Here is a 72,089-nt window from a genome sequence, read left to right as displayed (position 1 = left end):
GTTCTGGATTCAAATCCAGTGTTGTGTTGCATTTCAATTACATTATTGTGAAGACAGAAATTAATGAATGACTCATGCACTCTTTATCCACATAAAGCATTGCAAATTAAATAACTGCTTTTCAGTGCTGGAAGTCACATGCCTGAAGGTAGGGACACACTTCACATATCCGCATAGCAAAACTATATGTCACCTAGTACTCTGTTATTGACACATTTCCCTAACATACTTCCCTTGAACACATGCCTTAATTAGAGTGTAAAGGCTACCCTCAACCTGGCTCTGCGTCAACAACATAGCTGACACAGATGACACAAATACACCTACAGCTTGTTGTCCTCCAAAGTGTTCACACTCTCTGCCTACATGTCTAACCTGCAGCAGCTGCAGTCTGTGGTCCACACAGTTCTATGTAAAGATGTCTGCTACAGACCTACCCTCTGTGACAGTGTAGTCTCCTCACCCCAGTAATGTCCATCTCAATATCTAAGAAAGGGGTCCTGATCTACACGAAGGCCTTATATATTGCACAGTAGTTGCATGTCACTGGCTAATGATAGTGGAATTCAGCTGTTTTGCCTGCAATTAACATTTCAGACCCACAGACTGGTTTTGATGCAATCACCGCTGATGACAAGCATGTGATAAATGCAAGCAGCTCTCTATAGGGAACCATTCTGTATGAGACTTTCCTCACACAGAGCACGTCTTTGAGAAACATTACTAGAAGCACATTTCAACAGAGGAGAATTGCACTCCACCAGGTATGTTAACTGTGTTTTGTGTATAACAGGATGCAGATGGGAGGATGGAAATATGGGGAATAGGGATTACAGCATTAATCCTGTCTTAGACCTGTGGTAATGACATGTCATTGATATTGGCTTTCTTATACCTACAAGGGAAGTGCAATACATCAAGGGTGCATTCTCTTTTGTCATTGTGGCTCACTGGTTTTGTTGGAATGTCCTTTTAGAGGGGCTGTAATAGCACACTGCTATTTGTCTGGCACTAGTCTTATGACATATTATTGGGTGGTTGGCCTAAGGGGATACACTGCAGTAGACTGGAGTGTTGGGTGTATGATCATACAGCAGTATGTCTCATAGTACAGAGGGAAATACCTCAGTATTGCTACTATCTCAGTTGTATCCATCAGTAGTATATTTTCACACTGTGGGGTATGACATGTGTGAGCAAGCAGTGGATAGTGCCTGGCTTTTTATCTTTGCTGTATCTCTACATAGTGGAAGTCCATGTATCTGATCCTCTAATGTGTTCCCCTTTTGTTATCTTTCAGAAATAATTTACCATAGACACCATGCACCCTTTTCTGATGTGGAGAATGAAATAATACTGATAGGATTAAGGCAGCATCATCACATCCTACTATCCAGGGGGAGGCATATTAGAGAACAGCGGGCTGCATTGTGGGCAGACCTTGTCCGGGATGTGAATGCCACTGGCCACCAGAGCAGGACATACGAGCAGGTTCAGTACTGCACATCTGACATGGTGAATGCTGCACGACGAAGGGCAACAAATGTAGCCAGGGATAGTGCCATCACCCATGGAGGGCCAGCAGTGGAACAACCACTCTCGGCCACTGAGGAATTCCTGGCAAACTTAGGCAAACACGACAGCTCCAATGCATCCATCACACCATACATTGCGCGTGTGGGTGCCACAGTGCCCACAGCAGAGGAGCTTGCAGGTGAGCTAACTGTGATCACCACTGTAATACTGTAGCATTCATTGTGTCAGGCTGTACATATTTTTACATGGGTGCCAGGTCTATGTGCTTTGTGGGGGTGGGGTGGGATTTTACCTCAGTTGTACTCATAGTCATACTCAGAATGTGACCAATACATCAACTAACACAGTAGCTACTGTACATGTGAGATATATGCACATATTACATTGTTATGCTGCAACATGTAGTGGTACTGACATTACTTCACCCTCAATTTTTTACAGGTACATCAGGTAGAATCCAGGGCCATGGTCCTACTCCTTGTAAGCTTGACACTGTTTTGTTACAGAACAATTTATATTCTGTTAAAGTTAAGGGCCAGAATAATGCCCTATTTTAACTTAATTTTGTGTGTAACCAGAGTAGAATGTTTGCATGTTCCAGTCCGGAACATTTACCTAAGGTTCTTAGAGTGGGTAATCACAGGAATGTAGTTGAATGAAAAGAAACACTTTTGCAGTTATCGTTAAGAGTGAGTAAGCTTCATATGCATCATGAGGCAATTATTCCAACATGCCTTTTAAAAACTGAAAGGTTGATAGTAAATAAAGTAGATATTGAACTTGTATTTGTATATATTTGTTAATATAGGTGTGGGTTTTATGTGTTGTTTTATCAAGTATAGTTTCATATTGCATAAGTAAAAGGTAAATTGTACTGGCCAGATTTCAATTGATTTACCTGACGTGATTGTTATAAATGCCTTCAGTTGAATATGTATTTCGTTCTGAGGACATCTATTGTGGACAAAAGTGGAGATGAACAATTTGAGACTGGTAATCCAGTTGTGGGTCTTCAATACTATGAGTCTTGGTTGGTTTTACATACATAATAGTGAAAGTATTAATGTACTGCTTTTGTCTTGGTTTTCACAGGTGACCAGGGGGTTGGTGTCTCTCTTTCCCACACAACCTGATGTCAGTGTCTCTTCAGACTCTGATGATGATAGTGGCCACAGTGAGGCACAGGTGGAGTTGTTGAGGCCTGACTCTGTCCTACAGGTTGACATTCCTCTTCTGCCCCCATTGTCACCACACATAGTCAGTATGTCCACACATACCCAGTCCCCAGAGGCCACATATACTGGGCAGTCAAAAGGGGGAGACATTGAACAGGAAAGTGTGGAAACTATGGCTCCAGTGAGTGTAGACATTGGCCATAGTCAGAGAGCTGGTGAGGTCCCATACAGGCGGATTGACAGGTGTGCTCATAGGTGGCCTGCTGTCCATCCACCACCTGTTGCAGGTGTCACATCACGGGTCACTTGGCATATGTTTCGGGCTATCGTGGAGGCACAGGCATGTTCTGAATGGAACACCAGATGAATGCTTTGGGTTATGGATGTAGCACAGTACGACATCTGTGACTGCCTCCACCACATTGGGAACTCCTGGATTGGTTCACTGATGCAATGGGTAGATGGTGGACTGAGACAGTGTCTGTTTTGGACTGCACATTGTCTGTGCTGGAATGTCTGGTTGGAGTTGGGCATCGGACCCATGGACGTAGGCCAGCAACCCCATCTGCTAAGAGTCCACATGGCCATGAACACTCATGCTCCCATAGTGGCAGTACATCCAGCTCTACTGAGGAGAGTATGCTGTCCACACCTTGACATGGCAGGCCATGGGCTCATGGTCCTGGGTGGTCCCGTGGGGGACACAGTCCCAACAGACAGCAGTTACTGTCAGGTACTAGAACCACTTCTAAACTTGGGCATGGAGGTGCCAGTGCAACTCCTGGCAGAGCCAATTCCTGTGTTTGGAGCTGGAGATGGTGAACTGTCATTTTTATGGTCCAAAGCTGTCCAACATACACAGGTGTATGGCTAGCACTGAAATTGTCTGTATGCACGCACACAGTCACCCACCACTGTCAAATGCAGGTCACCTACAGACATACATGGCACCTCTCCATGGTCCATCTTACATGCCCCCCTTCCTGATTCAAAAACATGCTGTCAACCATTTGAGCCAGTCTATGCCTCCTGTACCCCCATGCAGCACTCTGTGCAAGTGATGATACCGGTGCCACATCCCTGTCATCCTCACCATCGATGCAGGGAAATGAAGCTATGTGTCTAATGCACTGGGTGACTGTATTAGTTAACATGTACTTTTGTAATGCAATGTTGCTTTGCCATGTCACTTGTAGTGGTTACTGACAGATAATGTATGCTGGCATTTGTCATGAGTACACCACATACATTTGTGTACCTTATGTTGTATGATCTTGTATTAGCTATATAGTTACACAATGGCAGGTGTGTCATGGGCCCCTTTATGTTTCTGTTAGAAGAGTCTGTTGGGATAACCTATGGATACACAGCAGAAGTAGTGCAGCACAGGATGGCATGTCAGCATAGCAAGAATATGTCTTCAGCAAGGTACAACACTATAGGTGCATGGCTCCATAGGTTCATATGTGTATAAGAGGTTAACAGGGACAATGGCAGCATTCAGCATACTCATGCATCCCTAATCTGTGAGAAGGTCTGCTGCTCTTGATAAGTCCCACCAAGGTTTTTGGAAACTAACACATCTACAATCTGTGTTGATGGAGATAACCCAGCTACATTTATCCTGTGTCCAGTACCAACAGTTGCCCATCACCGGGTATGATTGTTATGTTTTGCATCCCAGTGTGTAACCTACACATGATGTGCGTCACAGCAGATGTGTGCTTTACAGGCATTGGGGGGCCTGTTTCACGTAGGGTGTACTGCCTGTGTTGTGGTCAGTCCTTTGGGAGGCCACATCACCTGCTACAAACAAAACTCTGCAAAACCCTACCTATGTCTAAGTTACCAAGTTTATGCCATTTGATATATACACATCCACAAATTCAGCTGCAGTGAGATTAGAACCCCTAACTATCTACTCTTATAAACTATAGTTCACAGTACTTAGCACAAGAGCCACAGTTTAAGTCTGACATGAAACTGTGAGCTGGTAGTCTTAAGGTGTCTGACATCATCAGGCCTTGTAGTAGAGGGCAGTTTGGAAGCCAGCAGTAAGTGACAGACCCACAAAGTGCATAATCATTGCAGGTGGATAGCCCCTGAGGGCATGTCTGCTGTTTTGCAGGGGGGTACACACACACAGAGATACAGACATGCACCAAGTGGGCAGGAGTGAGAGGAGAACCCCTGCCTACCTAGTCTTATACACTACAGATCACAGTACTTATCACATGTGCCACAGGTTAAGTCTGTTGTATATGAGATTGCAGGCACAGTACTTGTGCTTTACACAAACTAGGCTTATGTTGAACAGAATCTGTGGCCTGCAGAGTGATATTGCTTCATACTGTTATCTACATCTAATATACTAACAGTGAGGTAACTGTTTTTATCCTAGCTATGTGTGTAAAGTTACCAGTATGGCCATATGTGGCGGCTTGAAGTTAGATAGGCAAACCTATGGGCAGGAACAATGTGCCCTGTCTGTACATGCATTGACAACGTTATACATTACACCACCTGCTCATCTGTGTCTGCCTATGTGGTGACCTCCAGCAGGAACATGGGACTGTAGGTCAGTGGATTATGTACTGTTGCGCCCTTAGTTTGGATCCTTTGGGAACAGTATGGATGTGTGATAGTGCAGATTTACTCACCATTATTGGGGTATGTAGCACAATACAGACATCCACACACATATTTCTGTATATAACAGGGATGTGTATATAAATGTAGCTGTTTGTGTATGATATGTATATGTGTTATGTAGATATAAGGGGAGAGGCTATGCATCATTTTAATATATATAGCTATATATATCGGTATATATCAATTTGACACTCTGTAGAGATAGATATACTATGCATCTCAGAGAGAGATACTGGAAGACGGATATGTATATGTATATGTCTGTATGTATAGACATTTTATACATAACATGTAATTTTGCTGAAGGTGCGACAGAATTGCCCTAATTTTAACTAAGTGTCTGTGCTTGCCCAGGGAACTGTCAGTACTTATAAAGTGACTTCAGGTCACACCAACCTGCCAGTCCGGGATTTTGTATGTTGCAGTCATTAACATCTGCCCCTGTTTATGCAGTATTGCACTTCACTCAAAATGTCCACAGCATTCCTCAGCTGTCTGCTGTACTTAATATGTGACTGAGGTTGATAATGTTACACCACATATAGACTGACAGTCTGCATACCTCTCAACTGTCCTGATTTCCACAGAATGTCTAGAGTTTTGCCTCACATATGTTTGGTCTGTTCCTCATACATTTCTGGTTTTCTGGTGTATTATTGTATATTAACATCACTAAATTATACTAAATAAGACAAACATTTGTGTTTCAGACTTTATATCCTTCAGAACATATGTAATAATGCAACACCTTTATTCCAGAAACTTTCTAGGTTTATAGGGGCAATATTTAAATCTGTCCCTATGTTTGGGGCTTTGTCCCCCCAAGTCTTTCTGGCTTTGTCCAGATGTCTTGCACTAAGAGGTTGAGAGATATGACAGTCTGTGAAAACACCAACATGCAAAAGATGTGAGTCATTCCTGATTAGAACCATCAACACCATCACGCATGCTAGCTTCCTTAGTTCAATGAATCACAGATGTAGACAGACAGAGAGGAGTCATTTATCACACAGTCAACTGCATAAATATGTATGTTGTTATCCTGCGTGTAGAGGGACATACAATGTGTGAGTGATATCCATGTTACAGCCCTGGAATTGCCTGGTCCACTGATATACCATAGGTGATTTTCTGTTAAAGCAGTAATATGGATACACTGCTGTGTTGGGGGTGGGGGAAAACAGCACATGATGAGTTTGGGTAGACAGTAGTCCAAATATCATTTGAGCCCACTGTTTAACATCTCCCTTGCCTGCTGTTATGAATAGTCCAACTATGAGGTCTAGTGAATATTAAGGAACACATACTATTGGACTGGGTATCTGACATCCCATGTGGATGTTGAATCTGTCCAAATAGGCCACTATATTTCCTTGCATAACAGCAGCAGATTCATACATACGATACCATATTATAGTAATCCTTACAATTAATGTGTAGGTTAGAGACTTACGTTATGAATGCAGCAGTTGACAGAACTGTAGTTCAGGGCTTAATCTGTGTGATGCAAGCAGTACACAGCCAATACATGGATAGGCACAGGCTGTGTGTGTTGCCTGGCATCAACAATTTTAATATATATATGCAAGCAAGAGTAAGATGTCAGTCCCTAGGGCCCTAGGTTATCAGTGAATGTGCTATGTATTATCTCTTAGCCAATGCTAGGGCATACTGGGCATGCCTACATCTACCTACAGGGACATCATCAGGGGGCTCCTCCTCCAGAGTCCTCCTGTGAATGTGGATGTGATGACCTAGGCAGTGGTGGGGGGCTGTGTATCCCTTCACTTTGCTGATCCTGCTGCAGCCGCTTCCACAGGATCATATTGTGTAGCATGGCACATACTGAGAACATATGTGCACATGAGGCTGGAGAGTACTGCAGGGCACAAACATATATATCGAGGCACTGGAAGCATGACTTCAGTATCCCAAACACATGCTCTATGATGTTCCTAGTTTGTGCGTGTGCCTCATTATGGCATTCCTCCGTGGGTGTGTGCACATTTCTGATGGATGCCATCATCCATGGTTCCAGTGAGTAGCCAGCATCCACCAGTAAATGGCCAGGTGGGATATCCCCCCTAGCAAACATCTGGTACAGCTGTGATGCATGCCAGATATGGGAGTCATGATACCTTCCAGGGCTGCTAGCACTCACATTCATGATAATGCCCTGGGCATCGCACACAGCCTGGCAGTTGATGGAGTGGTACCCCCCTACAGTTGATATAGATTCTACCCTCCTCACCAGGTGGTGTCTTGATGTGTACATGAGTGCAATCTATAGCACTCAGTAACTCAGGATAGTGTGCTACACAATAGAAGTGTTGCATATTGCTTGCCCTTGCCTCAGGAGTGAGGGGGAAATAAATGTGCTCACTGGCATGTGGTAGCTTCACATCCAGGAAATGGTGGAGTACTGTTGATGCTGAAGCCTGTGAGACCACCCTTCATGTCTCCAGTTAGTCTTTGGAAAGTACCTGTGGCTATGATCCTAAAAGCTCTGAGTTGAGGGTGGCAGAGCTCAGTGTGTTCTTGTAGTATATCACTGTCTACCCTGTAGTGCTCTAAAATCTCCAGCTCATGTAGCTCCTGGAAGGTTACCCTGGGCATCAACACTCTTCTCCTTCCCTGCCTAGGCCTATTGTCAGCAACACCATCAGCATTGACTTCAGCATCTAGCACATACAGATGTAGCAGACCTGCAGCCACCCCTAGCATTCTTTCAGTTAAAATTCCTAAGTCTGTACTCCAATGGTGCAGAATATGGATGAAAAATCAGATTGTAGGGTGTATGAATACTTTATACTGCTCTGCTGTAGGTGCTGACTGTGTGAATGGCTGCCTATAATGCATTCTACCTGCTTAGTATGTCATTAACATCATTTAATGATCCTAGTTTAAGTTAAACAGGGGTCAAAAGTAATTACTATATCATTGGCTTTTAGATGCTCTCAGGACTGTGGCACGCAGCCCAAACGCACACCTCATAGGTATACAAAGCATAGCACTTAGTGATACCCTCCCATACTTCTACACTCAGCTTGGCGGCGCACAGAGCAAACACATGGAAACACATGCCCCATAGGTAAACAAAGCTTAGCACTTAGTGCAAACAGCCCCCAGACTTCCATGCTCAGCATGGTGGTGTGCCATGCAAACAGGAGCAGTTAAGCAAAAATCAGCTTTGACATAATTGGACACCCACTCCCTTGATGTCAGCACAGTTCTGTGCCTACACAGGGGAGATATGTGGACACAGATACCCATTTGTGCTATTCAGTAACTCCACCTCATTTGCATAGGGATCCATGCTCAGACACTGTAACACAGTTTATAAAAAAAAATATTTTAACTTATTTCTCTTATTTTTTTTTCAGACACACTGTGGATAGTTCTGCTCATATCTGTATGTGCTGTGCAATTTCTGTCCATCTACCTACATTTTTACAGCCCCTTTTGTCTGTCTACATTCCAGTACACTGAATTTTTCCATGTACACTACAGACACTGACATGAGATCTGCAGAGCTGCCTATCTGCTTACTGGATCACTCTACCTGACTCATTTGCATGGAATTCACCTGCTTATGAGGTGATTTGCATGCCGTGGATATGTCCATGTTGGTGCATTGGCAAGTGCGCCGCTCAGCTGTGTTTACTGAACCTAAACCCTGCTTACTTTCGTGTAAGCAGCATGGCATGATGTCTGCATGGGAAACAAGACCATGTAGGCTTTATTAAATTACCCCCATGATTTATAGGTTAGTGACCTTAGGAGGAGATGATAAAGCTTGCACTTTATCAAAGCCTTGCCAAAGATCAGGGCATGCTTCTGGCAACCTACTGATTTTATTTTACCTTAGAAATAGTTTATTATTAACAGTTTCCATTGCTGAAGTATTGTTAATGATTTAAAGCAAATAAGTGATGCATAGCTTTTACTTTGCCACATTTAGTCCATTGTGTGAACTTGCAGTTTATCAACTCTGAATGCTATTACTTCAAAAAGTTAAAGGAATATCACTGCAGCATCAAGCAGATGTGTCTCCCTTAATAATGATTATTCTGTTTCCTACTGTCAGCAGCTAATGTGAGGTAATCTGCCTACAGTTTTCCTGTGGTGCTTGCACCTATTAGTGTGCTCTGTAGATTGTGTATCCAAATAGGTAGGAGGTTTGATGCTCAACATGGGAAACTTGTGTGTGTGTGTGTGTGTGTGTGTGTGTGTGTGTGTGTGTGTGTGTGTGTGTGTGTGTATGTGTGTGTGTGTATGTGTGTGTATGTGTGTAACACTTCATGTTGTATCCACTTCCCCTGAGGGGAATACATTTAAACCAGGGTGTGGGTTTGGCAACGGAGGGGGGGGGGTAGTACAAAGGGGGTGGGTTTGGCATAATGGTTAAGGTATTCACCTCACAGTCACAATGTACAGGGTTTGATTCTAAGTGTGGGTTATCGTCTGAGCTTAAAATGGCCCTTCAGGGCAGTTAGCCTAGTATTCACCTATGAGTCTATGAACTAAATTACATAGCTGTGAATTTTGACTCATATAAGTTAAAGCAGAGGTCTGGTTTGTTGTCATCAGCATATAGAGATGAGCTTGTTGTGAAATCCTGTATTTCACTTGAAAGTGACATTACTGGCTTTTATATTATGCAGGTGTATCATTGCTGAATAATTATTATCCTGTTAATAACACACGTGCAGAACTGAGCTGTAAACAACTAACATTGCCAAGGTGAACATTCTGATGGTACCATTACTTCTGCAAGAGGTTCTGACTACTGTGCAAATAATTTTATATGTGGTAACAAGCCAGCAAAATTAGTTTGTAGTAAAGGTGACATGGAAAAGAGGTTAGAACTAACTGAAGACAATCTGAAATGTGATCCACCAAAATCCTTTAGTAAATGTTGCAATCACTAAAAGTGGAGAGAGGTGAGAGGCTAACCGCTTTGAAAACCAATTCCATATATCCTTTTTGTGGAATCCTTCAGTTACTAAAAATGGATTGAGTGTGGTGGTGTGGTTTCTGTTGCCGTGGGTCATATATTCCAACTAAGTATACTCCAGCTTGAGGTTACAGTACTTGGAATAAGTTATATTTCCTTGTGATGAATGAATTTCAGTGGTAAAAGTCTTTGGAATTCCATTAGTCACTGCCTGGTTAATTTCCCTTCTATCATTCATTATGCTTATGGTGGACAAATGATGTACTAAGCTGGGGTATGAATAAAGAAAGTAACTCTAGCAAATGAAGAATGTGGAAGGCTAGAAGAACTGCTAGATGATCATGCAGGTGATCTGACAGTGTCTACAACTTTTCTTACTTTAGGGTATGGTGTATCCATTAAGGATATACTCAGATGTGGTTGCAGTTTTACTTGGAAGTCTACCAGTCAGGCACTCAAATGTGATTAGTTGAAGGCAACCATCTAACTTATATAGCTATTGCCAATAAAGCTAGATATAACAGCAATCTAGTCTCCTCTTTATTTCTAGACTTGTCTTAAGTCTTTGACACAGTTTGTCACAGCAAACATCTGCTTATCCAATAAGTGTCAGTCAGTAAAATGGCTTTCTGCCATCTCTCCATACCTCCCCAGTCACAGCCGGTGTACCACAAGGCCCTATCCTTGGGTCTTTCTTTTTTAACATTCTCACCAACACCCTCCACACATCCACACAGCAGGCCTCCCTAATACTTTATGCAGATGACTTCACACTCATTTACACATGACAATTTGGCATGTGTCCAAAAATTACTCAGGAAGCTTTAACAGCAACTGAAACATGGCTTTATAACTCATAACTTATGCTCACCCCTAAAAACAAACAAACAAACAAAACAAGAAAAACAAACTACTACTTTTTCCCCCAAATCCGTCTCCCATGAAAAAACAAAATTTAAACGTCTCTCGCTCTTGACAATACAACAATTGAAACCACTTCTCATAGGAAATTATTAGGGATGATAGTGGATGATAATCTTAAATTCAACCTGCATATACCAAATTGCATATGAAAAACTCATCAAAAACTAGGGATGCACCAACATAACTAAAGGTACATTTGCCCTATTTATCTCCTTCCCATGCTTCTTTATGGTGCTCCCATTCATACTAACCTTCAGACATTCGAAAAACCAAAACTTGTACACTGCAATAACAAAGTTGCTAAATTTGCAGCAGATACCGTTTTCAAAATCCACCACTGTATAGCTCATAATAGTCTCAATTGATTAGAACTACCCCCATCAACTGACATATACACAACTTCTTACCACCTCTAAACTTATCCAGAATCCATCTGCTTGTTTACCACTAAATATCATTCTACACAACTATATTCCTAGTCAGTCATTATGATTCAATGACCGAAAACATCTGTCTGCCCACAGACCTGTCATATCTCACTTGCATTGTCTGTACTTGTACTATGTTGCTAAGGCCTAGAACTCCTTATCTTATTCCATCAGGTCTATACCCTCCCTCACATACTTCCAAACATTTTGAAAGACTTTCTAGCCAAAAGCTGCATCTGTTTTTGCTCAACACCAAGATAAACTATATCCACAAATGTGAAAACATACCTTTTCATACCTTACATCTCCTTACTCTTCCTTCTTCACTCACTTCCTTCCTTCTGTCAGTTTCTACCTCTGGATTTTTCTCTAAATATACAATAAGCCTGCTTTTCTCTCACTTTACATTGACATTCCTGTTTGTATTATACTAACTTACCTTTAATTTCTCTATAAACTAGCTAAAATTTATCTAACTAATAAATAAATGTCATATAACTTGTGGATCTCTATCACCTCCATGAAAATTCAGTTCAGCGAATGGCATTTTTGGTTCACTTACATTGAACATGCCATTCGTCGAGCTGTTCATACTGAGATTGTGGTACAGTGAGGATTGAGAAATTTGCCCTTTCCACACTGTAGTGTGATCTCGGAGTTGGTATATATAATTAGAGGGGGATGTGGGGGGGGGTGCAACCCCCCACAAAAGCAGATTTCAACTAACTGCATTTCCAATGAAATGTCGTTCGCTGATCTGTCACTTTGCTGAAGTGATATATACCCACAAGTTGTAACTATTTTTAACCAATGTTTTCATATTATGTCTGATTTTGTATAATTATTTGAACTATATATTTTTTTTATTATTTTTAAAGACTATCAAATTATTGTTCTTAAAATGTTTGGTAATACTTCGGAACTTTCTTTCCCAGGCCTTTGCTGAAAATGAGCTCCCAGTAATTAAATGTCAATAAATAAATAAAAGTTATCTCAGATTCAAAAAGAAAGAAGTGCTTAAATAGATTAAAATGGTATCTCTTCAAGTGCTTGAGTTAATTTTTCTAGCATCATGTGAAACCACAATACACTCAAGATAGAAGGATACAGATGGGATCACAGACTTGTGCCATGGCAGGGCTAACTACTTGAAGGTGAAAAATATGACTCTAGGTGATTTGGTTGTGTTGACTAATGTCAACTAAGGGACATCGGTATTTGCTGGTGATAAGTGGGTTGAGGACCTCTCCTACTCCGACCTATAACAGGGACTCATGCTAACAGTGGGAGGGGTATATGTGCTCCAGTTTGCTAGTATGTGCCAGCCATATAGCCCAGCAGCCCTTGGTCAATAAGGTGCTGGCCGTCAGTGTCAACTTGCCCAAATTGGATTACCTGGGATAGCTCTATTATGTGAAAGCTGGATGTAAAACCAATCAACCTGCCAAAGATGAGCTAAGAATTGCTACACTCAATGTAGGTTCACATACAGGATGGAGTTTGGAAGTGGATGACATGATAATAAGGAGGAGGCTGGACATTCTATGTATCCAGGAGATAAGATGGAAGGACAGTGCTGCAAAGAAACTTGGCTTGGGATCTAGGAGTCTACTACTCAGGAGGAGGACAGGCTAGAAATGGCATGGGAATTGTGGTGAGGGACAGGCTTCAGAATGCAGTAAGGGATGTAATCAATTTTAGTGACCGACTCATGGCAATCAGACTCTAGCCTAATGGTAGGATGTATTCATATTCTCAGTCTGTGCCCCACAGCAGGGTTGTGATAATGAGGAAAAGGGTACATTCAGACAGGAGTTGCAGGATCTACTACATAAAGCAGGACAGCATGAACTGGTGTTGATAATGAATGACTTGAATGCACATATCGGGATAGACAGAACAGGATATGAGAACTGCCTGGGTCCACATGGGTGGACAACAAGAATAAAGAAGGAGAGGCCATTCTAGACTTCTGTCTGGCAAAAGGCTTGATAGTAGTCATCACATGGTTCAAAAACAGAGACAGTCACAAGATTACATACAAAAGTGGGCAGCATGCAACTCAGGTAGACTTCCTCCTAGTGAGAGAAGGACGATTGCAAAGCCATCCCCAGTGAAACAGTCAACCCACAGCATAGACCACTGGTTGCCACAATCATCTGCAAGCAGGTGTCAGAGAAGGGCCTAAGGTCAACAGAGACCAGACTGAAGACCTAGAAGTTAGAAGGAATTACTGAGTGTTTTAGATCTCAAGAAGAAGAAGAAATCATTTTGAGTTGAAGAAAGGCAGCTCCTCCAAGCAGCACTTGTGAGGGCTACAGAACAGATATATGGCTGAGTCAGGTATGGAAATAAGGTACATAAGGAAAGTTGGTGGTGGAATGCAGAAGTCCAGGAAGTTATCAAAAGAAAGAAGGAGTGCAGGAAAAAATGGGAGCTAGAAAAGACAGACCAGGCTAGGAAGGAATACTGGATGGCTAACCAAGAGGCTAAGTATGGAGCTAAAATAACAAAGACTGAGGCATCAGAGGAACACTACCAGCTTCTGGAAAATGAGTCAGTAGATTACACAAAGAAAGTATATCAGCTTGCAAGGCAAAGACAGAAGCTGAACAGAGAGAGTCAGACACCCTTCATAAGGGATGCCAGCAACAACCTGCTCACCACTCCACATGATATCAAAGGCAGATGGAAGGAGTACTTCTAGCAGCTTCTAAATGAAGAAGACCCCACTTAAGCTGTACCATCCCAGACACAGCCTAAAATGAGAGAAGAGGAGGAGACCACCATAGAAGAAGTAAGAACAGCACTAAGGAAAATGAAGTCAGAGAAATCAGCATGCTCAGATGATGTTGCAGCAGATGTGATAAAGATGCTGGGTGAGATAGGGGAGACATGGCTTCTGAGGTTACTCATAGCAGTATCCCAGATGACTGGAGAATAAGTATACTAGTGCCAGTGTTCAAGAACAAAGGGGATATTCGCAATTGTGGGCAGTACAGAAGTATCAAACTCCTGTTACATTCCATGAAAGTTCTGGAGAGGGTGATTAATAAACAAACATGCAGAGTAGTAGAAAGTAAGATGGGAGATGAGCAGTTCAGATTCAGATCAGGGTGCAACACAGCTTACCTGATGCTTACAGTGAGACAGATAGTTGAGAAGAAGCTAGAGATGAAGAATGATTCCAAATGGTCATTCCTAGACTTGGAGAAAGCATATGGCAAAGTCCCAAGAAAGCAGATTTGGCAGTTCTATGGTGGTTCAAAGTCCCAGAAACATTGGTTGAATTAGTGTAAACTATGTACAAGGACCTAATGACTCAGGTATGAACAGTGTTTGGCCTCAGAGAGGGGTTCCCAGTTGGAGCGGGTGTTCATCAAGGTTCACTTCTCTTCATACTGGTGATGGACTACATTAACAAACAGGTCAGAAGGGACAGATCAACAAAGCTGCTGTATGTAGACAATGTGACATTACAGGCAGACTTTAAGCAAGAACTTTAGCAAATGCTAGGGGGATGGAATACAAAACTGAAGGCACACAGAATGAAACTGAATGCAGATAAGACAGTTGTAATGGTGGCAAATGGGAGAAATCCGAAGAAGCTGAGAAATGAGATAGAAGAGAAAATAATGGAGCAGGTTAACAGCTTCAAGTATCTGGGAGAGGTGGTTAAGGAAAAGGGAAGTCTGAATCAGGAGGTCAAAGCTAGAATCAGAGGGGGCTGCAACCAACTTGCACAGAGTGTCAGGAGTAGTATATGACAGAAGAATCCCAAAGAAGCTGAAGAGGAAGGCGTACAAATGAATGGTGCAACCAGTGCTACTGCATGGTGCAAAAACCTAGGCAGTAAAGGCAGAGCAGATGGGCATTAGAGGTGATGCAGCTGAAGTGCCCAAGATGGGTGGTAGGACGCACACTGTTGGACAGACGAAGAAATGAGGACATAACAGCAGAAGTCAAAGTAGCTCCAATTGCAGAAAAGATCAAATATAACAGATTACAGTTGTTCAGGCACATGTGTTGAAAAGCAGAACACAATCTGGTGAAGAAGATTTCAGACAGACAGGAAGAAGGCAAGAGGAAACATGGGCATTCGGCAGAGAGGTGGATGGATTACGTAAGAGATATGTGTGACAGTCAGGCATGAGTGTCAAAGTAGGCAGGAGAGTAACACTGAATAGAAAGAGATGGTGACAGATGACACAACACCCCGACCCATGTAGAAAATTGGAAAAAGGGATTAATGGTGATGACGACCAAGAAAGGATACCTGAAGTTTTGTTTTCTTGTCACTGATTACTTTCTGACAGTAGCAGAGATATGTGTAGCACTGCATTTTAATTTATGATGATTACCTTGAAAATGTGGTAATTTGAAAAAATATATATTTTTTATTATTTTATACTAACTACTCTTTCTCTGAGTTACAGCAACTTTGAGTAAACAAGTACTGGTACGTGGGGAAATAGTTCTCACAATGAGGCACAGTGTGTCTTTCCACCCTAAGAAAACTTGTTTCACTCTGTAGGAGTTATTAGGATGGCATGAAAACATGTGAAGGAAATTGCATTTCCTTTTCAGTACTGGTAATGTGATCTTTTATGTATGTGAAATAGTTTTGAGCCACTGGGGTTGAATAGGTATGCTTTGGGATTTCTATGTCAAGAAGTTATGCAAAAAAATTGATATTCCTTTTAATTAAATTTCTAAAACTCCACAATCTGTGTGATCAAAGCCCTCGACTCTGAACCATTTCTTTAGTTAACAATCTCTGAGTTCAGTGTACTTTTAGGAAAAGGAGATTGCTCCATAGCAGTCAGTTATTTTGGCTGATATGTGGTTCAATCAAGTGTTCACTATTACCCATTTGGCTTCTTCACAATTATCTAGCATCACTGCTGTTCTGCAATATGATTAATACTTGATTAATGCCAGAATGTAATTATTTCTGGGTGTGATATTAGATATCCTTGTCTTGCATAATAATAGTTAGAGTTTAAAGTTTCTACCTCTGTGCATCAGTGTTTCCTAACAGCAATTACATTTTAAGAAAAAAATCCGAATCCACTGTATCATTCCTTCAAAACACTTTATTACTTTACTATGGTGCAGTGGTGCAGCGTTTGTGTTGTTACCTTGTAGCAAGAGGTTCTCTGGTTCAGTTCTCAGCCTTCTGTGTGGAATCTGCATGTTGTCCTTGTGGGTTTGCTCTGGTTTCCTCCCACATTACAAAGACATGTATCTGGAGTGTTTCTCCCTGGGCCTCTGCTGAAAATTGGCTTCATTCCAAGTCAGACTTTCCTGGTAAACAAATGTTTAAATAAATAAATCAGAGAGAGTACTTTTGTCTGTTCACAATCAGACTTCTTCAGACTCTGACTACAAGACAGTTCATAAAACAGTAAAAAAATCATAACATCATTTAAACACATCCAATCAAGTTCCTTCTTTAAAATCAGTTCTTTCATTTGATCTTAATCCACAGGACACATGCAATCATGTCTCTTCTTTAGAATTATTTCTTGTACTTTGTCTTAAACCTTTTTTTTTTTTAATTTAAAGCACATTTAAATTAATATAGTCATTCAAGCCCACAGAATTTGTGGCATTTACTCTTATTTGCCACTCATATTCCTTGGTGCCTAACATGTTCTTAGGATACCCACCCCTAATATCAGATTCTGTAGCATCTACCGCATAAAAAATAAACTCTTTAAAATGTGTGCAATTTAAAGTATGTCTATATATTATATTTTTTGCCATTCTTCTTTTTATTGCATGGCAATGTTCATATATTCTTGAACTCAATTTCCTGATAATCCAGCCCACATAAAATGCCTGTCATTACAAACACTTGCAACATAAATTACATTACAAGTACTACAGTTTGCTATAAATCTGGATTGATTGCACATATTGCAGACAATTAAATTGTGTCAGGTCATTTGGAAGATAGAGGCATTCTATTGTATGCATATATGATTCAAGAGGTTTAACTCTGGTGTTTTGACTCGAAGAGGTCATTACTTTGAACACTAACTGAGCGTTGGTGTAGACATGTAGGACAATATTAAACCATGGAAATTCAAGACTAAATGGAACAATCACCAGCAATAAAAAATATAACTTGTTAGGAGTCTGACATATGAATGTCAAGAAATTCAACTTGAGAGCAGAACAAGGCAAAGCTCAGAGGTAAATCTTGGCATCCATATTGAGAACACATAATTACTTAGTTATGATCTGAGAGATTCAATTAATATTTTTTGTAGAGCATGAAGTTTTAAATGCCTCATTATACTATATGTTACAGAGAAAATGTGTAGCAGAATGAAGCATTTTACATCCTTAAAAGCTATTAGATATGTTATTCTGACATACTGTGTGTGAGTGTCTGTGAATATGTGTGTGAGATTGAGAGGGAGAGAGAAAGAGAGAGACAGTGAAATGTATTACAGCTTTTAAACCTGTGAAAATGCTTTGGACACTGTTCCATTATGAAGTTGTTAATGCTGTAGCATAAGGCTAGAACTTAACAGCACTGAAAGATGTTTAACAATACTTTTTACATCAGAAATGTGGTAACAAAGTTGCCTTTTATCAAATTCAGAATGCAATCTCCATGCTCCATACACTGCAATTCTGTAATGAATACTGACATGGTTGGAGGTGGTAGGTACCTTCTTGTCATTAAGGGCAAGATAACTATGTATTTTACATTTTCAAAGTAATTAACTGAGGTAGTTGAGCTATACCAAGATAATTCCCAGGGTGTCTGGTAATACAGAAAATTATAATTGGGTTTCTGGTTTTAAGCAGCTTATTGTGGATTTGACATTTGTATGCCAGGAAATTCACCTCAGGAGTGAAGCTAGAGAGGTAAATCTTGGAATCCATGTCAAGAACTCATAATAAGGGTTAGGAGGAGTCAGACTGAGTCATAATTCTTTGTAGTGCATGGAAGTTCATCTATTCCATGAATAACCAGTGACACACACACACACACACACACACACACACACACACACACACACACACACACACACACACACACACACACACACACACACACACACACACACACACACACACAGACACAACCATAGGAGCACAAAGGATTTTACTAAATTTTAAAGCCCTTGAAAGCTGTAAAACCCCTAGCAGTGCCAAACAACCAGGCAAGAAGGGCAAATGACTGAAGAAACAGAAAATAGGGTAATAGAAGAGAAGTACTGAAGATGTTGCTTAAGGTGATATACCAGTTATTGCATTTGTTTGTGAAAGTAATAGTAATAAAGTGACTAATGCACACCATCAAGAAGGAAAGTAGGGGCAGCATAAAATGAGCAATCTATGAGAAAAGCTCAGATAACTTACTTGTATGTGGGGAGACTTGCTTTGTAGAAAAACAAAGCTCAGGTTACTTGAAAATGAAACCAACCCATATAGCAGGCAAAGCAAAATAAATAAATAAATAAAAGTAGGACATTGTTTTAGGCATAACAATATCACGCAAACTACAGCGTGAAGTCGATGATAACAATGCAAAGTCACTGTTAGTAACAATATCACACAAAATACAGCGTGAAGTCGATTATAACAATGCAAAGTCACTGTTAGTACAAACACTGAACAGAAAGACTACTGCAGCTGACCAGAAAGAGACAATGGATCAGTCAAAAAGTCACACAAAAAGCAAAAACCAGTAGTGCGACCAGTGATACCAATAAACACTCTCCAATGAGGATATAGAACCAATTGGAAAAATAAGATTTCCACAAAGTCAGTCAGCGAAGTAAAAATCCACGTAGTTTATTCCACTAGTTAAAATCAGCACAATGAACAAGAAAAATTGTTGTAAGTTAAGCACTTTCCCCTATGTTCAATCCCGGCTTCATAAGAACAAAAGCCATTGGTGAGCTTAAATACCACTTCCTCCATCATGTGACCTATCGTAATCACAATTCTGTAACTTAAAATTAAACATGAAATGTTCCCGTGTGAATAGGCGCAATTCAAACTTTATGACCTTACATTCAAAACCGCTTGTTAAATTAAACACATTTGGGTAGTCCAAAAATGAAATGAAAATGAAAATAAGAATAAAAAACCAAGGAGTGTATGAAACAATTATTATTAAGCCTATGTGCCCTAATTCTTAAAAAATGTGTATTGTAAAATATCACCAAGAATTAATTCATAATTAAAATGGATCAAGAGTACCAAAAACAAAAATACTTTGTATGTACCTATAATCTCGCTGCTCTCATTCTCAATACACTACCAATGTTGATATGGTCATTTAAACCGGGGGTCTTCCCTGCGTCAAGGTTTAATTGCCAAAACAGTTCACGATATTCTAATCTGGTCTCCCAACATCCACCTCTAGGGTCCACCTCCACCTGTTCTAGAACAAAAAACTTTTTATTCTTATTTTCATTTTCTTTTCATTTTTGGACTACCCAAATGTGTTTAATTTAACAAGCGGTTTTGAATGTAAGGTCATAAAGTTTGAATTGCGCCTATTCACATGGGAACATTTCATGTTTAATTTTAAGTTACAGAATTGTGATTACGATAGGTCACATGATGGAGGAAGTGGTATTTAAGCTCACCAATGGCTTTTTGGATTTTTGTTCTGATGAAGCCTGGGATTGAACCTAGGGGAAAGCGCTTAACTTACAACAATTTTTCTTGTTCGTTGTGCTGATTTTAACTAGTGGAATAAACTACATGGATTTTTACTTCGCTGACTGACTTTGTGGAAATCTTATTTTTCCAATTGGTTCTATATCCTCATTGGAGAGTGTTTATTGGTATCACTGGTCGCACTATCAGTCAAAAAGTACAACAGAGCTCACGAGTCACAAAGAGTATAACAACATAGTACCTTAATGCCGAGAAGATCATGGGAAGTTGGAGTGGAAATTTAAGCACTTAAAAAATTAGATCTCGTAAATATGACTTGACTGTGGTGTCACCATGATTAAGACTGGTGTGTCATGACTATGGTTCATCTAACTGATTCAGGTTTCAGAAAAACCTGATCTTTGACACCCAACCCATAGAATGGGACTGAAACAATGAAGCTGATTGAAGTGGGGGAACAAGCATCCCTATACCCCTTTAAGGGGGAGGGTTGTTTCACCACCTGTACTCTCTTTACTATTATTAAATAATTCCAAGGTTGCTCAGTTTTGGGTTAAGCTAAAAGTATCATAATCCTGTTTGATGGAATGGATGCAATAAATCAGGTTCCTCTGAAAACACTATAGACTGCAGGAACATAAACCCTCCATCATATCTCCCAAGTTCTAAGGTTTGTGACCTCTGGTCAGTCACTCTATATAATAAAGTTTGCATGCTCTGTTATTTATCTGTGTGAGTTTTCTTAAGCTCTGGTCTTCCTCTGCCTTCCAAAAATGAAATTTTATTGGCTACACTAGACTGTCTGTTGTAATGAAAAGGGTCATAAATGGACTAGATCACTTATGTGATTAGTAAATGAATAAAATAAAAATCATAAACGTTTGAACATGTTGCTAGTACCTAACCAATAGTTTGTTAATGAGTTTTTGTTTGAAAGCCCTCTGCAATGGTAACTGATTTGAAGTGGAAGCAAAAAATCAAACATTAACTGTATGTCTGCTAGCTAATTAGAATATTTATATATGCATTCCTGCATAGCAGTACACTACACCTGAGCTATTAGTCTCTGTTAAAATAAAACAGAAAAATAGAGTGATGTACAAACACTAACTGACATAGTAAGCAGGATGCTAAGCTAGTTCTTATTTGCTTAAAGACACACTTGGTAATACAGTAAGAACACCTTGTCAAGTTATACAGAGGTGTTAATGTTAATTAATAACAAGACACAGAATGAAGTACAATAAGCTGTCAAGTCAGCTTGGTATAGGCTGTGCAGATTAGATATTGTTTAACCTACAGTGCCAATGTCTTATTGCACACAGTACTGTACTTAAGGTGGCTTCTGTTTCCAGATGGAATTGATTATCAGCTGTATAGACAGAGGCATCTAGTGCTGTGAAGAGAGCACACACACACACACACACACACACACACACACACACACACACACACACACACACACACACACACACACACACACACACACACACACGTTAGTATTCTTGGTGCAAAAGAATGTTTGAAATAAAATACAATGACAAAGGGACTGAACAGTCTGTATCAAGGTGACATTTGCACTCCTTAACTATTTAATGATCTGAGATCTGCAATCATTAACTCCAAAAACTTGAACAAATAATTTAACAGATCATTTAAGGCAGCAATCTCTAACTTCAGAAACATAAACAGATGCATTCATCCAGTAATGAAAGCGTGTAACTAGTCATATCCAAGGATTATATTGATTACAACACTTACATCCAAGGAGACTCTAAGTTACAATGCAGAAGTTCATTACACCCAACACCTGGCAGTGACATGACTTATCCTCACCTTAAATAATTATCCTCACCTTAAATAACTGGCCATAGAAGTATAGATTAGGCTGTTTTAAATGTAGAAGATTTTAATTTAGAAACAAATATTTCATTTTATGCTTGACTAAAATGGTCACCCACAAAGTTAGACACAATCCAGTCATATGCCTCTATATATTTCTGGATCAAACTCTCACTACTCACTATTATAGGTTATCCATTTTCATTACTTTTACCTACTCTTACAATTAATATCTACTTCTTCTTTTCCTGTTTCTTACAAGGCAACATGGAGAGTTTATGCAACAATCACATGCTCATTCTTTCAGTACAAACTATGAGTATCCTGTGTTGCCAAAGTTCTTGATCACAAGTAGAAAAAATAATTCATAGGTTCATAGGTGTGTACTAGACTAATGGCCCTGGAGCCTTTACAAGCCTAGCCCATAGGATTACCCTGGCATTGTGCCACTCGACATTAGTTCCCAGTGCCTCTGTCAAGTGGAGCCACTGGAGTGATCCCTGGGGTGAATTTTCTATTTCCCATCCACTCATCAAGATTTCTCTTAAAGAGGCCACTGAGGTGCTCTGCTTGACATGTATGGGAAGTCTATTCCACAGCATAGGCAGTCTCTGGGTTATGAACCTGTCCCTCCACCAAGTTCTGTTGATTGTGGTAATGAGGTTGAGGTGTCTGGAGTGTGTAGTGTGGAGGGATTGTGATTTTTTTAGATGTAGCATTTCTAACAGAGCTGGGTCAGACATGGCTTTGTAAGTCAAGCAGAGATTGCCTCAAAGTAGGTGATATGAGACAGAGAATAGCTGGAGTTTTTTGAGTCTGTCCATATAGAACAAGTGTTTAAGGCCTAGGATCATCTTTGTGAGATACTTTTGCGGCCTCTCCAGTTGTTGCAGTTGTCTAGTGAGGTACATGCCAAATGGGGCATTGTACTCAATGATTGGGCTAATGAGGGAAGAGTAGAGAGAGACAATAACCTCTTTCTTCCTGGATGCAAAACCCTTAGTAATGAGATGTGCCACATAAAAGGACTTTCTGACCAAAGTTGCAATGTGGTGGTCAAAAGAGAGGTTGCTGTCAGCCTGTGTTCCCAGATCTCTTATAACACCTTCTGTTTTCAGTGGACTATCATTGATGTGGTAATTCATGGGAACTGAGTTTTTCCCCAAGGGGATGACGACACATTTTTTGGCATTGAGCTTAAAGCCATGGTTCTGACACCAGTTGTTGGTCTCTGTGTGGTCTTTCTGCAGGATGTCAGCATCACTTGGGGAGTTAATGATAGCTCCCAACTGGCAATCATCTGCAAACTTTGTCAGCCAGAGTCCCTCTGTATTGGCCTGAACTTCAGAGAAATAGATACCAAACAGGAGAGGACCCAGGACCGAACCCTGTGGGACTCCACTTGTGACTGGTTAGCAGTCTGACTTGGAGTCAGCTACTTTCACACTCAAAAAACTCCAGCTTTACTCCATCGCATATCGTCTACTCAGAGGTGATCTCTGCCTAACATACAAAGCTATGTCAAACCCAGAGCTGTTGAACATGCTCCACTTAAAGAAATCCCAATCCCTCCGAGCTACAGGCTCTAGGGACCTAAACCTTGTCACCACATTAAAACAGAACATGCTGGAGGGATAGATTCCTGTCCCAGAGACTTCCCATACTCTGGAATACACTACCTATGTATATCAAACAAAGCTCCTCATTAGCACTCTTCAAGAAAAATCTTGATGACTGGATGGAAAATACGAAATTCACCTCGGGGATCACCTCTGTGGCTCTGCTCAACAGTGGCACAGTAAAATAATTTTCTTGGGTGGAAAAAGCCAGGGTACCTTTTTGGCTGGGCTTGTATAGGCCCCAGGGCCGATAGCCTAGTACCTACCTATGAACCTATGAACCTATGAGTTCTGTCTGTGAGCCAGTTTGCAATCCACCTAGTGATATAGGAGTTGATGCCTAGCTTAGTGAGTTTTTCTATGATTCCTGAGTGGGGAATGTTATCAAAAGCCTTGGCCAGATCAAGGTAGGCTGTATAAACAATCTTGCCTTCGTCCACAGCTCTGGTGACTGACTCACAAAAGTTGACCAGGTTGAGCAAGTTTGAGCTATCCTTTACAAAACCAAACTGTCTGGGATCCAGCGTTTGTAGATTCCCTATATCCTTGTTTATTAGGTCCATGATGATGCATTCCACAGCTTTGCATATCAGACTCATCAGTCTAATGGGGGGATAGTTCCCAGGGTCTGTAGTCACTCCTCCTTTGTGGAGAAGGATGACTGTAGCAGTGCACTATTCGGTAGGGACAAAGCCCAAGGTAAGGCTGGGATTGAACAGGGCACACAGGCGAGGTGCCAGTTCACTCTGCAGTTCATGTAGAACACAGCCAGGGATATTGTCAGGTCCCATAGAAGCTGTATTCTTGGCCTTGGACAGTGCTGTTTAACTTGTGCAGTAGTAATACTGGGTGCCTGGCAATCTACTGGTATTGTGATTGGTCCTTTGGTGGGGGAGAGAGGGGTAAAGTTGACCCTGAATCTGTTGGTAACAGAAAGCAAGGTGTCCCAGTAAATTACAGCAATGAGATGCATTGTTTTGCTGTCCATATTTTCTGTTTTGCTTCACCTGCTTGCCTGGTATTTCCTAATGCATTAAAATGTTCACTTTCTTCTGTGTAAAGAATACATTTCTTCATGCTGCTTTATGTTTAAATGGTGAATATTTAGGTGTCTCTTAGTCTGCACAACAGTCTAGATGAAACTGCTGTCAGTGTATACATTATTTTTTTTATTTTTAACGTTGCCTGCTAAGAAGAACATTATGCTAAAATGGTGACTATAGTTATTGAGCAGATTAATAGTTTACCTTTTTCTTGAATGCAAATGTCTGACATTAATGCTGTGGTTTCATTACTGATTAACAGATGCTAACTTAAAATTAAAAGGCAGACTAAGCATTACATTTAAAAAGTCAAGAATTGTGTAAGCAAATATCTAAAGAACTGTGAAAGTTTGATACTTGAAAGAGCTTGTTAATCATATCACATTGCCCACAACTCTTCAGAGGTCTGTTCATCTTTTCTGCCCAACATTGAAGGAGTTATTGACCAAAGAATGTATGCAAAAATTAAGTTACATTTTTAAATTATGTGGTATTAGTACTGGGATTGCTACCACCAAGTAACAGGTGTAAAAGCTGTACAAGAGATGTACTTCATCATATGCGTTGTATTAAATTCAACTCCTTGCCTTTAGTGCAAGTCAAAATATACACATTAACAAAATCAGAAAGTTCCTTCTTTTAGATCAGACTGCCCCATGCCAAAATTGAATACCCCTCTCTCTCTTTCTCTGCCTTTTTATTTTCTCTTTCATTCTTCTTTTCTGACTTCATTGGTCTATGCAATTCTTTCTATTATTTCTTCTTGCCTTTTTTCCAGTAAGAAAATAGACATATATATTATGCAAAATTGTGGTCTAATACAATTAACACAAGATTAATTGCTCTCAAAATATCTAAAAACTTGGAAAGTACCAACTCAAAACAAATATAGTTATAAAACCCACAAAATATATATTTTTTTGAATCAGAGAAGTCCAAAATGACTTCTTCAGTTGCATTTTTCTTTCCATTGTGATAAATACACAAATAACTAGTTCCAATGATAAAATGACTGGTAACAGAGGGAAAATTAAAACAGAGAGGTTGTGGAATGCTGAGAGCTGATGCACTTGCAGGTGTATTTTTTTTTTTTTTGGTCTGCTGTGATATGACATTTAAAAGACAGCAGTGAAATGGCAGGGTTCCTTATTTGCCAAAACAGCATGTAACAGATATAAATCTATAGCAATGTACAACTAAGCTGCATGTTTTTGAACTGATACCCCCCCAACCATTAGTCAAGAAAGTGGTATTTTGACAGATCAATACAAAGACCCACAATATCCTTAGATAGTGGAAAAGTAAAGGAAAGCAAATATTAATGACATATTTACTTTATCATTTACAGTAATATAAAGGCCATAGAACTGAAGAGTCTTTTTTCAAGGGATAACCATGATTGCTTTGAATTGTTTAGTGAATATATTCAGTAGCACACCCAAGTACAATTGAAGACTCTGGTAATCAAACCCACATCTTTAAAATATTTACTTAGACAATAGACTGACCCAGGTATGGAGAGCTGCTTAACTTTTATATCTTTAACCATAAACCTCTTAAGTCATGCTCCTTTTAGAAAATGCATACTACCTGAATATGTTTAACTACATCATGTTGTGTATATTCAGTTTCTTGATTTTATTAATTTGTTTAAAGTATCTATTTTTATCCATTTGTTTTTTTAATATATTTCATTGGAGCCTCCCAAGATTTTTTCACTTTTGTCCCAATGCCTGTTATCCATCAGCCCCTCAAACTGGACCTTTCATTCCCCATCACTGGGGTGATGGTTGACCTGAGGGGTATGCCATTTAGACAGACATTAGAGGTGGTTTGATGGCTTTTAACTTTGTCTTACATTTCCCCATGGACATGTGGCTTGTAGAGCCACAAGTGGACATGTAATGGGCTGTCTGCGCTGGTTGTCCCCTCACTTCCACAAGGAACACTACCAGCAACCAGCACCACCCCCTCTCATCAAGCACAGGAAGTGGTTTCTGCAGTATCCTCTACATCAATCGCACTTCCTTGTGTGGTCACCACATAACCACTGTTTTTCCCAAGAGAGGCAAGCAGGCCATGCCACTTTACTCCCCTCCCTCCCTGCTTGGCTCCTCCGTTGCTGGGGCAACTAAATGAACCCCAGTTGCCCAGATCAAAGTAAGCGCTCCATCCCTCTTTGCCACAGAGCCAGGTTGGAGCCTCTCGGGATGTTTGAGTTGAAAATTATTACTTAGACAAGAAAACCTCACATAATTGCAGGTGAATGTTGTTATAGCCAATAATTTGAATGTTTATCTTAGAAGTGATGTGACTTCAGATGATTTTGTTGCATTAATTCATAAATAAATGTTATCATTATCATCTCCCAGCTAATCCAGACAGAGTATGACACGTTGGTAAATTCATTTTTTGTATAAATACATGGAGGGGGGTCTGGGAGTAGAATATAGTGTTGAAGTCTCATATATAAAATTTTTGTTACATTTCTTGCCTTTTTTGTGTTAGTATAGGTTTTTGCCTTTCTAATGCTGACTTCACGTCTCCGCCCAGGATTCTCAAATGGTTCTTGATCAAGAGTCATAGAAAGTTTCTAACCTTCTTCATTTTGTTCATTATCTGCTTGTCCTGCAGCGTATAGCTACTAGCTTAAATTAAATAATTAGAATAAATGAAAACCTCAGGGCCAGCCTATTTTAATTTGTTCTTTATTGAAGTGTAAACCCATCTCCCTTGTCAAAGTTATGTAAAAAGCAGTAATGAAGCAAAAGAGCATCAAATTCTAGCATATTAGCTCTACATAATATGTTTGGGGTCTGTGAAATCAAATGAGCCTGAAGAATCTGCAGTATTTGGCAGTGTGTAATTTTTTGCTATTTGCTGTGAAAAGCTCACTAAGATAAATATGCATTTATATTGGAAGACCTGGGAAAATGAAACCCCAGAGTAAAAACAAAACAAAACAAAAAAAAAACTCTCTAGTTTACAAAAATTGTCCACAAGTAGGCAAAATACTCTGTAAATCAGAATATAAACATTAACCATTAGCAGAAAACATGCATTTATGTGTGTGTACACAACTACACACAAGGTCGCATGCATGCGGACACACACACACACACACACACACACACACACACACACACACACACACACACACACACACACACACACACACACACACTACATAATATACAGTAAATTTGGATTTGCTTTCCCATACCAATCATCTTGTGACAGCAATGATAGCTGAAATACATTCCTGTCTTTATAGTTTATTTAGTGGTTTGTATGCACTCATATAGAAATATCCATATCCTTTTCCCCTCATTTTAACCCATTCACAGAAGAAGACACATGTCTCTAAAGGAGAACAGGAATTGGTGTAGCCTTCTACTTAGGAGAGAAGTTACTTTATGAATTCACTTTAATGAGAAAAGGTAATTTTCAGTAAAACACATGCCCTCATACATAATTCAATAACTAGATAAATAGCTGCATGGGCTGCTACTCAACTTCACATGGATGTGTAGAAGGTAGATATCCAAGGGGTGCGGTACAATTGCAAAACTAATAAGGCATTTGGATACTTATGAGAAGATAACATCATGCTGATTTACCGAGTTTGTGATTTTCCAAACCTGTAGTAACCCATCTTGCATTTTATGGTAGAGCAGTATAAAATAATTGCTGAAGACTGCAATGTTAAATACAGTACATGCCACTTCAGGATAAACTATATCAAGGAGAGCTTACATTCCCATAATCATTTTAAGGGCCTTACTGTGTGAGGACATGTAAACCATGATTATTAAAGGAAAAAAACAAGATTACCAGCACAACTAGAGTTCATTCCAAAATATATCATAGGCAATTTCACAACTTCTGTTTTCAGTATAAAAATGAATTAGTTTTCATTATTTGTTCTTAATTAAACTGCCATTATGCTCTTAATTAAACTGACATTCTGTTGTTTATCTGTGTAATATTACTGCATCTTCATTTTCTTTCCAGCAAGTTGACAAGTCATTTAAAATCGTTTGTAAATGAGCCTGCAGTAGCACCTCACAAATATACTGCTTACTTATGATACATTCTGTTTTTCTCCTCCAGGTATGATCTGTTTATCAGTCAGCACAACTGTATGAATGTTTTCAATTTGTATTTATATTTGTTCTTAGATGGAAGAAGTATTGTCCATGATCTTGCAGAGCATATGATGTAGATGTTTGTTTGTCTTTCGGCTTTTCCCGGTTAGGGGTCACCACAGTGGAACCCCGGTCTGCTAATGATTGGCAGTAGATTTTCACGAACACCGAGGTGCCAGCTCGACGTTCAACCTTCAACGAAGGCACTCCCATTTACGCATGTCTTTTGAATGCCCACCCAAACCACGGGGAGGACATGCAAACTCCACACAGAAGGCACTCCCCGCACTCCAGCCGAGAATCGAACGGGAGAACCTCTTGCTGTGAGGCAACAATGCTACCACTGCACCACCACATATGATGTAGATATCAGCTTAAAAACAGAAGGCATGGCAAAGTGCAATGCTATGAAATGGGACTGTGTGACAGGCAGTTACAAAAAATATCGCACAGGCAATGGTCAGTTGGTGTATGAATCTGCTGAAAATGGTTGCAATGCAGAGAGTCTAAAACAATGTGCAATAAACGTATACGGGATATGAGCATGGAAAGCATCACCAAGTTACACATGAATTATGGAATATTTAGTACAGGACCTACAGAACAGGAATACAGAAAGGCAGGAAAAGGATAATACATATTCCACCCACAGTGGAAGCATTAAGTCACAAGTACTAAACCAAAACAATTAAATTAGTGCTTCGCATTGTGGGTAAAAATGTGAACTAGCCATGATCCTGGCAAGGGAATTGCTATTATGCAAGGTTATTAACAAGTCTTACCTTTTTGTTTTACATTATGGCATTTTATTCTAAGCACTTCCTTCTCATTCTGTCTCTTGGTGCTAAAGCAGTTAAGCAGGAACAATCCGTACCACATGCTTTCTATGTATACGCCGATGTGTTCGCCCATGCATTTTGCACATTGATACAATGTCCTTTCAGTACTGAAGCAAATATATCTTGAGATGAAAATTTCTTCAATGAGAAGAAAGATGGTTTTAATGTAGAAAATGGAGCTTTGTATTTTAGCTCAAAGCAAGTGTGTCCCCCATAATATAATAATGGGCATTTTATTAATTATTTATAGAAATGTAATGTTTACACAGAATTGTTTTATATTAGTTTAGCCACTTAGAGGAAAGCAAAAATGCTGGCAATATATTTGTTTTGGAGGTAAAATGATCAAATTATATAATTAAACTATGACAGAGAACATCATCCCTTAAAAATAAAGACTGAGAAATCCAGAGGAAAGATGGATAGACTGAAGTTAGCTTGACGTTGGAATGTCTAGAGAAGGGATTAATATTTAAACAATGAGCTTCATTGCTTGATACTGTTGAATATTGCTTCAAATGCATGGTGAGATAAGCAGGAGGTAAAATAAATCTACTGATGCAATAATAATTTGTGAACAGTGTTCACTGCAAACTGACCTATGCATGTTGTACAGAGCAGTTATGTGGCAGGTGCTGGACATTGGTGCTGTTGAATACAGCATAGGGCACATTATAAGAAGGAGGGGTAAAATATTCAGTCAATGGGAGCTAACATGCACTGTGGACTGGTGCAGCTTCACACTGAATGTCTGATTCTCTCAACCTCCACTGTCTAACTGTGAGACCCTGGGCATGACACTTAAACAGACAGTACTTCCGGGCTGAGTTTGAAAATGGTCCATGGAAATCAGAGCTCTACCATGCAAAACAAATACAAACAAATAAATAAATAAATGGTGTAGTAGTAATACTGTGGGAAGTAGTCTAAACTGCTGGATACAGCTGCACACTTTATATCATAGGAAGCAGGGGTTTAACATTACAACAGACAGGATAAATGACTAATGTATGCCACAGACTAACAGTAGCTGAAAATATAAAGAGATACAATAACAGTAGAGGCTGACACCTAGATCATTATATTCTGAGACTGCTGCATGTTGAAATAAACAGGGAAGAGATAATGCAGGGTGATATGAATAAGTGTCTGATGTGTGTTACTTAATACATATTACACTGTGTAGTACAGCACAGGAATGAGGTAAGTAGAGCAGGCTATAACAACATATTCCACTGACTGGTGTTACTTAATACATATTACACTGTGTAGTACAGCACAGGAATGAGGTAAGTAGAGCAGGCTATAACAGCATGAATGAGTGTCTGATGTGTGTTACTTAATACATATTACACTGTGTAATACAGCACAGGAATGAGGTAAGTAGAGCAGGCTATAACAACATGAATGAGTGTCTGATGTGTGATACTGACTGGTGTTACTTAATACATACATTACACTGTGTAGTACAGCACAGGAATGTAAGTAGAGCAGGCTATAACAACATGAATGAGTGTCTGATGTGTGATACTGACTGGTGTTACTTAATACATATTACACTGTGTAGTACATCACAGGAATGAGGTAAGTAGAGCAGGCTATGGTGTTACTTAATACATATTACACTGTGTAGTACAGCACAGGAATGAGGTAAGTAGAGCAGGCTATAACAACATATTCCACTAAGGAAGAAGCAGGGTGCTCATAGGTTCATACATCTGGGGACAATATCAAGGCCTATTTATTATCAAGGAGACTGATGCTCTAGAACCCATGATGGAACTTCCATGTGTCCATGTGTTCATCCAATTCCCTTATGAAAGTATGGACTGATGGGCTGAGTTTAATTGAGAGGAGAATGTATTCCATAGGTGTGGGAGTTTTGGAGCTATGATGCTGCCACATTTCATGATACAGTTGACACAGTTGTCTCATAACTGAGAGGGAGAATTTATTCCATAGGTTTGGGAGTTTTTTGAGATATGAAGCTGTGAGATATGAAACTGTCACATAACTCAGAGGGAGAATTTATTCCATAGGTGTGGGAGTTGTCACATTTCATGGTACAGTTGACATAAATATATATTGAGGCTGAGTGAGCAGTTATGCTCAGGTCACCACAGAGGTTATCTAAGAAAAATGTTTCAAATAGTAAGGGGCTTATTAATGCTCTGTAAATCAGGAAGATATAAGCTCTAAGAAGGTGATATAATACAGAGAAGACAGGGAGTTGCTGTAGTCCAGTTGTAAGACAAGCCTTGATGTTCTTAGAGTCTTTTTGTAAGCTATCTGTATACCTTCTAGAATTGCACCAAGATGTGTGACAGAAGGTTATAGTTCACAATACTGCATTGTATAATTGTTCTGATAAGAGCTTTCTAAAGGGAGATAAATACCTGTCTAGCATGAATGCCAACCACGTGGAGGTACAGGGGTGACAGTTATGCTTTTCAGATGGTATTGCCTTATCAGGATCAAATAAACAGCATCTGCAAGGACTCCAAGGTCTTTTACTATTTTGTCAATTTTCAATTGCCCAATGCTTGCAGAAGGGGGATATCAAGATGCCAAAACATTGGAATTTTTGACACTGAAATTGAGGACATTTCTACTTAACCATTTGTGTGTAATGTTAAGTACTGTTTGAGGGTGTGTGGCAATAGTGGGTTTAAGGACAATACTTACAATTTTATGGTCATTTGCATACTTAGTGAATCAGACAATGCAGTCAGGTTTAACACTTGAGAAGAAGATACCAAGAAGGAGTAGCCTCAAGACAGAACTTAAAGTGGATCCACTGAGGACAGGGGGCGGTAACGATTGGGGCCCTCCTGTTCCTACCTGTTGTGTATAGCCATGCAATCAATTGTGAACCCAGGTTATTACAGCTGACTTTACCTTTATATAAGTGAGTTTATATATTATTCTATCATGGGCATAGTACTGAACACTTTGTAAGCTACAAGGACAGATACAGCTTCAGCCAAGACACGGATCACATGTTTAAAAATATTTATGATGATAAACAAAGATGATTTACCTTTATCAAAACTGTATTCATTTAGATAATGGAAAAAATAAGATTTGTATATCTCTCTTAATAAGTCCTAGTCCCATGATGATTCTGTCCATCACCTTGCAAACAATGCTTGTAAGGCTACCAGGACTATAATTAGTGGGCTTGTGAAAGGGTCTCCTTTGTGGAATTTTATAACAATAATCTGCTTTTGTATATTACAGATATAGTCATCCTTTAATGCTTTACTTAAAATGTGGTGTGTAAGAAGGCGCACTAAACTATTTTTGGTTACACAAATTAGGATTCCTGGTATCTCATTTCATCCCACACAGCATGCATTTCTGACCTTGATGAGGGCTGTAGTGACCATTTAGGATGCAATTTGGGGTGGGATCATGTTGCAGGATTGAAGACTGTATGTGGTTTCCCTTTGTTGTCTGAAGTCTGCTCCACATCTATATGGTATTGTGTTAACTAAGGATTGGATAAACCGCTTGAAGCAGTTTCACTCAAACTACCATTTGCTTAAACTTTTACAAAGTTTGACCAGTCAAACTAGTGAATTATATCCAGATCAAATGTTTTTATCTTTTTTATTTTTATTTTTTACTCCCTACAACTTACCATCAGCTTCTCCTGGGCCTCTTCTCATCCACCAGGTCTACATGGCTCTCTATACCTCTCTTGGACCAACCTCTTCCCAGCTTGGGGCTCGTAAAGAAATCAAGCACCTAGGGCAGTGTCATATTGCTGCTGTGGAGTGTTTCCTTATCAATGCTCTTAATCTCATCCCTGTACATGTTTATGGCATCCAAGAGGGTGGCATGCAACAGGTTTATCATGTATTTTCCATGCACATGACTTAGCCAAAGCCCCACCCCACTCTTGTAGGAAGTACTCATCTTGTATCCCCAGTCTCAACCAGTGATCAAGCAGAGGTGTGCCTTAGTGTGTAGCCTTCTCCCCAAGAATGAGCACACTCATCCTCTCTATCTATCCCATCAAGTGCCCAAGCCACTTACTGAACTTATTGCCTGGCTTGTAGCCAGGGCTTTATCCCTCTACATGACTGAAGAAGCTATAGCCAGCTCCAGGTAAATGTTTTTTTTCCTTTCTTTTACCAGCTACCTAATGATCATCAAGTTCTCTGGTATCCATCTGTTCCCTACTACCCAGTGAGTGAGCACTAATAATGAGGACCATTATTCAGAAGCTGCTGGGGGTTAGCTTTCATTAGCCTTGTCTGTTTCCTGCACATGCCTGCAGCATCCAAGGAATGGCATAAAATGGGTCTTGTGATTAAGCTTCATCCCTCAGCATGCAATGCAATCATGGCCTGCCCGATTATATATAACACCTGTGCATAATCCTCATTCTGCATTGGTAGATTCTACCACATAACATGTGCCTTTACATATAATTTCCATCCTACCCCAATGGAGAGGAGACCAGGTTTAATCATTATTGTACTTCTCCTTCCCATGCTGTTTCTCACTCTCCTTTCTGTCAAATTCACCCCATCATCTCCTCATATAACCTCAGAAGTCACTTCATATAAGGGCCAGCTCTACAAATTTGTATAACCTATAACCAAGCTTCAATGCATCAGAAGCAGTTTCTCTCTCTTCTTGCTCTTACACTCTGCCCAACTCTATCTGGACTCAGTCTGAAATGCTATATATATATATATATATATATATATATATATATATATATATATATATATATATATAAACATAAGCAGGTTTCCCCACAATATATTTTAACATATACACCTTTTTATTATATGACAAATTAAAACTTTTCCACCACGTAATTTTTAATGTCTTTTATTTTCACCTTCATGCGATTCAGTATATTTTCATATTCCCTTGACTGTACCCTTAATATACTAATTTCTTTCTTATCATAATAATAAATTCCATTCATCTTCTTTATTTTACCAGCCCCCTTACTTTTTCTTTTATTCAGTCTTAAACCCAATTTTTAATAGCTTTTTTAGTTCTTATAAGTCTTTCATTCATCCATCCTTTATTTTTTGCTGCAATAATCAATTTATCAGCATAAGACAGGTATACTGGTATCTGAATTTCATTTCCTATCTTCCAAAGTACGTCATCTATTTCTGACATAAAAGTTTGAATATCGCATTCATTACTGGAACAAAAATGTCCATACTTAAAAGTCATCCCTGCTTAACTCCTATTCTAAGACTGATATCTCTTCCTATACATCCATTTACCATTACTTTCACATATGGGATTTCACACCAAGTTATTATAATTTCCACAATTTTTTACATATTCTGTATGCTTCCAAAATATCACACATCACTTCATGACTTACCTTATCAAATGCCTTCTCTGCATCACACAAGATCAGTCTAACCTCATATTTTTGCTACAAGATCATACTTATTTCTTTACTATTACTGACATTTGCTTTACTTGTCTCATTTTTACACCAAACACACCATTTCCTATTATATTTTTGCTTCCCTTTTTGTATTATTCACATAAATATTTTATAATCAATATTTTCAGGTTATAGAGCTCCAGTTTCTTACATCTGTCCTTTCATCTTTTTTCCATATACATTTTATTACCCCACTAGATGTTTCTTACCGCATGATCCCTTTAACAACCATGCATTTAATACTTGACAAAAAGCACCTTTTATTCCATGTCTGTTTGCTTGTAAAACTCATAACTTAATCTATCTAATGCTGGTGCTGAGTCTTTTCTTCCTTCTTTTATTATTCATGTATTCATTCGGGGGTGGTAATACATAGAAAACAGAATTAGAGAGGACAGAGCTAATATGGCAACTAAGACTTAATGCTGCAACATTCCCTGGCTTAAATGAATACACATCTATTACTCCCATTCTAAAAAAAAAACAGAGAAGCTAAACTTTAATACTAGCTAGCTCTGAACACTTTCTAGCCTTTTACAAGATACATATTTAAGCCTGCTTCCACACTTTATACTTTAGCACGTTTTAAACTTTTTAACATTACCATAAGTCTTTGAATAAAATGTTATTTATTTACATAATTTTATCCATAGGTTTTTAATATCAATTATACCCACCAAGTTGTTTTTGTAATGAATTTTAGGTACAATGATTTTTTTGATTTATTAAAACTATTTAACTTTGTATATTTCTTTAACTTCTACTGTTTGATTGTGACTGATGATGACGATGACTTATTTTAATATTTAATGGAGTTTGTAACTTGTAAGCAACTGTTCTGAAGAAGTCCCAAGGTTTGGGATGAAAGCACTAAACAGTATTTATGTTTTTGTTTTTTAATATATGTGATTTTGAACTAAGACTGAAGTTTTTGGCATTATGTATGACGTTTCTAAGATACTGCTAAATGTTGGTAAACCTGCAACTTCATTACTAGTTTGCGTAGTTTTTGAAGTCACCAGTTAGCACTGCTAAGCTGACCTGTTTACTAAAGAACATCCTACAAGTGCATTTGAGACTGTCACTACTATTTAAGACACCCAGTTGTTACTAAGTGAGCCTCATTGTGTTAGTCCTGTATCGTACATGCATTTTTTTAAGTTGCATTCCAAAATTTAAAAAAAAGATTTAATCTTTACATGGTGAAGTCTCTTGTCTTCTTCCTACCTCAGGCATAATTTTTTCTAATAAATCAAATGTCACTTCACAGAAGTCCTCAGTACTCAAGTATATTAATGCTTTTATGACTTTTAAACTAAATCCCGAAGGCAAAATTATATTGTACAAAACATCATATCTATTTAAACAAAAGTCAGTCTTTGTTTTAATTCTTACCACAAGCTTCTTAGTTCTGATTTACTAACTTAACATCTGTTGTTCTATACTTTTTTCTGTTACCACAGCTGCTTGCCTTCCCATTCTGACAGCATCAATGTAAGATTTTTTTATACACTGTAGCTGATTTGATGTATGCCTTTAAAACTAGTTACTCTACTAGCAAAACACATACACCAGAGTTTTCTGCAGCTCCAAAATCCACTTTTTCTGTTGAAACTGTCATTTTTCTGCTTCCATAATGAAATCTCCTACCTCACTCCAGTTTACTTCTACTCTATTTTCTGGATCCCCTTGCTCCATGAAATTCAGTAAGTCCTGTATTGGTAATCCACTTCCTTCTAACTCTGTCACAATAACTTACTCAGTTCCAATAGTTTCAGTGACCACTTGAACTGCTTCTTTCAAAACACAAATTTATCCATCTCTCATCAGCATCCTATATCTTTGAGTTCTCACAACCAAGTTAGCAGCAGCCTTCATTCCTCATCTAGTGGTTATGATGGAAAAATTCAAGACGAAAGAATAAGTTCCCCAATGCCTTGGCCAAATTCCACTAGTAGTATAAATACCACCTCAGATCTCCCCTGAGAATTTGCTATTAGCCTAGTGTGACTAACCTGGTTAGTCAAGGATAAATAAATTCTGCAATGACAGTGAGATGATAAACTCAGCTATTACACATCACAATGCACCTACATCACAGGTAGATTGCTATAGTACGGTGAACACACAGTGATAGAGCTAAGGTTGAAGATTAGCAGTGTAGATGACAGAAAGCTGGATATATTTGGAAACATTACATCATCTAATTAATGCTACTACTGTCATACTAAATACATTGTAAGTAGTTTTCTACTTGAATCTTTTCATTTTTTTTAAAGAAATATCTTTACTGACATCACTTATGACATAGGCAATCATATATTTATATAAATGAAAATAAACCATATTGACATATTTAGAGATGCAAATATTATACATCACATATAGTCTACTATAAAGTCATTATTTGAACACTACATAGTTCATTCAATTCTTGCCTTCCCTTAAACCTCATTCCTCCTCCAAAACATTGTTCCCCATGTATTGTTCCCATGATTCCCATTTCTATGTAATTTGCTCCTGCCATTTTCTAAAGATCCCACTTCTAGTTCTCGTATTTCTGTTACTATATTCACAACTTGTACTATGGCTGGTTTAGACTTTGATTTTCATAATTGCTTTTTTGGGAGCCACTAGAATTAAACTCAGCAAGGCCTTACTATGTCTACACAACTCTGAGTCTGTATTACAGCTCAAAAATCATTTTCTCAGTTACACCCATTGAAATTATACTGGGAGAAACACCTTTTGCATAACACAGGTGACTCCTTTTGCTGCAGCTCATTATGCGTCTCCTCAGCACTTTGCTGGGTGCTTGCAAGAGGTTAGAGCTGCATACAAACCAATTTTAAACCATCCCTGAGAATACTACAGGTTGAAAAACTCAGGCCTGAAATCAGTGTTACACACAAGATAGTAGCTAAGGGACTGTGTCACCAAGTGAAGTGTTACTCAGTGAAACAAGCTTTGAAAATCACAGGGGAGAGCTAGAGAATGAAGAATTTTAGTTATATATGCAGTCAGGCTTCATACATATTCACGACCTTAGTTACCAGTTGATTGCGTGCATTGATATTCTTTCATCTCAGAGAGTTTCATGGCACTTCCATAACTAAATGATCTGATGGCTCATATCCTGGCTTTTAGTAAAGGGGTTTATACATACATAGTCAAATCAGGAATGCAGTGGGCAAGCTTCATCTTTATATGTTGTTGTTGGATGGCATTTTGTCCATTAAACAAGGCAGGCAGGAAGCATTACATCATTGTAGCAGGCTTCTGCTAATAAGTTGAATTTGCTGTGTCTTATGCTACCTCACCAAATTAACAGTTCAGGTTGCATGTTAGTAAATGTCTATTAATGTTTCTTCAAATACTTCTGAATTGGAATTTCTATTTTTTTTTCTTTCTTTCTGTTATTTATTTTTTTTTTTGAAAAGCCTGAATTTATCGCTTTAGTTAGGAAGGTAAAATAATGAGTTATTTTTAGGAGAGGTGTGTGTATCTTATTCCCACACATGAAGCAGTCAGACTCATTAGTCACCAGCAGCAAAACTTTCAAATTATTTGTATATTTGTACCATACTCGGCAGAAAAGGAAATCATTTATAAAAATGACCATCGATTTTAAATGTTGTCTGTTATTTTTTAATGTGCTAATTTTTGCTGTGTCAAACTGTCAAAGTATTTGGATGTTTCAGCTAAATGTGCTGCTTTCTTCAGAAAACAAGCCTATCAGTACATTACTGTTCTGCATATTCTCAAGAAAGTGATTAACAGCTTGTGGACATATGCTGGGCTCAGCCTTGTTTGTACTAATTCCATCCTGATTCTGGGTCTGTTTTATCTCAGAAATGTACTAAGCTAAGTGCAATTTAAATGCTATTGCTTAATACCAGTACATACCAGATTAGTGATTAACATTTCAAGATTTAGCTGGACCTGGGTTCGGCTTGCACTGACTGTACTAGATCTCTGAGAAAAGTAAATATTTTATAGAACCCTGAGGTGGCAAAGGTTATAAAAATGCATATCAAGACAACCTGATACATTTTAAGTCAACTATAGTGGATAAAAAATAGTGCATGTAAAATACTTAATTACTTAAATTTAATGCATGTGTTTCAGGAAAATAGTACATTTATCATTAAAGGTGTTTGTCTAAACAAAGGGACCATACAGCATACAGAGAATTCTAAATTCTGAGAATTGTTATAGTTGTTATTTATCATTAGGCCTGAATGTGGTTACTGTTAAATAAAGCCAAGGATCTTACGCTTTTATATACAGCATTTAAGGCATACAGTTTCACAGATAGCTTAAATGACACATGCACATATACAAGAATGAGTGAATCTCTCCTAAGCATAGCAGAATACGCTGTGTCTCATACATTGAAGGATTAACAAATTGAAGTAATATATAATCCTTTCCTGTAGATGCTTTGTGTCCATCTGTCTATGTTGTAAGACATAACCTTGGAGCATACTAAGCGAAAATAATATCTTTAGCTGGTGGGCAAGCCATTGTGTGCCCTAACAACCCCTGCTAATTAAATATACCAACTCCGGGATCACACAATACCAGGGAAAGGGAACTATGTCAATCTCACTGCAATGTTGATCAGCATTTCTGTTGATCAAATGAAGCTGGCAGGAAAGCTATTGATTAACATTCAGGCAATATCATCAAACCATATATGTGTGTTTGTGTATACATATACTGTGGAAAATTAATGCAGCTGAAACAAAAATATTTTATATAAACGAGTTTTATTCACACAAGATGAGAGTTTAGACCTTAAAGTCTGGTTTAGACAAAATAACAATCAATATCGGTGGTCTATAACAAAAAGTAAATGGCAGTACATTTTAACAAACTCTGGTGCTAAACACATTTAAACACACAATGTCTCTGGTTCAGGTCTTCTCCAGACAAACAGTTTCCAGGTCTTTTTCAGGCAGTCTTTGGAAATGTCTCCTCTCCAGAGACATTATTCTAGGTTTCCAGTGTCTTCTCCAAGGGTAATAACTCACTCTTAACACTCTTAACACTCCCAGACTCCTCTGCTTCTCATTTATGACTTGTAAACCTTGGTGCTAAATGATTGTTATTATTAAGTGACAGCCTGACCCCATGTTCAAACAATAAAAAAGGGAAAAGGGGCTGTGGATAGATGTATGTATGTCTGGATGGATGGATGGATGGATGGATGGATGGATGGATGGATTTGAGCTAAGCAGTTTCTTCTTTTATACACCTTCTCTGACACTAAGATCTAATTGCCAGGCAAGCATTAGCTCTCCCTTAAAGGAACATCTGTACGTACAGTATACATTATACATTAGCAGTATTAGTACAACTGTAGTTTGTAACAGCAATTCATGTATTTGTAACACACAAATATATATATATATATATATATATATATATATATATATATATATATATATATATATATATATATATATATATATATATGTGTGTGTACATCATCATCATCCCCTTTTTTTCCCATTTTTCTAGATGGGGTCAGGGTATCGTGTTAACTGTCGCCAACTCTCTCGATTCAGTGCCACACTCCTGCCCTCTTCAACACTCATGCCTGACTATCGCAGATCTTCTTTCACACAATCCATCCACCTCTTGGCTGGATGTCCTCACTTTCTCTTACCTTTTTCCTGTCTGTCCCAAATCTTCCTCACCAGATTGTCTTCTGCTTTTCTACACATGTGTTCAAACCACCGTAATCTGTTCTCTTTGATCTCTTCTGCAGTTGGAGATACTTTGGCTTCTGCTCTTATGTCCTCATTTCTTTGTCTGTCCCACAGTGTGCATCCTACCACCCTTCTCAGGCACTTAATTTCCATCACCTCTAGCTTCTTCAACTGTTCTGCCTTTACTGCCCAGTTTTCTGTACCATACAGTAGTACTGGTTGCACCACTGTCTTGTACACCTTGCTTTTCAGTTTCTTTGGCATTCTTCTGTCATAGACTACACCTGATACTCTATGCCAGTTGGCTGCAGCCCCTCTGATTCTAGCTTTGACCTTTTCATTCAGACTACCCTTTTCCTCAACTACTCCTACCAGATACTTGAAGCTGTTTAACTGTTCCACTACCTCCCATTCTATCTCTATTCTCAGCGTCTTCTGATTTCCCCAATTTGCTGCCATTACCGCTGTCTTATCTGTGCTTAGTTTCATCCGATGTGCTTTCAGATTTGCATTCCATTCTCCTATCCTTTGCTGAAGTTCTAGCTCAGAGTCTGCCTGTACTGCAACATTGTCTGCATACAGCAGCTTTGTTGATCCATCTCCTCCAACCTGTTTGCTAATGTAGTCCATCAACAGTATGAACAGCAGTGGCCTCAGAGCTGAACCTTGATGTACACCCACACCTACTGGGTACCCCTCTGTGAGGCCGAACACTGTTCGTACTTGAGTCATTGGGTCCTTGTATATAACCTGCACTAATTCTACCAATGTTTCTGGGATTTCAAACCACTGCAGTACTGCCCAGATTATCTTTCTTGGGACCTTGTCATATACTTTCTCCAAGTCTAGGAATGCCCAGTTGGACTCTCTCCTCATCTCTAGCTTCATCTCAAGTATCTGTCTTAATGCAAACATCGGGTACATTGTGCTGCATCCTGATGTGACTCCAAATAGCTCATCTCCCATCTTACATTCTACTACTCTGCATATCGGTTTATCCAGAACTTTCATGCAATGTGATAGGAGTTTGATGTCTCTGTACTGCCCACAGTTATGGATGTCCCCTTTGTAATTGTACACATCTGCTTATTCTCCAGTCATCTGGGATATGCCTTTCTCTCCACACACACGTGTGTACATATATTGGCAAACAGGCTATTTGCTATGTCAGAAATGTTGCTTCGATGTGATGTATCTTTACCCTATATTATGGTTAAGAATTGGATGTAACAAAAAAAAAATGGAAAATTGTTTGAGTTGTATCATTTGTAAAGTGTTAAAAGAAAGGCTGGAAGGCCACAATGTTAGAGACATTATACTCACAGAAAGGTATTTCAAGGCCGAGAATGAAAACTACATTTAGTACAGCTAAACCTCTTTTTAGCAGAGCTCTGGGGAGAAAATATCCTCAGATTTTTTAGTTCAATTATCAACATTACACAAAGAATGACAGTAGACAAACTGTGTACAGGTATTTACATAGTACATGATATATTAAACAGTATGCATGAATATTTAACCAGTGTCTCTTCATTTGCAAAGCATATCACTGCGTGTGTGTGTGTGTGTGTGTGTGTGTGTGTGTGTGTGTGTGTGTGTGTGTGTGTGTGTGTGTGTGTGTGTGTGTGTGTGTGTGTGTGTGTGTGTGTGTGTGTGTGTGTGTGTGTGTGTGTGTGTGTGTGTGTGTGTGTGTGTGTGTGTGAGTGTGTGTGCATGTGTGTATGTGCATGTGTGTATGTGTATATATATATATATATATATATATATATATATATATATATATATATATATATATATATATATATACAGGTCTACTACCGGAGATCAAAATTACACTATTTCGAAATCCGGTAGTAGATGCCCACTAAAGCGAAAGTGCACTTTTGCGAACACCAGTAGAATGAATGGGCAATGTGCTCCATTGTGGTGCGGTGGTAGTCACAGACCTTAGGGTTAGGGCTTGGGTTAAGGATAGTGGATAGCCCTACTAGCTATCCGCTATCCTTAACCCAAGCCCTAACCCTAAGGTACGTAACCATTCGCTCAAGTGGTGTTTGCGAAAGTGCACTTTTGGTGAAGTGCACTTTTGCGTTAGTGGGCATCTACTACCGGATTTCGAAATAGTGTTTGTGTTTCTGTGTGTGTGTGTGTGTGTGTGTGTGTGTGTGTGTGTGTGTGTATATATATATATATATATATATATATATATATATATATATATATATGTATATATATATATATATATATATATATATATATATATATATATATATATATATATATTTATTTATGGGTCTACTTTGATTCACCAAAAACTCATTTCACTGAACTTTAAAATAATCACAGCAAATCGCTAAAAGCTCAAATCACTGAAAACTCATTGCACTGAATCAGAATTCATTAAATGTAAGCACTGTTGGGCAAATAAAACGTATATGCCCTTTTCCCCACTGTAGGGTGATCTTGAAATTAGTATATATAGTTGGGGGTGTGGGGGTACAGCCCCCACATTGGGAGGTGTGGCGGGCGTAGCCCCCCCACCAACTTTTGGTTTTATATTGTTAGCTTTCAGTGAAATGAGATTCATAAATATAAAAGCTAAGTAGGTGGGTAGCTACACCCTCCCACATTCCCTTTCTAACTATATATACTAACTCCAGGATCACACTACAGTGGAGAAAAGGGCATATATGTTTTATCTGGGTCTATATTAAATCACCACATGCTTAAAACAGTGAACAGTGATTGATCAACCTTATGTAAGCAAAAGCTTACAATGTTGAAGTGCCAGAACAGCGATTTTTTCCAAGGGAAAAAATTGCTGTTCCAACAACAAGAAAAAAAAAATAAAAATCAATTTCAAACATTACATTAAGTGGGGGGCTTTGTCCCCCACACACCCCCTACTTAACTATACCAACTCCAAGACCACACTACAGTGCAGAAAATAGCAAAGTACCAAAGCGGGCAAGCAAATTCTTTCCCAGGGAAAGAATTTGCTTAACAGCTGCTTCGATATTTTACGTTTTGAACCTTTTAAGTTCGACCAAGATGCATTCAAAAGAATTTTTCTTCAGTCTTCTAATATAGACCTTTTACTTGCCCAACAGTACTTACATTCAGTGAAATGTGATTCATTGAAATGAGTTTTCAGTGATTTGAGCTTTCAGTGATTTTTTGAGTGAATTAAAATTCAGTGAAATGAGTTTTCATTGAATCAAAGTAGTAGACCCATATATATATATATATATATATATATATATATATATATATAACATGTATTTAGTATGTAAAAGGCTACATGAGCACTCATCAAAAACAAACACAGACTCAGGAATGGCATACATTTTCCACATGACATGTATCTCAGCCTCAGCTGAAAACAGAACAGAAAAGCCAAGAGCTGTCAGACAGCAATGCTAATTACTGTAGCACTGCAGTTTATATTGGATCTTTTTGTACTGGACCTGTGAAAGGACTGGACCAAGAGTTACCTAAGGAGAAATTTCCACTGAACATATAACAAAAATGAAAAGACTGCATCTGATCCATACCAGAATTAATGTCAGAAAAGGTAGCACGCTCACCTTTGATGCTGAAAATTTCAAAATGCTGTGTTTTTTGTATTTTCCCCTTGTCAGGTGCTCACATTAATATTCTGGTTCTGATACTGCAGTGCAATTTAATCTTTAATTCTATGATATTTCTCCTTTCCAGTTTCCTCTGACTTTCTTTTTCTAGGATGTCCCCCCTTATGACCACTTCATACCCTTCCCACTAGATTCTTACTGGAATTTTCTCTCAAGGTAAAATTCGGTTAAACCCATCTTCTATAATTCTTTTGGGCTTTTCGTTGCCTTTCTTACACTTCCATCCAGAGTGAATTCACCTCTATCACTTATTTTAACTCCCACTTTACCACACAAATCAATAAGATGATCATAGCATGAACTGATAACTCTGTTTCATGTGTAAGTAGCATATGGAATCTGGTTGGTGGACATCAGCAAAAGCAAGCAATGTAATCTACTGACATAGCTAATTTTCTAGAGATGGGCGGGATAGCTTCATCTGGCTGGGATTCTCACCATATGTCACACCAGTCAAATGTATCCATCTAGTCCTTAAGGTATGTTTAACATTTATTATGATATTCTTCTTTTAAAGTCTGTCCATATTTTCAGTTAGTGTTAGTCTAAAATCTCCACTTAGCACACAAAATCTCTTGAGGCTTACCCTTTCCTGCCATGTTCCTAGAAACCTCTCAAGAAAACTTTCTGTCATACTTATTTGGTGTATATATATATATATATATATATATATATATATATATATATATATATATATATATATATATATATATATATATATATATGTATGTATGTATGTATATATTTCTGATCATCCAGATCTTTCCATTGATTTTCCTCTTCCATATTAACTATCTACTTTGGCCACTCAACAGGGTTTTTGGGTTCTAATTTCCAAAGGTGTATAGAACATATTCAGCACTCTCTTCTTCCCTCCTCATGGTTTATGGTCAGTGAAAATGGTTTGGATCTACTTTGACTTTAATTTGTTTATCTTTTTAATTTTCAGTTTGGTTTCTTGCAGAAACACTACTTGAGCTTTTTCCATCTTAAAACATTATTGCGTCATAGCTCACCTTCTAGGGTGAGTACTGCAACCCACATTCTGGGACATACATTTTATGCACTCATTAGATGGTTCCACCATTCTCCAAGGCATTTGCTGTCTTACTAAATCATTCTTCCTTTGCTGATGTCCTCCTCTTCTCCATTAAGTAGGGGGCATCCCCTGGGCTAGGAAAGTCTCTTTGAAACTTATGCCTTAGTAGCAGATTCCCTGGTAGATTTTGAAACAACTGATGCACCACTAAGGAACTTTTATGTCTCCTCCCCCAGCCATCTCTGAATGATAAAACTATTAGATGCAACACAACTAATAGTCCTCCTAGTTGTATTTTTATTTATCCTTTGTTGACCAGGTTGGTCCCACTAGGCTAGTAGACTCTTTTCAAGGAAGCCAGAAAGTGGAATTTATACTACTAGGGAAATTTGGCCAACGAACTTCTCCTATACATCATTGCTGTGAGTGGGACTCATTTTGGAGGAACACTTCCTGTTTCCATTCTAGGTCCAGAGGCAGCCCAGAGAAACAGGTAAGCAAATGGAAATAGAAGGAGGTGATGGAGTGGTAAAAGAAGTGAAGGAGAAAGCAAATACTGAGACCAGAGAATGTGTGCAGGATAATGAGGAAATATTTAAAAGAAACCTGTTTGATGGAGATGAGTCAGCAAGTGGTGAATGTATAATTACAACTCTCCAGTTGGGAGGGTTGCAGGATGATTTACTTAAAGAAATTGTGATGCAGAGTGAGCCAGAAAATGAAGGAGATGTTTCCTGTGGGAATATTATGGAGAAAATACAAAAGGAGGGGTGCAGACCCAGTCCTAAAGTATTGTGGTGAGATGGAAAAGAAAACATATGCAGAGAAAGTAAAAGAAACAAAAGTACATTAGCAAAAAATAGGCAGAAGAAAATGAAAAATGGAAGTACCTAGTAAGGATTCAAAGTAAAGAAGAAAATGAACTGCACAGATATAATGTGTGGAACAATTTAATAGCTCTTTTGGATGTAAAAGCTCATGAGGTAAGAACATTTTTTCTTATTAGCAATGAGACATTTTGTGACATTATATTTGAGACTTTTCAATTAAAATTTTTCTTGGAGAATATGGAAAAAAGAGAGACTGTAACACATGGAATCTTTATGCGATAAAAGCTTTTAACAGGGAAATAAAAAAATAGAAAATTAATTTTGAACAGAGGTAAAAAGAGAGACTTTGAAAGGATATTTGAATACTTTATATAATAAAAAGAAGTACTGGACATTACAAAAGTTTATGACAAGAGGCATTTATGGACTGGTGGATGGGATTGTAATGTTATATTAAAAATAAAAATAAAAATAGAAATAGAAAAAAATGCACATGTACTAAGTATGATACATGTGGAGGGGAATAGGGGTGTTGTAAAACACTGGGGACAATCCAAAATATGTTTTTGTGGAAAAGAAGGATGTTTGATAAGTAACCGTGACAACAGAAAATGTTATATTTGTGGGGCAATTGGACACAATGGAAAAAAATGTGAATTGAAACATTATAAATGTAACAAAATTGGACATTTATGGGTGGATTACAAAAATGAAAATAAGAGTGAGGAAAAAGAAAAGCAGAAGAATTTTTAGAAGTAGTAGAAATAAAAGATAAATTAGATTCGAAAAAATAATGAGTATACAGAAGAACATTCTGAAATAATTGAAGGAGACATAAATTGGAAGGTAGTAAAGGGAAGGAAAGAATTCTATTGATAAAAAGGTATAAGACAGAAAAAGAAAAATTAAAGGGATAAGTACAAGAGAAAAAAAGAAAAGAAATAGATAAAAATAATGCATTCAGCTAATGATTGCCTTGGTATAATGGTTAAGACTCAGAGACACAAGGTACAGTATTTGATTCTCACATCGTGGAAGACAATTGCTGAAGTTTAGAATAGCTTATTTAGAAAGCTAGCCTAGTAATTAGCTAGGAACTTATGAAGTCATGAATTTAAGGAAAAGGGAAAGTGAAAATTTTAGAGTGCTTTCTATAAATGTAAATAATATTAAGAATATAGTAAGAATAGGAATTTTTTAGTGGTGTAATGCATGTGATGTGCATATAATTATATTAGAAGGTACAAGATTTTTAATAAAGAAAGATTGCAAACAGAAAAGCTCTGGGAAGGAAAAATAATCTGGAATTTGGGAAATCAGACATGTTCTGGAATAGCAATATTCTTTAAAAATACAGTAAAGATTTTAGATGCAACTTTAGCAAAAATTGTAAGATTGCCCAATGTAGATTTAAAATGGAAAGAACAAGTATACAGAATTATTACATTATATTCCTATGCTAATTGTAAAGTAAGATTTTAGACTATGTAGTGATTGAACATGAATATTATAATAACAGGAGACTTTAATTGTGATTTCAGAAGTGAGTGTGAAAAGAAAGAAAAATGATTATGAGATGTAGGAAGTTAAAATGTTGGGCCAAAAATTCATGGTCTTACAAAATGGGTATGTGTGCAACTGAAACAGATTATTTTATAGTATCAGAAGGTTTTGCTATAGGAGAAGGGAAGTAGTTAAAATAGAATTTTCTGGTCATCTTGAAAAATTGCAAGAGATAAAGGAAAACAAGGCATATATAAAATAGGTAAAGGAATAAAAAGGATACACAACAAACGATGGATAAATATTTTATTTATTTTATTTTATTTATTTTATTTTTTTTTTATTTTGTTTTGCATTTGTTGACTGGGCTAGTCTAACTGGAATAAAATCCATTTTCAGTAGAGGCCCGGGGAGAAAAGCTCCAACACAGATAATTTTATACAGTAAAAAATAATCACAAGTTCAAAGAAGTATAACAGTAGTAAAATAGCTCTAAGCAGTTACAGCCATACACAGACACAATATATAACTGTAATAATTATCTCAAATTCAAAGAATTATAACGGTAGTTAAAAAGGGTCTAAACAGATTACAGACATACAGATTAGGTACAGTTGTCATTACAAGCATACCTAGCTCATGATGAGGTGATATGCAATGCAATACATATAAAAACAAAATAGTTGTTTTCAATTGCAAGCAGGATAAAAAAGTATATACAGTTGATAAATTATACAAATGTATCATATGATACAGTGAAATAAAGATATATAGGAAGCAGACAGAGGATGTAAGTAGGTAGAATATACTCTTGTTAGGAGCAGAGAAGACAGTTACTCAGGGTTAGTACAAGGACAAAGCCAGTGAGTACTGAGAAATTGTTTTATTTTTAGTTTAAAGAGTCTTATGGAGGTCAGAGATAGGAGTTCAGAGGGAAGCCTGTTCCAGTGTTTGCCTACAGAGTTAGAGAACAGTGAATCTCCAGATGAGTTGTTGGATTTGTTGATAGTAATAAGTGGCTTATTAGAGGAGCATATGTTCTTAAGATTGTTGTAGGGGGTAATGAGGGTAGTCAGTATAGGTGGATAGGTGGGGTAGTACAAGTTCTTGTGGATAATAGTGAGTTGTTGAGATAGTATCTGGTTATGAAACTCTAGCCATCCTAGTTGTTTTAGGTTGTTGCAGTGATGTGTTCTAAAAGGAGATCCTGTGGAAAATCTAGCAATGCTGTGATAGGTAGTAGCAAGTTTGTTTAGGTTGTTTTTTGAGAGATTGGTGTATATGGGTGAAGCATAGAGTAAGGTAGTGATTAAATGAGTTCTAGCTATAGCGATTTTGGTTGAAGGAGTAAGGAAGGGTTTGATTCTGTAAAGGGGACTTAAGTTACCTATGTTGTATTGATTCTGCACAATCTGATACATACACATAGAGGAGGTTTTGATATCTCTATGTGATATAATTGTGGTTACACGTATAAACTTGAGAACTAATAGTACATTGGTAGCAACCGTTTTTAAGTTGATTATGGATTTACAATTTTGTGGGAGATGAAACGGTAGATACCGGGGGTCGATACAGTAACCTGTGAGGTTGGTAAAGACCTAATTTTATCTTATATTTTAGCAAGGTAATATACTCATAATGTCTTATGGAATGTCTACGGTATAATCCGTCGACAGTTGAGGCAAGTTAGGTCATATATTGTATATATCCATATTCATCTTGGATATTTGTACTAGATCCGTCCACTTGTCATAGGTATGGATCGTGTATATAATGGTATATATCAAGGTAGTTATTTTGCTATCTGCTGTCTGGTGGTGCAATGCAGGCTTTATGTTGTTGGCGCTGATGGAGCGTGTATTTAGTATTATTAAGTATGGCAGCACCACTATTACAACAGGTATAATACTGATCTAAGAACTTATAATGTATATTTTTATATTTAATTTAGTTATGGAAAGCTTTTGGGCTAATCTAAACAATCGTAATTAGACTCATGCCCTTGACATAGGCATGGATAGTATGCAGAATGGTAAATATTCAGACAGCTAATCTACTACTTGTTGTCTGGTGGCAATGCAGGCATTATGTTGCTGGCACTGATGAAGCGTGTATTTAGCACTACTAGTCATGGAGTGCCACTAATATAAAAGGTACAATATTGGCACAAGACGGCTGAGGCAACACCGTAGTTTAGGATTCCAGCATGCTTCCAAGATAGATTTTAATTTGATCCACTATGGGAAATATATTTGCTCCCATATAAGACCAGTTCGATAATTCGAACACTAGTTTTATGTATAACAGTTATAAATCCTTTAATATTAGGAGTGATAGAGTATTGGCAGTGTGGTACTACACATAAGTCCCTTATGTACCCAGTCCAGTGGTTACTGGAGATGGTTCATTCACATACACTAGGGCTTTTTGTTACATACTCCATCATTGTAAGGTCTTGATCATAGGGAAAAATATAGTAAGGCCATATATCATTATATTCATTTAGAATTTTTATGTTTCTAGGTTAGGCATTTCACTTTATATCTACGAGCTCAAAGGAGCCTTTATAAAGAAACTATGGGTTTTATCTAGACTGTTATTTATAATGAACACGGGCAGTTGTATTCATAGGTACCAATATGTTCTAAAAGTTTTTATATGAAATGGTGTGTTGCTAGTAATAATGTTTTTATAAATTTATACTATGTTTTATAAGATGGTGAAAGCATTGTTCACAATTGATAGATAACAATGTAATACCTTTAAGCCTTAACTGGCACGATTAATGTAATACATCACGTGTAGGTGCACTATAAAGGCTTAATTGCTAAGGCTTCTGAAAAATAACGGTCTGAAGAAGCATTTGTGAAAGTTTTATTTTTATTTTTATTAACTAAGATTTTTGTCGTTTTGAGTGGATCAGCTAGTATGCTCATCTCTGCTACGAGTATATGTTATCGTGGTCACCTTTCAGCCTAAACTACATTACTTGTGCTTTGTATACTCTTATTGGCCGAAAGGTGTTTACTCTGCCGGGAACTTTTTATTATACATATTCATAAAATGAGATGCTGTTTATGGAAAAAGGAGTGGGGATCTAACAGGGATGACAATTTAGTATGATTGTGTAAATAGATTTGTGTGTGTGTATGTGTGTATATGTGTGTGTGTGTGTGTGTGTGTGTGTGTGTGTGTGTGTGTATCATCATCATCTTCTTTTGGCTGTTCCCGTTAGGGGTCACCACAGCGGATCACCAGTTTCCATTTCTTCTGTCCTCTGCATCTTGCTCTGTCACACCAACCACCTGCATGCCCTCTCTCACCACATCCATAAAACTTATCTTAGGCCTTCCTCTTTTCCTGTTACCTGGTAGCTTCATCCTTAGCATCTTTTTCCCAATATACTCAGAATCCCTCCTCAGCATATGTCCAAACCAACGTAATCTTGCCTCTCTGGCTTTGTCTCCAAACCTTCCAACCTGGGCTGACCCTCTAATATACTTATTCCTAATCCTGTCAACCCTCGTCACACCCAGTGCAAATCTTAACATTTTTAACTCTGCCACATCCAGCTCAAACTCCTGCCTTTTTGTCAATGCCACTGTCTCCATCCCATATAACATAGCTGGTCTCAGTACCCTCTTGTAGACCTTCCCTTTCACTCTTACAGGTACTCATCTGTCACAAATCACTCCTGACACTCTTCTCCACCCACTCCATCTTGCCCGTACTCTCTTCTTCACCTCTCTTCTACACTCACCGTTACTCTGAACTATTGACCCCAAGTATTTAAACTCATCCACCTTCACCACCTCTACTCCTTGCATCCTCACCATTCTTCTATCCTCCCTCTCATTCACACACATATACTCTGTCTTAGTCCTGCTGACTTTCATTCCTCTTCTCTCTAGAGCATATCTCCATCTCTCCAGGGTCTCCTACACCTGTTCCCTACTCTCACTACAGATCACAATGTTATCTGCAAACATCATAGTCCATGGGGACTCCTGTCTGATCTTGTCTGTCAACCTGTCCATCAACATTGCAAATAAGAAAGGGCTCAGAGCTCATCCTTGATGTAACCCCACCTCCACCTTAAAAGCATCCGTCACTCCCACTGCAGACTTCACCGCTGTCACACTACCCTCGTACATATCCTGTACCACTCTTACATACTTCTCTGACACTCCTGACTTCCTCATACAATAGCACAACTCCTCTCTAGGCACCCAGTCATATGCTTTCTCTAAGTCTACAAAAACACAATGCAACTCCTTCTGACATTCTCTGTACTTCTCCATCAACACAAAAGCAAACATCACATCTGTAGTACTCTTTCCCAGCATGAAACCATACTGCTGTTCATTAATCATCATGTCCCTTCTTAACCTAGCTTCCACTACTCTTTCCCATAACTTCATGGTGTGACTGATCAGTTTAATCCATCTGTAGTTACTACAGCTCTGCACATCACCCTTAATCTTAAAAATCAGTACCAAAACACTTTTTCTCCATTACTCAGGCATCCTCTCACTTTCTAAGATTTTATTAAACAATCTGGTTAAAAACTCCACTGCCATTTCACCTAAACACCTCCATGCTTCCACAGGTATGTCATCTGGGCCAACAGCCTTTCCATTCTTCATTCTCTTCATAGCTATCCTTACTTCCTCCTTGCTAATCCATTGTACTTTATGATTCACTATCCCTACATCATCCAACCTTCTCTCCCTCTCATTCTCTTCATTCATCAACCCCTCAAAGTACTCTTTCCATCTCCTCAACACACTCTCCTCGCTTGTGAGTATGTTTCCCTCATTATCCTTTATCACCTTTACCCGCTGCACATCTTTCCTAGCTCGGTCCCTCTGTCTAGCCAATCAGTACAGGTCCTTTTCTCCCTGCTTAGTGTCCAACCTTTCATACAACTCTTCATATGCCTTATCCTTAACCTTCGCCACCTCTCTCTTTGCCATGCACCTCATCTCCTTATATTCCTGTCTAGTGTGTGTGTGTGTGTGTGTGTGTGTGTGTGTGTGTGTGTAGATATATATCTATATATATATATATATATATATTTATTTGTACACTTGTAAATATTTGTAAATATGTAAATATTTTGTAAATAACATCCATCCATTTTTGCATATAAATAAAGGACCCCTACTATTTGATTTTTTACATTCACCCGAGCTACCACCAACTCAAACAGATGGGGCTTTGGTTTAACATCTCATTTGAAGAACAATACAGTGAGTAGAACACATGAGTGTAGCATCTCTTATGCTTCATTTTAATGTCAGTAATCAATGTATCTGATTTTACTTAATGTTGTTGCTAAAATCCGTTCACCTGTTATATCACTGATGCTGTTTTGATTACAGAAAATATTTTTTTACCATCTAAAAGAAACATCAACACCTTATTATAAAATGTATACTTGTAAAAATGCAATAGTGCTTGGTTTCAGTACATTTGTTTAGTAAACAGAAATGAAAGGTACAGTATACTCAGATTATCTTTTGTTAGGCTGTGAATTTCAACACTGCATCTTGAGGAAGCTGTTCTTGTATCTTTTAAAGTGTATACACTTTTCGTAGGCAAGTAAAAGAGAGAAGCAATATTCTGCCATAATACTTGATGCACAAAGTAGACTAAGATTTTGTTATGAGACTGATATGAAGGAGATAGGGAGGAGACAGAGGACCGATCGCCTTACCATTGCATGCTAAACATTGTGTGACCATATGTACTAAAATACCTTTTATCTATGCCCAAAGTATGTTAAGGTAATATAGCTGTAAAAAATGAGTAAGTGAATCAGAAGCAGAATTAGATCCTCTTTATACAACCCTCCTCCCTTCATTTTGAACATAGTACAGGCAAGACCAGTCAGGAGGGGAAGGTTACCACACACACTATAGACCCAGTCTCACATAGTACCATTACAACCTCAAATCATACACATAAACACACAAAGACATACTCGGAGGCTCTGATCAAAAATCTACCAAAACAGCAGAGGCCACCAAAGCAGACACCCAAAAAACCACCACCTCAGAACACAACACCTGCAACACATAGACCTCACAGTCAGAGTGTCAAACAGTCACAGCCCTTAAGGCCAAACACAATGCCACACACACTAGTCATTGGTGCCTCCATTGCCAGACACACTGATGCCCCGCCCACTAGCCTGAGTAAGGACAAGCTCACACTAAGCTGTCTGTCGGGCTAGAATCCACCACATAACGCAAGCACTCAGGTCTCTCAACAGCAGGTACAAATATGACTCAGTCATTGTCCACGCTGGTGTAAATGACCTGAGACGTACCTCCTTGGACTACATGAAAAGAGACATTGAGGAGCTCTCTGATAATGTAGCCCAGGCAGGTATGACCCTGACCTTGAGCAGTATCCTACCTTCACCAAGAATGATGCCACAATACAGAGATAAGATGATCAGCTTTAACAATTGGCTTAAACACTGGTGTCATTCAAAGGGATCCAGTATCTGTCTGCCTGGGATGACATGCTGGACAAGCCACGCTGCTTCGCAAGGGACGGCTTGCACCTGTCACCCTGGGATTCGGATATTGGCAAAGGCTCTTGCCACCCCATAGTGCCTTTTTAGGCAAGGCTCAAATTCTAAACCTACCACCCTAGAACACAAAAAGGAAATAAACTAAGGGTAATGCTGCTCAATGCCAGAAGTCTAAATCTCAAAATGCACGACTCGAGGCCCTTCTCAGTATGGAGAACATCGATGTCTGTGCTGTGACAGAAACCTGGTTCAAGGCTCCTGAGAGCACCCCAGCGCTATCAGGTTTTACCTCATATCATGCCCGCCCCAAAATCAGGAAAATACCAAGAAAGGAGGGGGTATCCATATTCATCAAGGACACCCACACCTCAAGACTGGTGGCAACGCATGATGCATCGGAGACCATCCAGGTGCAATTAACCGTAGGCAAGACTGCTCTGCAAATAGTAGCATGTTACAGGCCACCCTCACAAACTCAGGAACCTCACATGGCCTTCCTGAAAACACTAGAGGGGATAAATGTATCACCAAACACCATCATACTAGGTGACTTCAATTACCCAAATATAGACTGGGAACACTACTCAAGCCCAAACACCCTAGCCCAAAAGTTCCTGGAATTCATAAACTCAAATGCCATGGAACAACTAGTCACCATTCCCACAAGAGGAGATAACATACTTGATCTCATCATCACGAACATGGGAGCACAATGTTCAACACCGCAAGTATACCCCTCACTGGTGAGATCAGATCACAAACTAATCTCGCTGGAGGTCCTCATCCCACCCCCACCTGAAATAAAAAAGACCACAGTAAAGAACTTCCCAAAAGCCGACTTCACACTTCTAAAGACTAGTGTGGTCTCCTTTAAGGCCCCCGAGCCGGCGGAAAACAGTACTCAAGCCGCTGAATCACTTACAAATGCCTTCTACCAGCACCTGCAGGACTGCATGGATAAGGCAATCCCAAGCAAAACAAAGACTCTTTGTACCAAAGGCAAGCGCCCAGTCTGGTGGACCCCAGCCATAAACAAACTCTACAACAAAAGGAGGAAGCTACTACAAGATAGAGCAAAATCCTTAAAAGGTAAGACACCCTTGATCACTATAAGTAAAAAACTAAGAGCTCTCATAAAATCATCCAAAGCAAATTTCGAGAGAAAAATAGCTAAAGACTCAAAGGACAATCATAAGGCCTTCTTTAGCTATGTTAGAAACCTAGGAGGAAACTCCCAGATATGCTCAGAACTAGTTCAAAATGATGTGAAGATTACTGATCCTACAGACATTGCCAACATACTGGCTGACAGGTTCAGTGCAAACTTCTCACCCCTCCGCCCCAAAAGGAGAGATATCTATACCAAATGATTGCAGCCCCCTAAACATCTCCAGCCCAAGTGAGAACTGCTCTCCCACAGCATCCATGGGACCTGATGGTGTCCCGGCTGTGTGCTCCACGAACTCAATGAGGAATTAAACCCACAGCTAGGACAGCTGTTTAATCAAAGTCTTACCTCTGGATACGCACCCAGGAGTGGCGCACTGCAACTGTGGTCCCACTTCACAAAGGCGGTGCCTCCACCGACCCTGGTAATTACCGCCCATTAGCTTGACAAGCCTTATCTGCAAAGCCATGGAGAGGATCATAATGGACCTCATAAATAAAGACATTGGGAATTTGCAGACTTTGGATCCAACCCAGTTTGGCTTTGTCAAAGGCAGATCATGCCTTTTAAACTTGGTTGACTTTTTTCAAACAGTCACCAAAGCCATTGATGAGGGAAAGGCAGTCCATACAGCCTACCTCGATCTGGCTAAGGCCTTCGATACAATACCCCACTCGGGTATCATTGAAAAACTCATCAGCTTAAATGTTAACCCATACATCACAAGATGGGTTGCAAACTGGCTGAGTGACAGAACCCACAGGGTCAGAGTTGCTGGCGCCATGTCAGACTCAAAGCCTGTCACAAGTGGTGTCCCACAGGGCTCAGTCCTGGGCCCACTCTTGTTTGGCATTTACTTTTCTGAAGTACAAGCAAACACAGGAGGGTTATAGCTGACAAAGTTTGCAGATGACTGCAAACTGGGCGCCATAGTAGAAAACACATCTGACACAGATATCCTTCAGAAGGGTCTCACAGAAACGGATAACTGGTGCCAGAGCCACGGCCTAAAGTTAAATGCCAAAAATGCATAGTCATACCTTCGGGAAAACAAGGTTACCCCTAGCTACCAAATAGGAGGCAATCCACTGAGCACAGAAGAAGTTATCAGGGACCTGGGGACCCAGGTTGATAGTAGTCTGTCATTCGACACCCATGTAGCTAAAGTAGTTAGGAAGACCTTCTACATTGCCCACCTTATCATGAAGGGATTCTCATCTAGATCAAGGGAGTATATAGTCTCCCTTTACTCATCACTCATCAGACCAATGATTGAGTACAATGCCCCATTTGGAATGTATCTGACCCGACACTTGCAGCAGCTGGAGAGGCCACAAAAGTTCCTCACCAAAAGGATAAAGGGTCTCAAAAATCTATCCTATGCTGCCCGACTGAAAGAACTCCAGCTCTATTCAGTCGCCACCTGCTCAGAGGTGACCTTTGCCTAACATACAAGGCCATGTCAAACCCAGATTTGATGAATATGCTTCACCTCAAAAAATCTAGATCCATCAGAGCCACACGGGGCGGAGACTTAAACCTCGACACGGCTATTAATAGGACGTGCTGGAGGGATAGATTCATCACCCAAAGACTCCTATGCCGTGGAACAGAATCCCGGTACATGTGAGGCAGAGCACCTCGCTGGCCTTGTTCAAGAGAAATCTTGACCAATGGATGGGAGATCGCAGATATACCCCAGGGATTACCTCAGTGTCACTGCTCGACAGAGGCACAGCAAAATAATGGGTATAGTTCCCCATACTAAAGGGGTGGCGTAAGCCACAAAACGATGGGCTAGGCTTGTAAATGCCCTCGGGCAGATAGCCTAGTATGAACCTATGAACCTATAAAAAAAGCACTACATTCAGCTGCAGACATCCAGCATGTTTTAAACAAATATTGAGTACTCATGTTCTAACTATTTTATGAAAGCAGACTGCAGTGAGCAGTGTATCCTTTTAACCCCCCAACATCATCACAGCATACCCAAACAATATTACATATAGAAGAATTAAACAACCAAACACTCATTCATCAATCTTTAACACATTTGTCCAGCTTTCTGTGTCCCTAGAAGGACTAGCATTGTTCACAAGTTGGATCCAAGGATCCAGAGAAAATTTACTACAAGGGTTTTCCAATATTAAAGCTTTATTTCTAAGATGAAGGATCTGCATCTGTGTCTTGAACCTTGTAGATTCCATTGTTGATGTTTTTGGTCATGTTCCTTGTGGGCTTTTACATGTAGAATTCACTTGGGCTCTCTGGTTTTGGTTGCAGATGTCCCTCACATTCCACCCAGCAATACTCTTGCCCTTGCCAAAGAAAGTGAGAGTTTATTACACCTAGTGCATGTACAGCCACTACATTTCCATTCTGCTTTATTATTACCTCTAATGGATTTCTTCTCTTGTGAGCCCAGGACTATAGTGGGGGGTGGGGCATACATCATTGGCATTTTGTATGTGCCATTTCTCTGTCCATTTCCTGGTCACCATCATCTGATTCTTCCTCCATCTCCAAGAGTCATGCTTTCACACTCTGTACAAAATTAAGCACTTTCCTTGCATTCTTCAGCATGACTCTCTTGCCACTCTTTTCTGCTAGAAATAAAGCTGGATAGACTATGGCAGCTGAGTATCCAGACTCTCCTAATACTTTTTGGTAGGAATTAAGTGACCCGCATTTTTTAAAAAGCTGCTTTGAATAGTTTACCATGAAGTAGATAAAGGTTATACCCCATGATATTTCCCTGCTTTTCTTTCCATTGAGCACTAGCTAGTCTCTTGTTCACACTGACTGCAGTGTACAATGACATGGCATTGAACTGGCTGCCCCCTGATCAGCTTACCCACTCTGTGAACACTCTCTCTAGGGATTTAATAGTTGGGTAAGCTGTTTACCTCTGCTAATAAATGATTGAAAAAGGCTGTTAGGTCTCTGTCTGTAACTGAGCTGGGGACTCCTTTCACTTACATATTAACCCTTCTTGATCTGTTCTCAAGATTGTTGATTTTGTGTTGTGGGCTCCCAGTCAGTCCTGATGTCACCCATGTCTTTATCCATTGTGCCGTCCATTTCATGCAAAACCTCTACTGACTTTTAAAGTTTGTCTGCGTCCCACTCCAGAGTCGATTCTTGTTCATGGGCTTTGCAGCCAGGGAATGATAAACCTCCATTTTGTTTACAACAGCAGACAGTCATTCAAAGAGAATGGGTATTTGCTCATTTAATGATGTTTTATTTCGTGTTTATTATCTGTGTTTTATTAAATGGACTTTGTTTTACATCTCTCTGCCTACCAGTTTTCTTCTTTTTTTGATATATTTTTGCCTTTTCACTGTTTGCTCTTTTTGTTTTGGATTACTCATTTAATGATGTATTTTTAAGGTAGATCCATAATAAGAACTCTACAATTGTCATGGAGGCTAAATATTTTATTACTTTTGTGCCTAGGACTGAGGGAAAATCGGATTAGTCATCCATCTTCTTTTGAGCCAGCCATGCCCCTCCCCCAATGTATTCTTTTAACTAAGATTTAAATGTCTGGTAAACAGCTGTACTCATGAACATGACTGTTATAACACTAACTTCATTATCACATTGATGTTTTCAGCACTACTTGTACAAAGCATGGAACTCTTGGTGTGTAGGCACTTTTTACCATACAGCAGACATGTATTAAGTGAAGACAAAGTGAGTTTGCATCCTTCTGGCTCGTATATTCAAGATATAACATAGCAATAACCATAGTAATACTCCATGGAATTTTTCTTTGTGACCTTTTGCTTTGACACTAGAGCATCTGATAGCATAAATTCAATTATTATGAGATCAGAGTGTGCCTGTATTTCTTCTGATTACTACTTTTAATTATATCATGCTTTGATATTGTATATTAGAGTATGCATGCAATTAAAGGCTATGCTACATGCGTGCCTTATTACAGTGCAAAGTACACTTCATGCCATTCATTATATCGTGGTATCTGCTTGCCTAGTGTTGAACAGTAACCACACAGCATGATTTTATTAAAGTTCCAGTAATAGACATTGATACTTTTCCAAAAAAAAAAAAAAATGGAAAGAACTATTGTATTTTCAGTCCAAGCTATAATCCTGTCTACTGCAATGTTTACTTTTTCCATTCACAAGCAATAATGAAATACATCTTTAAATTACATAGCGATAGGTGTAATTTATAAGGAGATACTGGCCAAACAGTTGTCAAAACTACATTTAAACCACTAATGAAGATTATTTAATTCTAAGCTGGCAGTGTAATTATTTACTTATTTAGGCTTTTAGTGAGAAAGAAATGAAATAGTATGTACCAGTATTGTTATTTACAAAATGGAGTACAATGTCTAGAAACCCAAGTGATGCATTTATGTCACTATTTTGTAAATTTCCATTTTATTTTAACAATGCTCTATACATGCAGTGTGTAATACAGAATAGTCACCATGGCTTCATAGCAGCAGCCAGCCCTTCTTTCACTTGTTAAGTTCTCAGTCTGCCTACTCGAGTTTCTATCACAGTTAGCTATGTAGTAGAAGCTGACTGATGGAAAAAACACTGCTGCAAAAGCTAAGCTAAATACTGTCTATTATTTTATTTTATACTATATTTTTATTTTTGTTGTTTAAACTCTGCAATTTACATTGGAGCCTTTGGAGCAATTAAATCCCACACCATTAGTCCAGTGTCATCAACTTCTACACTACTAGTTCTAGTCATTAAATGATATTGCAGAATGCACGATCACTAATTATACAATGACTGCCTATTAGTATTCTGAAAAGTGCATGCTGATTGGCCTGCCCAACAAGTGTGCCCATTGTAAATCTGACTTATACTAATGGAAAAAGGTCTGGTCACCCGGACTTTCTCTAGTAGTATTAGTCTTGATTTTTTTTTTGTGTGTTAGGTAGCAATGGAGAACAAAGAGCTTCATTGCTGTAATCTCGCTATGTTAAACTGCCAATCAGCATGCACGTTTCGGAATATTAATAGGCAGTCATTGTATAATTAAGCAATAACCCACGCCTGGGTGTGGTTAATGCTGGATTTACCCACGGTTGTCTGTGTTTGGTCACTTGGGCTTCGCCCTCATAACCAAACCAAACCAACCGTGGGTAAATCCAGCATTACCCACACCCAGGTGTGGGTTATTGCTTAAGTAATTTTCCTTACACCAAAATAAAAAAAAAATCAGATTATCAGGTCATTGACACTTTCAGCAGACTTGGGAGCTTGGGGGTTAATGTGACCTCTCCTATTCAGGGACAATGATTTTCATTTTCTGCAGGAAAAATACTAGTAAATCCCATTTTTTGACTGTTTGGGAATTGAAAAATTGTGGAATTTTCATGAAATTTGGCAACTAGACTAGAGAATCAATTCACTACTAGATGTATTTTTGCTTATATTTATTATTTATAATATTGCCAGCTTGCATTATTGAGTGTTCTATGTCTAGAATCTGTTTTAGTTTTCAATATAATGAAATCATTGCATGACTGTAAATTACATTTCAAAATATTAGATATAATTCATGGATTTCATCTCGTGAAAATGGAATTTCATTTTTTATTTTTTGAAAATGGAAAATTAGTGTCCCTGGTCTATTTCAGCTTGACTGTTTTTTCATGCACTCTATAAACCTAGTATACATATTTATAATGACAGGACTATGCAAAGATTACCAGGATCTAATCATACACTGTACGTGCATGACCTGATATTATTATACTCAGTTACCACATGGGTGCATGCACTGCAACACTTGCTCCATTAACTTTTTCTAAGAAAACAAAGCTGGGTTTTGTCTCTAGCTTCTTTTTCCTTCACACTGACCATATGGTACCCAGGGCACAATCACAGTGTTGTAAGCAGACATATTGCTCCTGTGCAACTGGGATGGTCTTTTACATTATATTAAATTATATTGTTGTGTCATTTTATGTTATATTATCCCATGCTACAGCATATTATGTTATGCTCTACAAAAGTCTATTGTATTGTGTGACATTACATTGCTTTATGCAATATTACATTATATTCTATTTACATCACATAATGTTAAAGCAATTAATGTTATATTACATTATGTTATGTTAATTAATGTTATGCTGTATTAAGCTTGTATTATGTTGCATTACATTATATTATATGTTATGTTATGTTATATAGTGTCAATTCCTTGTCATTTCAGTGTTGTTCCTATAGCTCTCATCCTCTGATATCCAGAGCCAGAGACAAAGGCAGAAATAAACAAGGACAAAGGTCTCAAGTCAATGATACTTTTTAAATACTGACACTGTTGACCAGGAAAGTGAAAAGGCAAAGAAAACTTAAATTAACATATCATTTCTGAAATAAAAGTAGTCTGGAATTGAAATAATTACAATTATTTCTTCACTACAAGTCACCATCTTTCTTGAAACTGCCATGTAATTTAAGAGGGACAAAGCAAGATTTTGAGCAAAAAATCAGGACAGACATTCCTCAGAATTAGGGATAGTTAAGAGGTATGGTTGTTTCATGACTTGTGTTATGATATCTGCACAAAAGAAAAAAAACAAAGATTTATGCAGAAATGGCCAGTTCTGTAGTATAGTGCTAATTAAATGTATGATGGTGTTTGTAACTCTTGCCATAACTTAAGGTAATTTAACAAAAATAAAATGGTGAGGGACATTACAGCTTACATATATGTGTCTTTTAGTTCTTGGAGTTGCAACCAAAATTATTGCTCTTGTGAACAGTTTTCAGACTCTTTACCAGGAAACAGGACACATGTTTATGAAGTATAGAAACACTGCTGTTAATGTATTTACTTAATAGTCTCATATATAGATATGCAGATAGCTAGGTATAACTATATATATATATATATATATATATATATATATACATCTATCTCTAGATAGACGTAGTAACTGATATAGTTATTAAATAAATAAATATACCACAACACCCTCTTCAAAGGAACCATGATTGCAACACCCTATGAAAGATGTCCTATAATAGTCAGCTTGGGACTATTCTTCTCCACCTAACCCACGAACTTGGCAGTGATTCAGAGATCCTCAAATGCTCTGTGATTTATTACTTAAACCATGGATGGCAAGGAACAGAAACCCTACAAATTTTAAACACTAAAGGGGATATAATGGCCAGTTGTGGAAACAATGGCAGAAATCCATAATTATCAGTTCCATGATGTAAAGGGTCTTCAAGGAAAGGTTATAGTTATGGTGCAGCTGACAGTCTGGATTCTAGCAGGGCATCAAATATTATGAAACAGCAGTGGAGAGCTTTGCAGGGCTAATGACTTTTTTCTGTAAATTGAGTAGGAGTACTTCACTGTCACTGATAAGCTACAGTGTATTTGTGTGAAAGAGAACTGAAATAAATTATCATACCCACTATTTTATTATTTATTACAATCATATGTCTGAGATACACAGTGCATAGGTTCATAGTTCATAGCTGAATGCTAGACTGACTGTCCTGAAAAGCTATTTTAAGCCTAGCCAATAATCCAAGGTTAGAATCAAACCCTGTCCTATGTGTCTATGAGGTGAAGATCTTAAACATTATGCTAAACCCGCCCCCTACAGTAAACAAATGGCTATAATTGCTTGACATGGGAGCTTTATACGGAATAAAATAACTGATCTTGAGGTCTAATATTCCCAATCAATAATCAGAATTCTGTTTTTGCAGGAATGGCATTCTTTTTGTATAAAGCAAATTAGAATACTTTGTTTGGACTACTGTTAATGTGAAAAAAATTTGAAATACATTACCATGACCATATTTTTAAATCAAAATCAGACATCAGAAACATACACAGTTAATAGAGTAGGTGTAATTTTTGGGTTCAGGGGCTGTCTGTGGGTGAAATTGCCTAGTTCTGCTGTCAAGATCTAACTAAGCAGTCATTAGTGTGGTTTTATAGGTCTAGTATACATTTGTGTAACGTGTTGCAATACTTTGTAAAAAGTCAATAATGTTTCTCTAATTAATGGGTATAAAAGGTGTCTGTAGCTACCAATGTGCCTTGATAGTGGCAATGTCATACAATGTAGTGTCCTTGGTGAGATCAGTATAAGAACAATCAATACTATGATTTATGCATGAATGTCAGGTGTTACAGTGTGTTTAACAGTAAGAGCTTGGCTTTACTTTCTTTCACTTTGCATCACAGTTAGGCATCAGCTTGTATGCAATAAGTGACTATCTTTGGTGGTCTGGGCAGAAAACTGATGAAAGCAACTGCTCTCTGGCACAATGGTATAACACTTAGACTGCATATCACAGAGCTTGACACTGGTTGAGTTCTTGGATGATATTCTTTCTATGTGGAGTCTGCATATTCTTCCTCTCTCTATGTACACTTATGCTGTATGTGAACTGGCATTCCTTACATTCATCTGTAGGCCCCTGTATAGGGAGACACAGTGGTTTAGTGGGTAGCATTGTTGCCTTACATCAAAATGTTCCCTGAATTCGTTGTCAGCTGGTATGCCTTCTTTGCAGAGTCTGCATGTCTTTTACGTATCTGCATGTGTTTCCAACAGGTACTCCAGTTTCCTTCTACATTCCAAAGACAAGTGGTTTATTGACTGGCAATTCTAAATTGTCCATATGTGTGGTTAATTACAGATTATATGGAAGCAAAAGAATCACTATGTAAAATTAACTGGAGTGACATGTTCAGTGAAAAACTGCAGATGGAATGTGGAAAGTTTTGAAAGAGAAATTGTTTGAGTGCAAAAAAAAAAAATTAAAAAAATGTTTAACATCAGGATCTAGGCATACGACATCAGAGGGGTATATTTCTATAAGAACAATATATCTGATTAAGGTGAGAGACAAAAAAATTAAGAAATGGAAGAGAGGTCGAACTACAACTTTGAAAACTGAAATAAACAAGATGGACAAACAGGTTAAGGACAGTGTGAGACAAGATCAAGAAAAATTTGAAGAAAATTTATATAAAGATATTGAGCATAATAGGAACCCTTTTTATAGATACATAAGATGTGGAAGGAGTAAAGACATACAAATTGATGAACTGTGTGTAGATTCTAAAATTTATTCTCAGACATAACAGATTACAGATGTATTACAAAATCTTATACAAAACAGTTTGGCTCCACAAAAGGGGTGGTGAGTTGTCCTAGTAACATCAAGGTAACCCCAGATACTGCAATCAAATTAGATTATATTGAAAAAGAACTGTGCAAACTGGATCCAAACAAAGCACAGGGAGGAGACGGAATTAGTAACAATGACACTTCAGCAAGAACTTACAGTACCATTATATCTATTATTCACTAGGTCATAAATATGGGGAGATTCCTCAAAGATTGGAGACATGCTTATTAAACCCGTTTTTAAGGGAAAGGGGAATAAGACAAACCCAGAGTCATATAAACCCTTACGTTTACTTTCATGTTGTGGAAAAATAATGGAGAAGGTAATATTGGATAATTATTGTCAGAACTGGATAGGTTGTGACCTGAAGCCATATATCAGCATGTATATGTTGAAAACAGATCTATTACTACCTGTAACATGATGTTCTATAACAATATAATAACAGCTATGAATGAAAAATTGTGGTGTGATGTAATTTATATAGATTTAACTTCAGCATCTGACAGGGTCATACACATAACACTGATCAATAAATTAGTACAACTAGGTATTGCTGTACTCTTGATAAGATGGATAGCTGCATGGCTTACAAATAGGACATGGCAAGTATCATACAGAAACTGAACAGGTGAAATGATTGGTTACAGTCAGGGTGCTCTACATGGCTCTGTCCTAGGACCTTACTTGTTTAGATTGTATCTTTCAGATGTAACTTTTTCATCTGAGGTGTTCTACAGTCTATATGCAGATGACCTGAAATTGGGTAAACTGATTACATGTGTTACAGATTAGGCATGTCTACAAAATAACTTGACTAAATTGACCATTTGGGCACAGGAGAATAATATGCTGATAAATACATCAAAAACTAAGCATATGAGATTTGGTAGGCATAAATTAAAAGGTGAATATTTAATACAGCACACAGTGATTTAAACTGTAATCTCATTTTACGTTATGTTATGTTACAAAGACATACGTCGGAAGCATTTTTCCCCGGGCCTCCACTGAAAATTGGCGTAGTTCCAAGTCAGACTTTCTTGGTTAACAAATGTTAAATAAATAAATAATAAATAAAAATAAAATTTAAGGACCTGGGTATATGGGTAGATTCAACTATGAGTTTTTCTAATTATATCAATCAATTGCTTAATGATAGTTATAGAACTATAGGTTGTATAAAAGATTTATAAAGTCTAGGAAATCAAAAATAATGAAGTCATTGTTTGTAGTTACATTAGACCTAAACATGAGTATGGAATAACAATATAGAACCCTATAAGAAAACAAGCATGAGTAAACTGGAAAGCATACAATGGAAATATACCAAGGGTATCCATGGATGTGAACATTTAAGTTATTATGGAAGAGTAAAATATCTGAACTTGTACAGTATCTCTTTCAGTTATCTAAGAGGAGATCTTATTCAGGTATATAGGGCATTCAGTGATAACTACCTCTGGGAATATTTGGGGTTAAAAAAAAGTACTTGAGCATCACCAGACAATCTATGTAGAAGATTCTGTAGGCATGAGAAGTGTACTAATTGGTTCTCTGACAGAGTAGCCGATGCATGGAACAGACTACCAAATTACATTAAAGCAAGTACTAGTTTAGATATTTTTAAGAACAGCCTGGATACTTATTATGGGAACAAGTGGTTTGGTATATTGGCAAGCTAGAAGGCCATTAATGCCCATGCTTGAAATATTTGTATGTATGTATGTATGTATGTATGTATGTATGTATGTATGTATTTAAGATACAGAAGAATGGTCTGCCAGTCTTCTTCCATCTCCTACTCACATAGTAAATTCTGTAATCTTGTCAACTGTTAATGGGCTACCATAGGAGTTAGATAGTACTCAACATCTTTGGGTGGACAGATGGAAGCATGTGGTCTGAGATTATTGTAAATCTGTGTTTATCTTGTGCTAGACCTGAGTTGTTAGGGCAGTGTTAGTGTGGAGTGGATTTGTGAAAAAAATAATTATTTTCCCAGCTTGAATATGGCCTCCTTCTCAAAGCATTAACAGCTAAAATCAAAACAACACATATATGAGCAATAATAAATACATTTTGCAGATTCATTACCCTATCACCTAAATATGAGCACCACTACAAGACACTGAAAATGAAAAAATGTCTCCCTGTTCAACAAAGGGTTGACCTTCTTTTTTGATCCTATCTATTCAAGTTACAATGCATATTGACCTTCCCAGCTTCAGCTACCTGATTATAGAGCCCTTCTCCTACCATCTACAACCATTCTGTTACCACAATACATCCACAGATGAAACTCCACTGTGCAGATCACTTGTTTTCTAAATTAGGATAAAAATCTCTGACAAAGTATTTCCAAACAAATCAAAAACATTTTAAGTTACCATAATCTTGAACTCAACTAAACACACACATTCTCTCACTACCCAGATGCCATAGCTTCTTATCAAATCAGATCCACTAGCCTGAATCTCTTCACTTTGTCTTCTAACAGTTAAATTCTGATACATGTCATATGATTAATTTGGGTGTATATCACAGTATCGAAAGCTGACAATATCGAAGTTCAAAACTTTGAACTTGCAACCTTGAAAATGGAAAACATCGAAACGTAAAGCGGAGATCGCCATAGAGTATGGGAAGGGAAGATTTCCCTTTACTGCACTGTAGTGCTATCTCAGATTTGGTATATTTAAGTAGCAGGGGGGAGGGGGGTGCAGGGGGGCTTGTCCCCCTGCATAGAGCATTTTTTGTGTTGTTTTGGGTGATTAGTATTTGTTTTTTTTTCATGTTTGATGTTTTCCGTTTTCGAGGTTGCAAGTTCGAAGTTTTGAGCTTCGATATTGTCAGCTTTCGATCATCTGATATAAACCTGATTCATCCAACTGCCACAGTCTATCTTCCTCACGCACTCATATAAACTTCTGATCATCATAAATGTAAACTGACTTGCTTTACTCTAACGTATATTAAAAGTGCACTTATTCATTGCATTCTTCTTCTGTGGATACCTGTATATTTCTGTTGTATATATTTCTTTTATTCACTTGCTATGTCTCACAAAATGTAATGCTGAATTTCTCTGGAAGTCCCAGACTGAATCTATACTTAGTCATTTGTCATCAGTGCTCTACCCTGGTTAAAAAGTTTTTGATCGAATAAAATAAATTAACTCTTGTGATAGACTTGGCTTGTCAGGTTTAGTGTCAGAGTGTGTGTATATGTGTTTGTGTGTGTGTATGTATATGTATTTGTGATTATGAGTGTGTGTGTGTGTGTGTGTGTGTGTGTGTGTGTGTGTGTGTGTGTGTGTGTGTGTGTGTGTGTGTGTGTGTGTGCGTGTATCTATGAAAAATATTGTCAACAATGTTATTGCCAAAGACACAAACAGCAGTAAAACATAATAGTTAACACATTGTTGTCTTTCAAAAATAAGGTATAAAATGCATGACAAGTCATCTAGACCCTTGAAGCTTCTAGAAGCCAGGCAGCTCCCATACCCTGTCTATATAAATAACAGTATATTGGGGGCTCCATTCTCAACCTAATTACCTGCCTAGTCTAAAGTTGATGTTTATACAGAATGTTAATCTAGTTTGTGTTGGGGCTGGAGACATTGTGGTTATTAGTTCTTTAGCTTTCCTCCTAGTCAGAAATTAGAGGTATACACTGAAGGTCATTATGGCTTATGTTGTGGCTAAGGACTGTGTGGAATCAGACACCAGAGGTTTGCACAGAAGGTTGCTATACATGTCTGGCAGCATCATACTGTCTTGGAGAAATAATCTGGAATGCCATAACAAGGTCATTATTTTTTTTCAGTTTCCACAGAAACAAAAGTCAAATGATATACCTGTGTCTATCTTTTGGGAAGAGAGGTAAGAATGCATGATGGGTATACATGTCTGAGAGCAACATGTCAAAAAGTTGAGGACATTTATTATTTCAATTTCATTTCAGTCTGATACAAGAGTGGTACACAGATGGTGTTATCTCTTGAAGGTAGGGATATAGAGGCATGCTTTGTAAATGCATGAGAACAAGAAACTTGAAATATTGACTGTGGCCATTTGTTTTTACTTTTATCACAGTGCAACACTGGAGCAGTTAGAGAAGTAGACACTATTCTTAGATATGATTTATGTATCCTTACACACATCTGTTTTCACAGTTTATTGTAAAATGCTACTTTGGCAGCTTTTGACATTAAGTGTCAGACTGAATTTATTTCTTTCTTAAAATAAGACAGTTCATTTTCTTAATCATGATATTTGTTGTTTAGGCCATCACTGGATCAGAAGGTTAGAACAAAATTCTAAAATGCACCCCAGAACATCTAGAACACCATGGTTTCCATGGGATGCTTTCCCAAATTTCCAGCTGATTTAAATGTCCCTAAATATACAGTAATATCTGTATTGTTCATACCCCCTCACACTTTATTGGCATTGTTTATGTGACAGAGAGGGTATGAGTTTCATGGCTGCCACTACCTATGCAACAAATAGGATTACCTGTTTTAAATCCTAGCCCCACTTTTACCACAGAATATCACAGATAGATGGGGTTTTAATCCTACCAGTGCCAGAAAATAATGTGAGGTGTATGGGTTAAACAGCCCAAATCTATACCATATTACTTATTATGTATGAAGGGACTGATTGGTCTTAAGAAATTGTGGCAAATACACACTACTGCCTTGAGTTACAATGCCCTACAAAGATTGTGCCTGTTTACATTACTGCCTTGGGTTAGCACTAACAGTTGTCACACACAAATATGTTTAACACCACCAGCTACAGATCAGGGTTATAATCACTGACTTTCCAGGATTTCACCCGCCTCAAAGTGAGTTTCATGTCTCATAGTGTAATCATACCAACAGTAACTGAGCTGTAACCAAACTATTTTCTAATATGCATACTTTCACAACTTTCCCAGGAGGGGATCCTGATACCTCTCCAATGACAATAACCCTTTACTGTATTCATAGTAAATGCTGTTATTGATTATTTCTCCAATGAGCCAGCCAACATTAACTTATAACAACTGTTATATAAAGAGTCTTATTCTTCAATAGTGGATATTATAACAGTCATACAAAGTCAAGAGAATACTCTTCATTAATTAAATATATCAGCCACACGCTTTTACAAATTAAATTCAAGCTCTCTACTTATAAAAAGATTGGTTTATATATGCAGTGCAGTATTGGAGCTGCACGGGGTAAGCAATATATAATGTTTCATTTAGGTAGACTGATAGAAAAATCTTACGTCTTTTGTTGTTTCTAATTCATTGCTGTAGCTGACTGAAGTCTCACAATGAAAATATGCTTCTGGAATGCGCAGAAAATTGAATTCTATGATGAGATAATGCAACCTGTATGTGACACCATGTTCTTATCCACTGATGAAAGACCATATATGGGTGCTATAAAGGTGATGGCAGGGGTTCATTAGTCATTTTCCAATGCTTGTTGCTATTACATTCAGTAATCATACCACAACATGTAGTACTGTTTGTCCAATAGGGAAGATTTTTAAAATTTTTTTCCAGTGTGAACAATGGTCATATTACATTTACCTTTATAATCTAATGGAGATGTCCCACATTTTAACCCCAAATAGAAAGTAAAAGGTCACATTGTCTTAAAAAGTTCTGTGAGGTACATGTCTGATTTACTTGCAATGAAGTCACCAATAATAGAGTCATAGATTTGTGGATATTCAAAAGGCCACTAATTTTCAGCAGCACCTTCTTTTCCCAGGAGGGCCATGCTGATCAATCCTGGAGTAAATTTGTTGATACTCATCCAGTCTCCTAGTTTATGTTTAAAGAATGGTAATTAGATGTACTGCTTAACATTCATGGGAAGTTTATTCCAGAGGTTTGGGAGATTCTGGGTTATAAATCTATTCCTTCAGTGTGTTTGATTTACCTGTTGGTGAAGATTTAGGTCCCTGGTTCTAGTATCAGTAGAGATACTGGACTTGTTGAGAAACAGGATGTCCAGGGCAATTGTGTTTCTAATGCAGCAATAAGCAAGACAGGGATCTCCCCTTAAAAGTCTGTAAGACTTGGTAGTTCAGGGATTTTAGACCTGTAATATTTTTGGTGTTTTACTAATTGTATGATATGTTTAGTGAGATATATCCCAAAGTGGACATTGGACAGGATAACTGGCCTACTCAATGCTGAGTATAAAAAATGATTTCTGTTTAGATCTTAGTGATATTCATTTGGCAATTAGCTGGGATGGTCAAAAGAAAGAGAGCTATTAACCCAAGTACCTAGGTCCTTAACTACATTTTCATTTTGTAGAGGAGTGTTGGCTAGACAGTATGATGAGAGAAGGGTTTTTCCTCCCAAAGTGGCAATACTATACATTTCAGCATTTAGTTTGAGCCCATTTTTAGTTCACCAAGTGTTTATAGGGCAAGCTCATTCTGGAGTGTTTGAGTGACATAATTAAGGTGTCTTGGAGAATATCAGGTCACAATGTCTACTTATTGGCATTTAAGTAATCCCTCCTGCCATAGTTATGGTGACTGTATGTTTGTTTTACTGTGGTCAGTCTGTAGGAGGTCTGTGTAATATGTTATATCCGTATCTTTCTACCTCTTAGTGTTAAGGCTGTGGTTGAATATCTGTAGGCCTTCATGTGTCACCCAACTGCTGCAGTGCTTTATGTTTATTCCAGAAGTGTTTCTAGATCAGTACCTTGCATACACTGGCATTGATGTTGGAATACTTGTTTGTAACGCTACCACTTTCTATTTTAAGCAGTTTATGCTAAGCAAGCAATAATGCCCAGCATGATAGCTACAGCTTAGGCCTTACAACCCCATAAGGGCATCCACTGGTGGAGTCAAAAAGCCCCACAGATACAGGCCAGGTACTGCTGACTTGAGAAAAATCAGAAAGTACCAAAAGTCTACTGAATCACTGATCAGAAATCTTTCATTTCAGCGACTGGTGAGGGAGATTGCCCAAGACTTCAAAACTGATCTGAGATTTCAGAGTGCTGCCACTGGGGCTCTGCAGGAAGCCAGAGAAGCTTGTCTTGTTGGCCTGTTTGAGGAAACAACTCTTTGTGACATCCATGCCAAAAGAGTAAATTTCCCAGATAATGTCCCCAGTCTAAGGCATTATTGGACTTAGGGAATGAGCTATCTGTTAAATTGTTTCATATTCATTTTTC

The sequence above is a fragment of the Protopterus annectens genome, chromosome 5.part0, assembly GCF_019279795.1.
Source record: "Protopterus annectens isolate FY-2018-M chromosome 5.part0, PAN1.0, whole genome shotgun sequence".
NCBI lineage: Eukaryota > Metazoa > Chordata > Ceratodontiformes > Protopteridae > Protopterus > Protopterus annectens.
Note: the sequence above shows the minus strand (reverse complement) of the source record.